Consider the following 72,089-nt stretch of genomic DNA (forward strand, 5'->3'; position numbering starts at 1 on the left):
AGGAAAGCTGGCAAACTAATGTTCTTAGAGATATGGGGTCAGCTCAATCATTAATGGGGGCAAGTGATGAGTACCTACCTCCAGAATGTTCACTGTATAAAGCTGTGTTGATATAGGACATTAATGGAAGCTGTTTAACTGCTACATTGCATAAAGCTAATTTAAAATGTGGTTTAATTTCCAGTATTGTAGTTGCCAGGATTATGCCCAGAATACCTACTAAAGACATTGATTTTCTATTAGGAAATGACCTAGCTGGAGATTAGGTATTGCTATCTCCAATGATTTCCAAAAGAAGTTAATTGAAACTGTTAAAACTGAAAATGTACAAGATAAATCAAGTGACATACCAAAATCCAGGAGTTTCTGTAATCCTGCTGTGGAAATCACTGTTTTGACTGAAGATGTGTCGAAAGAGTCAATAGCTCAGACTACTGATGTTGAAGGGACATTGGAATATCAGACTGACAACAAAGGGTAAATGGCAGTTGAGACAAATTGAAGCTGTCTGAATTAAACCGGCAGACTGTACCTGAGCAAGAGGTGTCAAAGCAGATAACAGTAGTACTTGTAGCTGTTGATGGAACAAAGAAAAACATTTGCTTTGAAACTGAAAGATTCAGCTACAACCATTAACGAAGGGGCTTGGCCTGAATAGCCAAGTGGTTATGGTACTGGGTTTATAACCCCAAGATCAAGAGTTCAAATCTCACAATGGCAAAACTATGAAACAATATAACCTCATCTGTATAAACAGATGAAGAGTGGTAGCTTAGCTTGGCCTAAGTAGCCAAGTGGTTATGGTACTGGGTTTGTAACCCCAAGATCAAGAGTTCAAATCTCACAATGGCAAACTATGAAACAATGTAACTTCATCTGAAACAGATGGAAACGGGTTTGTACTCAAAAGAGTTACAACCGTTAACGATACAATGTTGCTATGTGGAAGGATTTGTGTTCTTGAACATAAATTGGAATTAAAGAATAATGAAGCAGTCACTCTTGTGAGAGAAGAATTAGACAAATCCTGTGCTCAGTGGGAAAATGAAAGGCAAAATTAATTTTAAAAGAATTCATGAACTGACTAGAAATGAGTATCAAGACTTTGTGTATGATCACCGATGAACTTCAATGGAGTTCTTAACGCAGCTAAGGAGGAATTTATTCAAAAAGAAAACAAACTGCTTGCACAGAAGGAGGCAATGTTAAATCTGTGTCTCCTGGAAAAGAACACAACATTTAAATCATGAAAAAGAACTTAAAGATAATGGTAATCATGCATTTAAACAGGAGGAGGACATTTTGCATATTTGGCAGGTTGAGACTTACTTTATAGGCTTGGACATGGAAGAGAATGGAGATCAGGAGTAAAACATGAACAGGGTGGCCTGTAGACTGTGTGAATAGGTCATCACCCTGATGATAATGTAGTATCTGGGTTTAAAGAAGAATTAAGGGAATTACTGAATCAGGAATGTAAGAAGCATTATGACAGGTGATTTCTTCTTGGTTTCCAATTCACACCTGCTGGTACAAAAAAACCCAAGAGATTATCAGAAATCAGCAATGTTGCTCTCGAGAAAGTTACCCAGACCAAACCTAGTATGTGATTTTCTAACCCAGGACATAGAAAAAATGTCCAAACTATGCGATGTGAGGAAAGAAGTTTGCTGTGATGGGTGACATAAAGTGAAGCCACCAGTAGTGAAGTGATTTCTCATGCACAAGAGAGTTGAAATCCTAAGAACTGAACTTCAATCCTATCACATTCGGTTGATTGTTACAGTTTAAGCATTTTGATACTGTCAAGACAGACTGTTTAAGGATGAAATGTGACAAGGGGGAGGATATTACCTGAACTCTATGTAATAATTTAGTTATTAAAGGTGTTAGCAATTTTGTGCTTTAATATTGTTGTGAAAAAAATCATTACTATGGTAAGAATTTTTCATTTTTAGGGTGGAAGTATTACAAGTGTGAGGTTTTATAAGATGGTTATATTTTAAACTGTCCCTTTAAATTAAAGGTAAAATGGAGTATGTGACCTTCTCTAGTTCTGACTGGCAATAAGTCAATGTGACCTGTTGTCAATGGGTCCATGGCGCAAATATTTCTATTGAAGCCCAAGAGATTTAACATTGAACATAAAGAGGGAGGTAGCTTTCTGGTTGCTTGCATACTTACTGACTCAGAGACCATGTATAGAGAGAAAGTGTGTCCCAGAGCCAGGGAGCCATCAGCTGCTGCAAGTAGCAAGGAAGAGGCCCGTTGTCTGTTAGCCACTAGGCAGAATGTGGGTGAGAGCATGATCCTGGTTGAAGAGATGTGACTGGTGGGACTTTAAGAACACTGGAAGATTTACCTTGGCATGGCTGGAAAAAGAATCACTGGAGTGGACATTGTTACTAGAAGTTGGTTCAGGGCTTCTCAGAAAACTGGGAGAAATCACTTTCAATGGACATGAGATGTTACGACTCAGTGAAGCAGAGAGATATGAGCCTATTGGAAGCTGGGAGTAACTTTGGACTGGTTCCTGTAAAGACTACAATTCTGCTGAGAATGCAGCATAATATATAAATGTGCTGTGAGGTTATCAGTTGTGTTAAAAAACTAATAACAAATATTTGTTCTGAAGTTTAGAGTATTAGTTGCCAAGGTATATTTAGTCAATGTTGATTTTAGTTTGTTACATTAAAAGTCTTAAAACTTGAAATCTTGTCATGTGATCCTTTAAGTTAGTCACTGGGAATTCAAATCTCATTTTAAGAGTTATCAATCTCCGCGGGATGGTTACATGGTCCTTATAACTCTGCTTGAGCGTGTGTTGTGGGTGTACATATATGATGCATTACAATGTTCAGCTGTCATCTTAACAGATTGCATGTAAACTGATGGTGAAGGTCAACCTTTACATTGTTATCCTTCAAAAATAGAATAGATTCTAATATTTTATGCACTGCATTATGCACTGATCTTTATACATTTTATTTAAAATATTTATGAATGAGATAGAGGTTTTTCAATATATAAAAATTTGATTCCTCAACAGAATTCCTTATTAGTCAACACAAACATTTGAAAAAATAATTAGTGAGTTACTGCCTTTGAAAATTAATATTTTTCAGGCAAAATAAGCAGAAACAAAGTAATCTGTTAATTGGGTTGTTTTTGAGATGCCAAATATTCCATTGAGCAGTTGAACTAGTTGTCTCTCAGATATTGCCAACTCTATATTAATGTTTATTAGCAGCAACGGTATGTTGCACATTAAACTATGTGTACAAATGTGGCACTGTTCTTAAATACAAGCTAATTAATGGTCATGCCAAAGCTAGTTTAACACTCGCCAGCAGATTACCCTCGGCGTTGCCTCATGGTAAATCTGAAGATATGCTGTTTTATCAGGGCAGGAGTATTATATCACGCACAGTGTATTATCCTGCTGTAACTAAAGTGTTCCTTTAAGCCCAGAAGATCTAATTGCTACATGGTAATTGTTTTGGATTGCCCCCATGATCTGTGGACTTTTGGCCTGGTTCTTGATTATGAGGATCTGTGACCTGTCTTCTCTTCGGCAGGCTGTAGTCAGACTCCAGTACTTGCTTTAAACTAATTTATTAACATTACATCTAAACAGATTGCAGAGTGAGGGTAAGTTTCTGCTGAGCACAATGTGTTCCATCCTCTCTCTCTCTTGAGAGAGAGAGAGAGAGAGAGAGAGACTGTCAATGATCCATCATCATCTACATCACTCATTAATCATTCTTTTAACCCATAACAGTATACCTTCCTTCCATGTATTCCATCAACTTCTTAACAGCAATATGAAACCATGATTTTAACTAATTACATTGCATTTTTGTAGCTCCCTTTTACAGCTACAGATTCTACCCTACTCTCGCTCCTTCGAATCTTCCCCCTCTCCAAGTCACTGTTACGAGGGATTCAGTCTCCCACAGTGCTCTCAGCCCTCAGAGAAGGTTTTATCAAATCTAGACGACAAGAAGAAAAATGACAAAGCTCCTGTAAGCATTTCAGGAAATGAAGAGATGATTTCCCAATGGTATTTCTGAAAGAATGCCTACTTTCTGTAGGCAGTGGTAGAATTGCCACACTTTTCTCTGTCTAAGGCTGCTCCACAGTGGGCAATGGGAAGAATTTTTGAGGATAAGACACGTTTTCTATAATGGGATGAATCTCTAAGATGATATAAAGACAAATTTCCTGTATAGAAGTTTGGAAGCTTTAGAAGCTCTGAAGATTCTGACTTGGCTTCAGTGCTGATGTTCAGCTCTAGGGGGAAGATTTTCAGCTGGGATTGAAGTATGGGCATCAATTGACTTTCACCCCTAGAAATAGGTGCTGCTATCTCTTTGGCAGTCTGATCCTCTATGGACTCTGACATGGAATCAAGCAAGTCATTCTCTCTGGAAGATTCTTCATGGACAACCAGCAATAGATTAAGCCTTACATTAGTAGGTTCAGTGGAATAAAGATCTGAATGCCACTCAGCCACTAAAAACACAGTTGTCTCAAAAAAGTACAGACTTCGGGTGGTGCATCTGTTGACTGGAATGATGGACCAACCTCTTGGACCTCACCCTTCAGCAGATCACTCAATGCTGCAATGGCCTCTTCCTCATTACTTTCTTCAGAAAAGAGTCAACTCGGGTCCAACAGGTCTTCATGCAGATGGCCATTGTCTGCCGCAGCACATTCAGTATCTGCCATCTCTTGTACAATCTGAATGCTGCTTGATGCCTGAAGGAGTTTTACTTCCAAACCTTCAAGCTCTGGTCTCTCAGCAGACCCGCAAATTTTTCAAATTGCTGTGGGAAGGGCAGGGACTGCTTGAGTGGTGCTGGCATCATCACCACCTACCAACTTCCCTCCTCCTTCGGTAAGTGTGTAAGTACAAGCTGCTAACAAGTTTTTTTTTCTACACTGTCTTGTTGTGGTTATGTCAATGGCACCAATGTTTTTTTTACATTGATATTGCCATTGCTGCTACCAGGTTGTGGACATCTCCATGATCTTGGCGGAAGGTGTGGTTCTTGTTTAAGGGTATGTCTGGCCTATCTTCCCTTAGACTATAGTTGCACTCTGGTAATTGCTTTAAACTAGTCTATTAGCTTTAAACTAGTTTATTAACACTACATCTAAACAGGTTATGGAGTAGGTACGTTGCTCCTGAGCACAATGTGTTCCATCCTCTCATCTGAGAGACTCTAGCGCATGACTGCCTGATGTCAGTGATACATCATCTACATCGCTCGTTAGCATATCCATTCTATTAACCCATTACCGTACAATGATGAGAGGTCAATTAGAGGCTAATAGCTATTAGTTAGACAAGAAGTCAGAAGATTCCAATAGGAGATCACTGGATCTCTTTCTTTATTTTGTTAATTTATAAGTGTGACATCTGGGGTTGCATTCACTCACCCGTGGAGGCAAAGTTGGTGCAGGCATGCATTAAAAATTACGCTCTCGGCTGGCTTCAGTCTTCCAGGAATGTGTTGGAATTTTTATAAGAGAGGGAGGGTGGGGTGGGACAGTTAGTAACACGCATGCCTTTAATTAGCTTGCTTTTAAGCTCATTGAAGTGCTTGTTGACAGGCAGTGAGGGACAGATCAAATTTTCAATATTAATGAAAGGAAGAATGAATTACCTGAGGCATGTTAGTGTACAGCTGTTGAGAGCAAAGCTGGGAGCCATTATTGATTGTGGCTGCTGATGAAAAAAATTGTATAAAAAAAGAACAAACTGAGGTGCTCATGCAGTGGAAAAATGTCACCATCACTTGAGCAGAAGGTTTGAATATCTGATTAGTAAGCGTTAGGGCACTCTTGTGGATGGTGAGGCAGGCCTTCTGCCCTCCAGCCTGCTCCATTTCTCCAGGCAACAGCTAGCCCACTCATGGCTGCTATTTGCTCTTTTGAATTGCCTACCATCACGAGGTCCCACCTCCAGGGGAATCCTAGTGCCACTATTTGGCTGCTGACCTCGTCTCCAGGCCAATTAGGGCCTTTGGCTTTAAAGATCATGTCAAATCATTAATGCACTGTGATATTGGCATACGAAAATGATATGGTCATCAAGTTTCCAACCCTAGACTCAAAATCCAGGTACTTAAATCTGGAAATGCATGAAAACAAATATAGATCGATAGGGATAGATTTTTGTCTGATTCTACCATTGGGTGGGAGGGAGAAGGAGCAACTCTGCCTTGAGACGCAGTGTGGGATCTGACAAATTTTCACGATCAGCATTCGGAGCAGCTTGCTGATCAGAGGCTGTAAATAATCTGGCAGCTCCAGTAAATTAAGGGAGTACAGGGCGGTCTAGGGAAAGACCACAGAGGGCGGGGCATTGGGTGAGTGGAGCATTAATAATCCTCCTGACTCCAAAAATAATTTACAAATCTATTTTATTCCCTGCACCTCCCATCCCCCACCTCCATCAACCTTTATTCCTTCTGGCAGCAGTCTCTCTAAATGACCACCGATCATACTGCTCTATGTTAGGTACAAATGTGTACACTATGCATGGTGCTTGCTCCACCCATTGTTAGTTCAGCATTGCATCTAGTTCCTATTGAAATCAAAAGTCCTAATTTTCATGGGCTAATAAATCGCCCTGTGATGTTTTACTATGTTAAATGTGCCATAAATGATGGTTGATGTTTCTGATGGGTGCCTGGGGCAGCCATTTCAAGGCTATTGCCAAAATGGAGTAGGCTTGTACAATGGCAAAAATCAACGTTAAACACTGCACTCCTATTTTAATCATCTGACTGCTCCAATTCCACCAAATGAAGTGGATGAATATCAGCTCCATAGGGTTGAAATTCTACCAAATGTCTTTTTTTTAAAGCACACTGGTTAATGTACTTGTGAAAATTTCCTGAGTCTGCTATCTTGAAGTAAATGGATTAATTACTTATTTCAAATAGCTGACATAGGAATTGTCCATGATTAGGTTAACCAGTGCCCAGCAGAATGTCAATTCCATTGATCAATGCTTTTCTTTTGCAAGCAAACAAATTAACCTTCTTGAAAAATGTTTCTGCTGGACAACCTTTCAACAATAATTTAGTACAATTAACTATGTGAGAGAAACTGATGTGACAAAAATTTGCCTTCAACTCTGGCATTAGAAATGGGTTAAATTAAGTAATTAATCAATCAAGGAATCACACGACTAGGCCTTTCCATTTACAAATATTTGTATATCGTACAATAGCCTAGTATGGACTATCAAGCCAGAAGCTATAGACTGATGTTAATCTTACACTTGCAGTTAATTTTGCAGTTAGCTGAAATGAGCACCAGTGTCAGGCAGAGGACCAATCCATGCTGTGGTTAGGACCTGACATGATTTTGATGGGAAGTCTTGGAAATCATGACGATTTTCCAACCAGCCAGGACAATCTAATGGAATTAATTTCTCAGAGCCACTAAAGCAAATTTTGAATGGCTATTCCTCTATAGGTAAATAGATCATAGGATCAGTGTGCCTTATGCTGTTATGATTAACAGGAAAGTTTGTGTCCAGTTCTCTTCTTTCTGGTAATTCTTGTCTGACTTACCCTCTAAGTTTCATATGTTTATCATGAATGCTAATATAGAGGAATAGGAGCAGCACAAGCAGCAGTTGTGCCTTTTAGAGCACAATAGATGAGCAGTGGGGGGTGGTGGTGGTGGTGGGAGGAGAGGGCGGGGGTGGTGGTCTTCTTGTCGGACACTAGCACACACAGTGCACAGGCCAAGAGAATGCCATTCAATGCCATTATCAGACCAAGAGTGAAAAAAAATTGCTTTCAAAATATTCTTTGAAATATTTAGGAGTGGTGACCTGATAATATTTGATCAATACAGTTAAAATGGGTTTATCACAAAAAGTAAATATTTTAAATCAGTGTCAATCCACAACCCAAAAATCCACACAAGTAACTTGATTTTAAATGACTGAAAATGACTTAAACATAAACAAAGCTACATTTATGTTTCCTCCTCAAAGGCCTACAAATGAGCACAAATTGAGAAAACTCCCAACGGTGGTTAATTCACCCTGGGACATGGCTGGTGTGTGTGGACCTTGCTTCTAGCACAATTTTCTTCTATTCATTCTTGGGATGTGGGCAATGCTGACAATGCCGACCCTAATTGCCCTTAAGAAGTTGGTGATGTCCCACCTTTGTAAAGCCAGCAGAGCCTGTATGGTGAAGGTACACCCCCAGCATTATTATCTAGGAAGTTCAAGGACTTTGACCTAGCGAAAGTGAAGAAAGGGTGATATATTTCCAAGACAGGATTGAGGGTAACTTGGAGAGAAACTTGGAGGTGGTGGTGTTCTCATGTAATTGTAGCCCTTGGCCTTCTAGATGGTCACAGGTTTGAGGTGTTGTTGAAGAAGCTTTGACAAGTTATTACAGAGCATCTTGTTGATGGTGGACAGTTAATCTTTATGGTGGTGGATGGGGTGTTGATCAAGCATGCTACTTTGATCTGAATGGTGCTGAACTTCTTGAGTTTTGTTGGCACTGCATGCATCCAGATAAATTGTGAACATCCTCTCACTCCTGACTTGTGCCTTGTAGATGGTGGACAGGCTATAGGGAGTTAGAAGATGAGTGACTCGCCACAGCACACCCTGCTTGACCTGCTCTTGTAACCACAGTATTTACATGGCTTGTCCAATTTAGGTTTCTGCTCAATGGTGACTCCTAGGATGGTGAGGGATTTGACAATGGTAATGCCATGTCATAAGCAGCTGGAGATTGCAATTGCCTAGCACAAACGTTACTTGTCACATATCAGCCCAAGCCTGAATGTTGTCAGGTATTGCTGGATGCAAGCAGGCAGGAGTTGTGAATGGCAGTGACATGTTGTGATCACCAACGAACATCCCCACTTCTGATCTCATGACAGAGACAAGGCCATTGATGAAGTAGCTAAAGATGATTGGCCTAGGACACTTTCCTGCATCACTTCTGCAGTGATGTCCTGGGGCTGACATGGTTGGCTTCCAGTGATCATAACCAATTTCATTTTTTGCTAGCTGAGAGTTTTCACCAATTCCCATTGCTTTCAATTTTATTAGGGCCCTTCGATGTCATGCTCAGTCGAATGTTACCTTGAAACCAAGGGCAATTACTCTCACCTCACCTCTGCAATTCAGGTCTTTTGTCCATGTTTGGACCAAGGCTATTATAAGATCTGGAGCTGACTGATCTGGCAGAACCCAAAGTGAGCATTGGTGGACAAGTTATTGGTAAATGTCACTTGATAGTACTGTCAATAAATTCTATCACTTTGCTGACGATTATGGATAGACTAATGGAGCAGTAATTGGCTGGATTGGATTTGTCCTGCATAGACAGGACATACCAAGCCGATTTTCCACAGTGGGTAAATGCCACTTTGGAGCTGTACAGGAACAGCTTGGCTAGAGGTGAGACTAGTTCTAGAGCACAAGTCTTCAGTACAGCAGTTGGAATGTTATGGCCTGTAACTTATGCTGTATCCAATGTGCTCAGCTGTTTCTTGCTATCCTGTAGAGTGAATTGAACTGGCTGAAGACCTGGCTTCTGTGAGGTGGGGATCTCTGGAAGAAACAGCGATGGATCATTCACTCGGCACTTCTGGTTTTGGATACTTACAAATGGCAAGGTTTGTGGAGCCTCTTTCTCCTTTGTTACTTATTCAATTGTCCACCACCATTCAAGAATGGGTGATGCAGAACTTTGATGTTGGTCATGGGATCACTTAGCTTCATGGTCACCTTTATTGATACCAGATGTTTAATTGCAGATTAATTCAATTAACTGAATTTACAATCCCCAGCTGGCATGGTGGGATTCATGGTTAGGATATTACTCTGGGCATGCGGACGCCCAAGTGTGAAGTGACAGGCGATGACATCGGGTGTGTGTTCCGAAGTCATCGTGCAGTGTCGCAATGTTTCGTTTGGGGGGCACATGCCAGAGTTGGCTGCGCCCCTGCTGATAATTAAAAGGCCTATTAAGGCCATTAACAATCTCATTAACTTGAAATTTATACTGCCCGTCCAACCTAACGGTTGGTGGGCAGGTGAAAAGGCCAAGCAGCCTTTACATTTTCTAGGAAACCTCATCCACGAGCGGGATACATTAAATAAAAACTTTATTTTACAATTAAAAACATGTCCCATCTCATGTGACAGAGTCACATGAAGGGACATGTTATAGTAAGTTTTCACTGTCCTTATTAATTTCTTTAAAAAGCGCTTGAATCTCTGAGGCACCTCCGCGCCCCAGGGAGATTGAAGGGCGAACTGCGTACCAGACCCAGCTCTCCGCCCTCCCCCCCGCCCTCACAGGCAGCGCTCAGCACTGCCACTCGTGATCCAAGCAGGGCAGGCCTTAATTGGGCTGCTCATGTGAAATTGTGGTGCGGAGCCAATCATGGGTGGTAGGCGGGCAGCTACTCGACTGCCCCAGCCGAGCCCGACAGATGAGAGAAATATTCTGGCCCATGTTTCCAGAGTATTACTCTGGATCTCTGGATAAGGGGCCCCGTAACATACCCACTTATGCTACTGTACCATAACAATGTTGTTCAACCAGCACAAAAGATTACAAAACTCTATTTGTGCTAAACGCAGTTTGCACTTAAAATTTTCTGATATTATGTGTGGTATGTATTCATATTGGGTGAATTGCACCAAAAAATGAGCAATTGAGTGGAAACTTATGTTTTAAATTTATTTGACAGTAAAAGTAGGAATGCACTATGTATTCTGATTCTTTGGGATAATTAAAATGTAACTAAAGCTTTCTATAGGCTGAGAACCAGGACAATCAGAAACTAATTCAGTCTTCTAATATTTTTATTTCTTAATTAAGTTAAGTTGCATTGTAAATGCTGTTTGAATTGTGTTAAATCTGAAGCTTAGTGATCTATTTGTAAGCGCTAATGGCAATTAGTTATAATTTCTCTATTATTAGAAACTGTAATAACTAAATGAGCAATATTTTTCTGCTTAAATATTTTTGTGAATGACTTTGAAAACCATTCAAAAACATTAGTGTACAAATGTTTTACACTAAAGAAACTGTCACAGATACACAGATGTACATCATGTATAACTAAAAATTTGGGTGATTCAGGGAGATTTGAAAGGGAGACGATAAATTATAGAGCACATGATACTAAGAATAATAGTGTTTAGGAACATGTGACTCCTCAAGCCTCTATTCAGACCCAAATATTGAAGCTGTATTAATTAGGAATACATTCCATTAAGAACTTGGATCAGGTCTTATGGTGTAGTGAGTAGCGTCCCTACCTCTGAGCCAGAAGATCTGGGTTCAAGACCCACTCACTCCAGGACCAAGGAAGATGCATTCATAACATGGCCGAATAGGTTGTGTATCAATCTGCAGATCCTTCCAACATGTGCAAGTGGCAGGGTGGTAAGAGCGGGAGAGATTTCTAGTCAGCCATATGATGGAAATAAAATTGGAGGCCCTAGCAACACCATTCATAGCCCCAGAGTTCAACATGCATGTAAAAGTTGTCACAGCAACTCAGGCAGTTTAGGGGGCTGGTTTGCTTGGTTGGCTGAATATGTGGGTCAGATTGGTGCCAGCAGCATGGGGTTTGATCCCTGCTCTCGCTGGGGTGAATTCAGGATCTGCCTCCTTGCCCTACCCATGGTGGAGATTGCAGCACTGTGGGTCGGACCTGCCTTTGGGTGAAGAACTGAAGAGGCAGTACTTGGAATTGTAATTGCTGACCAGGCAAACTTCTATAACACAAATCAATAAATTACACAGATCTTTGGTGAAAGATTTGGGACCAGGGTGAAATATTCAGCCCTTGAATCTGCTCTGCTTTTCAACTAGATCATCGCTGATCTGTTTCTCAACTCCATTATCTTTGCTCCATTTCCCAACATCCACAGCCTTTTAGGGGAAGAAATTTCAGATTTCTCGGTAAAGGGCTTTCAGATTTCTGATTTCACACTGACCTGAGTTTTTCCAGCATTTTCTGTTTTTGTTTCTGATTTCCAGCATCCTCAGTATTTTGCTTTTATCTTGAGAATACCGTTGCTCTGCAGCACCAAGCGTGCGAGGTGTATAACTATGGTTAAAAACAAAAAAACTGAGGATGCTGGAAATCCAAAACAAAAACAGAATTACCTGGAAAAACTCAGGTCTGGCAGCATCGGCGGAGAAGAAAAGAGTTGACGTTTCGAGTCCTCATGACCCTTCAACAGAATTGAAGTTCTGTTGAAGGGTCATGAGGACTCGAAACGTCAACTCTTTTCTTCTCCGCCGAAGCTGCCAGACCTGCTGAGTTTTTCCAGGTAATTCTGTTTTTGTTTTGTGTATAACCATGGGTTGCTCAGAGCCACCCACCATCTGATGTGAAAGTACAGCCCCTACTCCATAAAGGGATGTGTCACAAGTTAAAATCAATTGTTTCGTTGGTTCAAGTGGACCAGTAGGGCCGATGATCTTAACAATTGCTTTACCTTCATAGATGCATTCTGGTATGGAGCTTGCCAAATCCATTTATGGTTTTTCTTAAGCAATGAATGTAACGGAGCCAGTACAGTCGATAGATTTGGGAGAAATTGCCCATAGTAGTCTATCATGCCTAAGAAGGCCTTTAGTTCTGTACTGTTCTTCAGTGTAGGTGCCTTGTGAATAGCCTTGACCTTTTCTTCCACAGGATGCAGGCCCTGTGCACTGACCTTATGGCTCAAGTAAACTACCTCCTTGGCTTGGAAAATACATTTCTCTCGTTTCAAGCGTACCCCTACTTGTGAGAAGCATTTCAGCACCTCCTCCCTATTAGCTAAGTGTTCTTCATCAGTTAATCTAGTGACTAACACATCATCCAGATAAACAACGACATGGGGTATTCCCTGAAGTACATTTTCCATGGTATGCGGGAAATAGCACATGCCAATGAGACCCCAAAGGATAGTTGAGTATATTGATACAATCCTCAGATAAAGGCAAAATACTGTGGATGCTAGAAATCTGAAACAAAAACAAAAACAAAAAATGCTGGGAAAACTCAGCAGGTCTGACAGCAACTGTGGAGAGAACAACAGAGTTAACGTTTCAAGTCTGTTTGACTCTTCTTCAGAGCCAAGCCAAGGCTAAGCTCTGAAAAGAAGAGTTATACGGACTCAGAACATTAACTCTGTCTTTCTCTCCAGAGATGCTGTCAGGTCTGCCGAGTTTTTCCAGTATTTTTTGATATAATCCTCAATGGGTATTGATGGTCACGAATTCCATAGATCCTTCTTCCAAATTTACCTGCTGGTAAGCATGGCTCATATTCAAGTTTTGAATACATGCTATCCCCTGCCAGGTTCGAATATAATTCATCAACCTTCAGTATTGGGTGTCTATCAGATTTGACCACTCTGTATACAGTTAACTTATAATCACCGCATAAGCAAACACTTTGGTCAGGCTTCAGTATGTATACTATGGGTGCCGCCCACTCGGAAAATTACACTAGTTGTCAGATACCCAGGTTTCCTAGCCTGCTTAGCTCGGTCTCAACCTTGTCCCGTAGAGCATAAGGGACTGGTCTGGCTCTGATAAATCTGGGGTCTACGTGGATTTTAGCTTGTAGCCCACGAGTCCTTCCTAGCTCGTCACTGAAAATGGAAGTGTACTTTTGTAACAATTCCTGTCAGTTTCTCGTTCTGATTTTAAAAAACCCAGGCCCATTGTAATTTAATCTTTTTGTGCCAGTTGCAATCAATTAAATTGGGGCCTGCCCCAAGTATTACTATAAATTTGCAGACTGATCCTCATACTGCACCAAAACTTGACATATCCCTTTCACTCTTATTTATTTGCCCCTATATGCTTTTAATTTAATGCTTGATTCTTCCAAACTTAAAGGATGGACTCCTTTATTCAAGTGTCTTAATGTATGTTCTCCTATGACAGACACTGATGCCCCAGTATCGACCTCCATCTTGATGGGTTGTTCATTGACTCTAATGACTACCTGGATTGATTTAGTTCTACCCATTTTTAGGTTGTATAATGAATAGATGTCAGGTTCTGGTTCATCAATGAGACATATTTCATGATTTCTACCTTTGTTTTTAAAATATTGTCTCAGTCTATCTTGACAGTGCTGCATTATGTGACCATTGCAGTGGCAGAAAAGATATTCAATATTTCTGAACTGTCTATCTCCTGCAGGCTGCTTGGATGCATTTCTCTCATTAATGTATGGAGTTGCACTGTAGTATTGTTGTTCTTCAATCGTCTGTACATAGTGGGTGTTCCCTACCTTTCTGTGGAGTCCATTTTTGTGCCTTTGTTGCCAGTCTTTCCCGCTCTACAAGATGGATGGTGCCATTTTCTGTACCTTTTATTGCCTCCGAGTCTCTAACAATGGTCTCCATGGCTGTTGCCAATTCTAATGGCTTACTGAAGTCTAGATTAGTTTCAGAAAGCAATCGCTTTTGAATAGCATCGTCCCTGACTTAGCATATCAATCAGTCTCTCAACATGTCATTGATTGATGTTCCGAACTCACAATATTCCGTTAATTCCTTTAAAGCAGCTACATGGCCAGTGATTGCCTCTCCTGAAAGCCTATATATCGAATTGAATATAAAATGCTACATACTGACAGAGGGCTTTGGCTTCAGGTGGTTTTTGGACAATATTTACTAACTTGTCGAAAGTCTTCGTATCGGGCTGTTAGGTGACGTGAGGCTGCGGATCAGCCCATAAGTTTTGCTCCCGCGTGTGAACAAAAGAATCGCCATCTTCTTGTCCTCCCCCGCGATGTTCTTAGTGGTAGAGAAGAACGCTAGGCATTCGACGTAATGAGACCAGTCATCAGAAACCGGATTGAACCGTTCAAGACACCCAAACTGCGGTATACTCAATGACTAAGGAGACTGCACTTTCAGTTTCTAGGTAGTGGAGAAGTAACGTAACTAGCTTACTGTGGATTTCTTGATTGCTGTCAATTGATCTGGTTTATCCTTGATGACAGTTTTATGTTTTAAGTTATCAGGTTTGCTTTGTATAGCGAACGCAAGCTGTGCCCTTGATATTAACACATTAGTTGATGCTTGAAACAATATAGGCAGAGAGACCGATTAACTGAACACTGGTAGTTTATTGGAACTAAGAACAGAGCACTAACACCATGTGTACTTCTTCAATCACCTCAAGGTCCAGACTTACAATTACCCAAGAAGTCCGCACTGTATATCAATTGGTCGATTCAGTCAAGTGGTCAGCTAACTACATCCTCGTTAAAGGTACATAGCACTCTACCACAACTCCAAAATGGTTAGCTCTAATTTTAAAATTATATCTGCTCATCCTGATTCCCCCACCAGAAGAAATAATTTATCTGGATCAATCCTATTGAATCCTTTTAACATTTAAACCATCTCGATCGGATCACACAACAGATTAAAAATAAAGTTTATGCATAATTTTACCCTCTAAGGGCTGAATTTAATGGCACCGAGGTACCCCATTCACCAACTGGAAAGCCGGTGGAAACTCTGCATGACCATCCCCAGTACCCCTGATGGGGTTAAATCACCATCAGGCAGTTAACAGTTTGCCACTCGGGTTCCCGTGGCCAACCAGAGGACTGGCAGCTCTTCAGTCCCAACAACATCACAGGACTGGTGACCATTGCTGGGACTGCAGGGGGCTCAGCAGAAAGAACAGCACTGGAGGCCCAGAGGTCAAGTAAGTGCGGCTGGTTCACTGATGCTAGCCAGTTTTGCTCCAGTGAGAGGAGGGGAAGAGAGGTGATCAATGTGGAGTTAGGGCAAGGGAAAGTGGGAAAGTGCTTTCAGTGGGATCAGCTCTTTCCACTGTTGGGGGGGGTGTTGGGGGAGGGGGGAGGGTTGGGGGGATGCACTCCATAGAGGCAGACTGAAGGGTATACCCAGTGGCCTGCCCATGTGGTGTAGGATCCTCATGCCATTAGTAGAATACCAAAAGTGGTAGAAGTGGTAGAATGAGGCCCTTAAGTGACCCTTAACTGGCTACTCTAGGGCCTCAATTGGCCTGGGGGTCAGGAGGCCAAACTCGACCTTCCCTGCCCCTGATTTAATGGGGGTGGGAGGGGGTGGGAGGAAGTCAGGAAGATGACAGGCTGGTGAAGGTGAAGACCCTATGACTTCCTGGCTGATTAAATGGGGCTGGGGGTGAGGGGTATTAAATTCCAACCTAAGCTGGCAAATCTATACACTCCCATCAAGTCTGGTATGTACTTCTTTGGCTCCAAAAACTGAACACAGTTCTCCAAATAGGGTCTGAACAAATCCCTATGCTGCATTCATCAATATTGGTGTACTTATTTTTTAAAAGAACTTGGTCTTAGATTTAACAGTTTTTAATCAATGTAGGGAAACATATTTAATCAAATAATAAAAAAAAATGTTTTAGGAGCCATGTAAGTCATTTTCTTCAATTGGTATGTGGTGTGTGGTACTTAGCTGATGTCAAAATGTTTGTCATGCCTGTACAACATTCTGAACTTAAGGGGCTCTAGCTGGCAGTGTATTTTTTTTTCATCATTGTATCCTGTAGCAAATCCGCTCAGTGGATCAGGAGGAAGGAGCACATAAGTTAAGTATGCAGGGAGAGCAAATGGAACAAATGAATAGAACAAATGAACCAGATCCAACAAATGGAAGGTGGTGTGCCCAGGAACTCTTGCATTCCCATGAGTTTTTTGACCCAGGAAGTGCACTTCTCTCATCAGCAGTGCAATAAAGAGGCTGTATTTCTATAGCAAGACTGTCATAGAGTCTGTCTATAAGCAAAAGTAGTAGAGTGAAAGATTGGGTTGTGATTGGAGGAGATACATAGGAAGTGGGATTGATAGTGCTTGGATCATGCCAAATTAGTTTAGTGTAGATCAGATGTGAAGAGGGATCTTAGCAGTAGTCAAAGTGTGCACACAAATAGACACAAAGGGAATTCTGGCTTGGCAAAGATTTGGAGAGTTACAAACTGGTAGTAACTTTCGGAATACAATATGGGAGTGACAAAGTTAGTGTCTTTGGCTGTGGTGGTATGAAGTTGAATGATAAAGAAGATGGAGTCAGGTTGAAGCATCATCAAGCTAATAGCCACATTTTGAGAGAGTTGTTGAACCGGTGAGCGCAGGAGCTGTTGAAGAGACAGAGCATTAGTGGGCACACTGCCAAAGGTTGTCAAATGAAAAGTAGAGAGCTGAGAAGCAGTGAAAATTTAAACATGAGTCAGCAGAGGTTGATCCACAGATCCAGGGGAAGTGAATGGTGGCCTCAGTGGATCTGGTACAACAGCAAGAGAAGTGAGGACCAGTGAGCAATAAATCCACGGATTGAAAACAGTGAAGCCCTTGCAGCCAGGTGATGGTGTAAGTCCGGACGCCAATGAAGAAAAGGACTTCTGGCTGGGAAAAAAATGATTTACATCTAGGACCCAGCATAGCACCTAGGTAAACCAAGAAGCAGCTGGGCATTGGAGTACAGTCCTCAAGCCAAATAGGTAAGGGATGATCTGTAGGCTGGACAAGGTCACTGTAAAATTTGGAACAACTGAGTAGCAGAGCAGAATCATGGCAGCCAAGTCTCAAAGTAGTCCACTAGTATGTAATTGTGGGGGTTGAATTTGAGCAGAACTGTAACTGTTGAAAATATTACAGTAAGAAAACTAAACAGGCAGAGTTAGGGATGTACTCCGTACATGTTACTTTAAACTTGTAGCTTTTAGTTTGGGCTTAAATGGACCTGCTATGAACAGCAAGAAATTTTAAGCATCCGAGGATAGGAAGGAGACAAGGGAAAGGATGGCCATCAAGAGAGTTGCAAATGAGAGGAACTCATTAAAGAGCTGCCAGCTCGGGGGCAATCTTGGATAAAGTACATTTGCTAATCATTATTAGACTTCTTGCAAATATTAGTGCACTGTTACTGTTCTATACATCAGCATACATTCCTGTAGGACAAGTCAATAGTACAGAATGAGCATATGAGCTAAGAAATAACTTAATTTATTTGGTATTCACTGAGGTACTTTAAAAGAATGAAGCACAGCATTTGGTTAAATCTTTCATGCAGGCCATCTGTTCAAAATGGACCAAGTTTTTGATGCTGTTTTAGCGTTCAACAGCCATCAAAGGTCTGAAGTTCACTGCCCCCCCACCCCGGGTGCTTAATAGAGCAGGGCCTCCAATTTGCATTTTAAGGCCCTGATTATGGGTCATTTTACAAGGCTGCTGGCATTTTGCTGATGGTGGCACAGACCCCTGTCCTGTGAGGAGGCCACCAGCATTGTGGAGACAGCCTCCCTGCCGCAATTTGGAACCTAAAGAGTGGGCTGCAAGTATGAATGGCAGCCCCCATGGCTCCGGATACTCCTCCCATAGATGTTTTATCCTCATCCCAGTGGGCCTATTGCCCTTACACACTTAAATTTTCATTTTTAACATGCCAGTGTCTCCATATTGAGGTGCCGTTGAGCTCTCCTGCCTGACTCAGCAGTGCCCACTTCTCCTGTTGGTGCTGCTGAGACCTCAGAGCTGCAAGTGCCCTGATAGCACCAGAAGCCTCCCATCATTCTTAATTGGTTGGCGAGCCCACTGATGGCCAACTGGGAGTCCACCTGCAGCAAAATCACTGAGCTGCTCCCACTGCCGGCAAATGCAGGCACAATACCCACTTTTCAGCCTTCATTGGGGTCCCAAAACCTGCAATAAAATTCAACCCAAAATCTTTAGCCCAGTGTTAAAATAAAACTTCCTTCTCTAGTCAGACAGCAGTGTCCTTAGGGCACTTAAACTAACAGACTCACTTGCAGAAAGCTTAAACATATTTGCCTTATTTCACCATCGTAGTGAAAGGAGATGTATGTGCTACCCTTATGGAGGAAAAGAAAACAATTAATTATCTGGGGAGGAAATTTCAACCTTGAAAAGCACCTGGGTTTGGGTGCGAGCAGGAGTTTAAAAGCATCAAAAATGTGAACCTGTCAGAAAATGGCTTCAACCTGCCAACTTCTTCGTTTAACTGGGGCGCATTCAGCTGCAACAACACCTGAGATGAGATGAACTGCCTAATAACATAAGGTGTTTACTCAATTGGACAATAATTCAATTTAACAGCACATCCACAGGTCTCTGGGCTTCCTGAGACTCACCATTTAAGTAAACCATGAAACAACTACTTTCAAGTGAGCTGAATCAAAGTCCTGGGAATGCTACAATAAATACTTAGCACTGGCAGTCATTTTACTACCTATTTGCGGGGAAGGGTTTGTTCCAAGAACTTTTATTGAGAGTAGATGTTCAACACTTGGAGCTTTTCTGAATCACTTCAGGATGGTTGTCTTAAATTGGACCTCAGACCAGCAGCATATGACCAGAATCAGCAGCCTACTGTTAAGAGCTGCTCATAGGAGGCACTACGCATAACATTTGGTTTACAGGAAGAGGCTGACTTTCCTTGACCGTTTAGCACAGCAGTATTGGGCACATGGTGTCACATCAGGTGGTGATAGATGTGTAGCTTTCTAGAAAATCTGTTCACTGCTGGACCCAAAGGCCATGTGTTACCAGAGTCTGTCAAAGTCACCACAGGCCCGTGACATTTTTTCCTCTGGATCCTTCCATGGCTTTTCTGCAGTCATGTCCAGGACCCACAGTTGACAGCCACAAATGCATAAGTCAAATAGTTGATGGGTTGTTTGCCAATTATGTGAACTTTCCCTGCAATGACGCTGGTCAGAATAGACAGGTACTCAGGTTTCTGTCTTTGGCTGGTTTTGCAAAGGTGCATAATTCTGCTGATGTAAGAAAATTCACAGGGAGCTACCACTAAAGCTTTAATCCTACTACAGTCCAAACTCTGTGATGTCTTTGGAGCTGCAAGCATACTTAAGGAGTGGCTGCTAAGAGACAAGTGATATCCACTTCCAACTTGGTTGGTAACACTCACCATAAAGCTGACCAATGAAACCCGAAGGCACTACAGTGAATGTCAGATGATCACAAGATGTGTAATCAAGCAAACCATCAACATGCTGAAAGATGCACTTCAGATATCTAGACAGATCTGGAAGCACCCTTCACTAACCACCATCCAGGGTTCCCAGAAGGACTGTGATGTTCTGGATTCTCTGCAATATTGCAGAGTCTTATGATCCCTGTAGAGATAGATAACTCAAAGTTCAAATTTATTGTTTTTAAAGTTACTTGCTGAAAGGAGGACACAACAAGATTTCACGTTTTAGTAATTTTACTGTAACCAACAGACTAAAAGCACTATTGACTAAATACTATTTCTGTAGGCAACTTATACTTTAAACTACAGAACAGAACTCTCCTTTTCATTCTTAACACAACCAAAAACCCACTTCACAGGTATATTTTACATTCTCCCTTTATTAGTTACTTGACTTTCCCAGATTCTTAAGCTCCCACAATTTACTTCCGTTCTTTTCCTTTCCCAGCCTGCTAACTTTCGACACAGGAACAGTCTTTCACAGTGAGGGTTTTTTCCCTGGAGATCCTCTCTCCTGCACAAGCCAGGTGAATCTTTCAGCCTCATTTCAAATACTCTCAAATTTGGTCTTTTCAATCTGAGTGTGAGCTCTCACCTGCCTGGTGAACTACAGAGCCTTTCAGCTTCTAGCTGCTCTCACTTTCCCGAATCCGGACAGACTGACTTGTCTGGAAGATTCAGTGATATTTTAGGAAAGCTGGCAACCTGATTTCACAATGGTTTCCTTGGGATTCTCCTACCCTCAAAGCCACCTCCATGGCAATGCTGATCACATGGGCCTTATATCCAGGAAGAAATGCTGATTAACTATACTTTAGATCCCCAAATCTATTCTATTTTGGAAGTAAATGGGCAGTTTAAAGTGTAACTCTTTGCAACCCAACATTTTCCTGGGACTTTGGAGACAAGCAGTCTAATTACTGTAAGCACAGCTTCTGCCACTGTTGTCTCTAAGTATAAACACCTTACACCTCTTCCCAGCAAAGCAACCCAGGCCTCCCTTAAATCTTTAAGAGGAAAGTCACCCAGGCCTATTGTTAGGCAGACTTCAGAATAGGTCACATGAACCCCTTCATTTTATCCTAAATTAAAGACAGTTCCAAAACATAACAAATTTATAAACTTCGTAATTTTAACAACAGCATTTAGATCTGCAGGAGGTACAAGGCACAGATTATACATCGTCCAAGGAAATTGAGATTAAGGAAGGTGAGGCGGGCGATGCAATACCAACTGCTCACATTGCTATTCATTAAATACAAAGCTAATTTAATTTGCACCTATTGGCCCATGTCACAAGCACATGCAATGGTCTCATTTCCTGCCACAATCCAATGCCACTGACAAAGCAGTCATGCAAACAACCAACCATTCTTGAATATCTCCCAATTGGTCCCCGTCAATTTATGTATTACCATCCATCATCAAGCAATTTAAAAGGTCAGTTGTCACTCAGCAATCAAGAATGGGCAAGACGGAAAAGTGCAAAATGAAATGTGTGTGCTTCTACTAAAGAACAGAAACTTCACATTCATACACCCATCTACATATATAGTGCAACCAAAACACACAATACTGTGAATGCGGGAAATCTGAAATAGTCATTTGGTAGTACAGAACTTGAGTGTCCTCATGAGTGCAAGGCAAAAAGCTTAGACATGTCTCTTCTTTCAATAATACTCAAAATTTAAAATAAATATCGAAAATGCTTGAATTACTGTGGAGAAAGTAACAGAGCGAAGCTATGTTGAGTATTTACAGCAGCTACTGTTTTTATTATAAAGCCTTACTCTTCCTACTGCTCCTACATGATACAACTCCTCTGGCTTCAGCAGTGGTAGAGGTAGGCTGCTCAGATCCCTTCCCCATCTGCTGATGTGCCCTTGGCCAAGAACCTCTAGGTTTCGAAGCTTGTGAGGACCCCACCAAAGATCGCATTATCTGAACTTGTGCAGGAGCAGACTTGGCCATCCAGAGATAAGTTAGCATGTGGGCTACTGACTGGATGGGGGAGCATTGGGTGAAGAGGGTAAGTGCTTTAATTGGAGCTCCCACTTGCACATCTTCTTTCACCATCATCCTTCCCATATGCAGCAGAATTTAATTGCTACCACTCTGCTGGAGAGCACTTTGCTGATGATCAGTGTGGTAAGGCCAAGGTTAAACTATCTTAACTGGCCTCATTTAAATGCTGCTGGCCAGCTGCCCACCCAAAACAGGCAGAACGTGGCAGCTGGCCAGTGGGCAGGATCCAAAGGTCATGCAGCCAGAAGGCTTGTGTTGGCACCAAGGGAAGACTCATCAGCTAGTACGTATGTGCATAGCCCTCAACTTTAATGCCACAGAGATCTTGCAGGCATCCACAGGCTACATTATACAGATTAGCTACTTTGTTTATTTGGCTCTCAGGCATTCTCTATTTTTGTTTGTAAAAAAGGAATTACATTTTAAAAACATGAATATATTTTGTTTTGTTGGTTAATGAACATATTTTGCATGAATTCCATGTGTTTTTCCCCTCCATATACTGTGAATTTCAGGTGCATTAGTTGGTGATGTGCTTCCAAGTTAAAGTACAACAACTGGTAGGTGACCACATAGCCAGCTCCTTAGCTGCAGTTGATATCAAAGGTTTGGTAACTTTATCTGTCAGTTGAATAGGGCTTGTTACTGACACACAACTTCCATTGATACGAGTACCAATCAGCTGCTTCTGTGCTGCTCCAATGCCATTGCAGGAGGGCAATTGTTCATGAGCACCAATGATGTGTTGAGTTCAGCATGCTAGATAGACATTAATAAGATCTCTAAATCTCTCCCACATGCTGGATTTTACAGCCCTCTGTTGACATGTTTGAAGGTGGAGAGGCTCATAAAATGCAGTGTGTGGCCTGCCCATCTCCTGCCTGCCACCGACCTGTCTCCCATTTTACACAGAGTGGTGGGGGCATCAGGCGGCCTACTCGGCCTCTGGCCTATTCAAGTTCTTAAGTGGTCTCCCCCACTGCTACCTATGGCAGGGGTAAGTCCATGCCCCAGTAAGTAGCTTGATAGATTTTATTGGGTGAGCTGGGCAGGAAGGGGGTATTTCCTTTTGTGGGAGGGGGGGAGGGGGTGGAGGTCCCTGTGCCCATTGGAGGCATTCTCCCCTTCCCCCAAAGTCATACCCTACTTTAACTCTTCCCCTCCACCTCTCGAATCCGGCCCCTCCACCTTCTTCATAGGGGCCTGCCAGGAGGCCTCGCTGAAAACTCAGACTTACCTTCAGTCCAACTTCTATAATCTTCTCTTGTTCTGGTTCTGGCTGTAGTCCTAGCAGTGGTTACTACTTGAACCTGGTGCTGCCAATACTACGGACCTGCCAGCCAATCACATTGATTGGAAGCTCTCTAAGGCAGGACTTCCTCCCCAGATGAGCCAATTCACACCCCACTAGCATAAAATGGCTGCTGGCTTTTATGTGGGCAACTGACATTTTAGTTAGCGGGCTGGGAAACAAGAAGCCTCGTAAAATCCAGCCCAATGTATTTTGCAATTATTCTTCAATAAGACACAGCTGACCATGATTGCTTAGTCATTGCAGCAAAGAAAGCATTTATAAATGATACTATGTCTGTCATTGCATTTGTCAGATTACCAGCAGCATCTCCAGTAGCATTGTTCTCTGCTCAGTGGCATCTGCAGTGCAGACAAGTGCACAACCTAATACAGTAAGCAAAACTCAAGTGAACAAAAGTACAGCAAGAAGATCTTCAACATAACTTGAAGAATTTAATCTTTACAGAATATGCTTTCTCCAACCTCACCCATATTATATTGGTAGGTTGGATGCACAATATATTTCAGGTGAGAAGCATGGGAAATATCATTTTCATAGACTTGTATGGTTTTTCCGGTCCAATCTATATTACCCTGCAATATCTATGGAGACATGTTATTAAGTAAGCAGACATGTGGCATAAAATCTCCTACCACTGTGATATAAGGATAAACTTCATCTTCTTTCATCTGATTGGTACTTCAAACTGATTACCAGAAGGATCCAATGATGTACAAATTTAGTAAGATGATCACTTTCACTGAGTATAACACCCATTGCTTCTTAAATGCAGATTTGATTCAGTCGGCAAACACATGCCTGATAGATTAGGCCTGCTAAGTTTCGGCATTCACAAACACTGTTCCTCAGTTAAGTCCAGATAAATGGCACATCTGATATACTCATACTAGTAGAGTCTCGAATATCTGCTATCAAGGTCATAAAATACAACATTGAAAGGCTTTCGTCCCATGTAATAATTCTTAAAAAAATTATCCAAGTGGTGCACTCCCTACCCTTTCCCCATAGCCCTGCATCTTTTTTCCTTCTCTGGATACATCCAATTCCTTTTGTTTTTGAACTCCTACTGTTCCTTTCCCTATAAAATGTCTATCAAAGAGATACCATGTTTCATTCATGCTGTTATAATCAGAGACAATTTGCAAAATTACCTCCTGCTCTACTGACTTTTTTAAACACTTCTGGCTACCTCAGTTAGTTTAATTGTGGCTTCAATTGTAAGACCTTGAGTAAATCCAGAAAGAAAATCACAATACCAATTAATTACTGCTTTAGGAGTATTTTAAAAGCAAATAAGTACAACACAAAAATGCTAAGATGGTTTAGACATACTTACAAGAGCAATTTAAGGAGAATAGATAAAGGTTAGCAAGCACTCCATTAACACTTATACACAAAATGACTAGTTCCTCTCACATATTTAGCTGATCACCACCTCAAAGGCAAAAAGCAAATTAACCTCATAGGAGTGCTGAGGATAGTCAGTCTAGCTTCTGTACTTCGGCACTCAGATTATGGAATACGGCATACCATCAACTCAGCTGTAACAGACTGAGTGATCACTAAAAATTTGACTGAAATAATTTGATAGCTGTCCGTCATTGAGGTGATAGATAATTTCTATGGTATGGAACTGTATGTTATAATTGTTACTAATCCTCAAATGTGAATAATTTACTAGCATCTTGTTAACAGATGACCTGAACTTAATATATTTCAGCTGACAAGCTGGCCAGGAATGAAGCACCATCAGTTAAAATGAATTTGTATATTGTGATTAGAAAATATGATCCTGGAGTATATTGGTATTTTCTTCCTTCATTAATTTATCATTTATGTTGTAGTAGCAAACTCCCAAACTATAAAGATGAGATTCTTAGAATTTCCAATAACCTATCCTTTTTCTTGCAATAGTTTTGCTTTTGATGTGATAGTGATGTAATGGGTTATTGAAGTAGATATGCTAATGAGTGATATAGACTATAATGCACTGTGACATCAGCAGTCATGCTAGAAACTCGGTACAGCAGACAGGCAACTCATAGACAAGATGTGCCGATTCAATAACCCACCTTGTACATATTGTACATTGTGTAAATTAACTAGTTTTTAATACCCGAGTCTGGCTACAGATCCTCTTCGTAAGATATTAGGGCTAGTACGTTCTTCAAACACCAATTGAAGCAAGTTGGCACCATACAATGAACAACCACATCTCATGATGCCAACAATCCCTGGTTGAACTGGCGTTTCGCAAGTGCATCTCAACAATAGCCTCACTGAAGAAGGGTAGCGATGCTGGCACTGCACAGGCAGTTAAATAAAGCTGTGCAGACGGAGGTCCACCCAATGGTGTTAATAGACAACAGCCGGGCAAAGCTTTGCCAATGTCATTTTTTAAAACCAAAGTTGAGGCTAACAGTAGCTTTTGGCAAATACATCTTGACCAGGAATTCAGACTGCTGATGACCTTTATCACACCATTTGGCCAGTTTTGTTTTAATTGCCCCCCATTAGGTATCTTGTCTGCCCTTGATATATTCTTATGCAGCATGTCCACAATCCTAGAGGGCCAACAGTTGTTACCTGCCATATGGACAACATCTTCTTCTACAGCTTAACAAAAGCAGAGCTTGACCATAGGGTAAGAGAAGTTCTCAAGGCTCTCCAGGAAGTAGGTCTCACGCTGAATGACATGAGTGAATTCTCCAAGATGACCATAAAATTTCTAGGCCATATCATCCAAAGACATGATATCAAGTTGGACCCACACAAAACAAAGGGCATTACCGACTATCCCCAATCAATGTGTCTCACAGACATCCAATTGTTCCTAGGGACGGTAAACTAGGTAACCAAGTTTATCTCAAACTTAGCCACACTCAGAACGCCTATGAGACCTCCTAAGGAAAGGCCAGCAGACGTTCTGGGGCGTTGAACGATGCAATGCCTTTCAATCCGTTAAAGACTGACTTAGTCTCCGTGGATGTCCTGGCACACTGCAACCCTACATTTCCCACGATAAAAGCTACTGACACTTCCTCCACTGGCCTTGGTCCTATTCTGGCCCAACTGCTGAAGAACGGTGACAAGAAACCAGAATATTTTGCATCCAGAGCCGTAACCGAACTAAACAAAGATATGCCACAATTGAGACAGAGACACTGGCTGCTACATGAGCCATTGTGGTTCTTGGATTACTTGGTGGGATTGCCCTTCCACATAGAAACAACTCACAAGCCCCTTATTACCCTACTGAATTCTACAGAGATTGTTAAAATGCCCCTATGCATTCAACGATTTTGCCTTTGCTTGATGCGTTATCAATATTCAACTGTTTACATTCCCAGGAAGTCTCAAACCATGGCTGATGCTCTCTCCAGAGCCTTGGTAGACCAAGCTATCACCTTGGATTTCACATTGCTTCCACTTATGAGACATTCTCCTTGACTGTATTGACGTATTGCCCATCTCGGCCACAAAGCTCCAGGACATCTGACCTGCCCAGGAAGAGGATGCTGAATATGCTCAAGTACGTGAATTCTGCCTCCAAGGGTGGCCTAAGTATAGCCCTTCAAACTGTCTCATCCATAATTACCATGAGCAACACAGCCTTGTGACCATGGTGGATGACACCTTAGTTAATGACCACCACTTGGTCATTCCTCAGTCCATGTGAGAAGACCTTCCTCCAAAGGCTCAATGGAAGCCGCCTAGATGTTGCTAAGTGCAGAGCATGAACATTGCAATCTGTGTGGTGGCCAGGCATCACACAGGCAGTTCAAGACTTCATCCTATGCTGCCATACCTGCTGCATTAATAGTTTGATACCCAAAGAACCCCTGGTGCCATCTACTTTACCACACTGACTGTGGCATAAGTTGAGGCTTGACCTCTTTGATTATGAAGGCAAGACGTACCTCATGGCCATGGATTATTTCTCTAGATGGCTACAAGTAGTCAGACTCCATGCAACCACAAGGAGTCCATAATCAGGATGCTACAGACCAACTTTTATATCCATGGCTTCCTGGATAACATCATTTTGGATAATGGTCCTCAATTTTCAAATGACCACTTCTGGGAGTTCACTGCTGATGATGGATTCACCCATATTCCCAGTTCCCCTCTTTATCCTCAAGCAGGGAATCTAAGCGAACAGTTAGGACCAGGAAGGATTTGATGTCCAAGAATGCAGACTGGCATTCAGCCCTGTTGCATTATTGAGCCATGCCTCTGCGGGATTCTTCCCAGCTGAATTGCTTATGGGCCAACATCTAAAAATGCAAGTTCCTCTATTGCCTATGAACCTTCAACCTAATTTCACCCCTGTTGACCACAAGAGAGTGACAGCAAGGGAGTTGAGCATCCATGAAAAACAGCACAAGACCAAAACCTTACCACCATTAACTCCAGGCCAGAGAGTTTTGATCTGTGACTGCAAGCCAGAAGGTTTCATCCTTACCAGAACTTACCAAGACCCACGCTCATATTTGGGCCAGACAACATCGGTGTTTACTGAGAAAACAGGTGGGCTCTCGTTGCACTAGTACCCAACAGACTGCAAGTATTTGATTAGCACAATAGGTGGGATGAAGAGTCTAAGAATACTTCTGTAAGATTTTGGGGTTCAGGGCCACAGAGACCTAAAAAGGCAATCGACTAGTCATAAGCAGTTTTAAGATTGTTTATTAAGAAACAACACTTTAGATATGATACATTAACTAACTAGACAAAAAAAAAGTTTACAACCCGTAACAGTTCAGACCAGTTTACTGATCCCAAAGGGTGGACAAGTGGTTGGCACAGAGTGTGTTGATCTCATCTTCCTCTTCCTCCTCATCCATTCTGAAGAAGGCAGTTACCAATGAGAAAGCAACCTCACCAGGACTTCAAAAGTACCTCATCAGCCCCTCTCACCAAGACCTCACCAGAATACGACTCCTCCAGGATCTCCCCATATATACCCTTTTTGGGGGCTAGTGGCGTACCTAGTGCCAATCACTTATTCAATCTATTCTGACCAATGGACACAGGACAGGTACTCAAAACATCAGGATGATTACCATATCCTCATCACTCTGCTCGAGGTTAGCTTTTTAGTTTACATCACTTTGAAGGTCATTTTCTAGCCTTTTCTAATCACTTGCATAGATAGGATGGTGCCTTGCACTTCCCCTTAACTGCTTAGGGTCAAAATGTCTTAACTAGATGGCTTAGAGGTCAAAGTGTTTAGAAATCCTCTTTCCAGAGAGCAAATCAATGCTGTTTAGCAAATCCTATGAAGGTTCTATATTATACGAACCCTGATTTCATACACTTTAGGCAGAATTTTCCCATGCCCTCGCTGATGGGATCAATGGCGGTTGTGGGGGGAGAATTCGGCAGGAAGTCTATGAATTGGTTTCACAAAGGTTTGAGATGACAGTAGGATCGTCCGATACTGCCCACCATGGCGGATCGCAATTCCTGCTGGAGGCCGGCATAAAAACATCTGCATCCCATTAAGGACTAACTGGAATCTTCTCTTCCTTCCACCACAACCACCCTCTCGCCCCAACAGCCGATTCTCCGCGATGCCAGCATGGCAAACTTCTGGACCAATGTGACGTACAAATGTCAGCACTTCCCTTAAGGGCCTTGCAGCTTGTGGACATCTGACAAGAAGACGAATGTAGAGGCCTCTATCTACCGGGACTCTGGAACAACACATGCATTGTGGGCTAGGTGTAGCCTCATTCATGTGTCTCCTCCACAAAGGAGCTTTCAGAAGGTGGGAGTTCTCCATGCAGCAACCTCACTCGTGCTTTGGACCTTCTCCCTGGAACTTTATTTTGGGTTCGGAAATTCTTCCAGGGACTTTGCCCAAGCTTCAGACCTTTTTCCAGGGAATTCGCCATGTGGGTTTGGATCCTCAAGCTGTGGGATGGAAGGCCCCACCCCCTTAAGGAAAAGCCCTCAGAACAATATCATCAAGAAAAGACTGAAACAAGTTATAAGTTACCAGAAAAAAAAGCCAAGTTTTTGCCCCAAACTTTCACAAAAACCCCGGAACAATATCACTATGATTTGGCTAAAACTTGGCTACAATCTCAACACATCTGGTCTGTGCAGTGTTGACTGTAGGCTTGAGTGAAGGTGACCAAACTTGACCCTTCTTCTGGCTGCAGCCCAAAACCTTCAGGCCAATATCACCACGATATGGCTGAAAATACTTACAATCCCCAACACAGCTGGTCTGTCCAGTGTAGAATGTAGGCCTGAGTCAAGGTGACCAGCCCTGACCCTCCTTCAGACTGCAGCCCAGATACTCAGATGTGCTCTTCTTTTATAATAATTTAACTCAGACATGTCAAAACATATTTCCTGTTGCTCCAATGTCCATTTAGTTGACTTCATTCTAAGTCCAGTCAAATGTCATCAACTCCTGCTGGTTGAAACAATAAGGGTTTTCTATGGAAGATGTATCCAGATGAATATTATCAGTTCTCATTAGGTGAGCAATTCTCCTGCTGTTTGAGGTGGCTTAGTAACATCACCCTGGCTCCAAAGTTAATGAGGGTTTGAATGACCCTATTTCCAGTACTATTGTCTGTGTTGCAGACCTTAGTTTCATCATTCCTTGATGTCCTTTGTGCCATCATATTGGGTAATTAGGCTTCTTGATTGCATTAGTTAATGGTAGGTGATGGCACTTCCCTGGTGCTTTTGATGAGTCATTGTTTTTACTAAATGTCCAAACTAACCCCTGCCAGCCTTGTGCTACTGACTGAAGCTTGGCTTTTGTAATTTATAGTTCCAATCATGAGGTCAAAACAGGTCAGTGGGTTTGAAATTACATCCCATAAATTTCCCAGTTGGAGGGGATTCCGATCCTACGGGACATACATAATACTCATATTAAAAAGTAGATAGCATACTTGGGGGGTGGAGGGTGGGGAGATGTAGTCTAAAAGGTTAATGGAATCAAATGCTAATGAGTGATGTAGACGCTGATGCACCTGTGACATCAGCAGTCATGTGCTAGAACTCTGTACGGCAGATGGAGAAGATATGCCTACTCAGTAACCCACCTTGTACAAATTGTATATAATGTAAATAAATTAGTTTTAAGTAAATACCCGAGTCTGGCTACAGTTCCTCTTTGTGAGCTTTTAGACCTAGCATGTTCCTCAAGCAGTGATGATCCATCCAGTTTTTGTAGTAAGAACTATTATTACCCATTCATCAAGTATTTCCATCAGCCTGAGCAAATAAACCTCAACCCATTTTTTTTAAAGTATCCCTCTACTTTATTACTAACTCTAACACATCAGTCAAATTAAGTTTCTTAGAGTGTTCAGGATAGTTAGTGTTGCCATCAGCGGCCTTGTTATGATAGTCTGAAAACAGCAAGTCCCATGGATAGCAAGAGATAATCAACTGATTGGTTTTTAAGTGGTGTTGGTTGAGTGAACAATACCAGCTAGGGATAGCTTCCTTGCCTTTCTTTGAAACAGTGTCGTGGGATCTTTAATGTCAAACCAAGAAGGCAGCTGGGTTTCTGTTGAACATCTCATCTGAAAGATGGCATCCCCAAAGGTACAGTGCTTGCTCAGTTCTGCATTGAAAGGTGCACCAAATTGTGTTTTCAGGTCTCTGGAGTAGGAAATGAACCCACAAACTTCTGATTCAAAGGCAATAGGATTCAAAGGGAGGTGATGATGTAATGGTATTGGTATTGGTGTAGTGGCATTGTTGATGGACTAGTAATCCACAAACCCAGGGTAATGCTCTGGGGACCCAGGTTCGAATCCCACCATGGCAGATGATGGAATTTGAATTCAATAAAAACCTGGAATTAAAAGTCTAACATTGACTATGGAACCATTGTTGATTGCTGGAAAAACCCAATCTGGTTCACTAATGCCCTTTAGGGAAGGAAATCTGTCATCCTTACCAGGTCTGGCCTACACATGACTCCAGACACAGAGCAATCTGGTTGACTCTTACATGCCCTCTGAAATGGCCTAGCAAATCACTCAGTTGCATCAAACCGCTACAAAGTCACAGAAAAGGATGAAACTGGATGGACTACCTGGCATTGATCTAGGCACCGGAAACGACAATGGCAATCTCAGCCCTGTCAACACTGCAAAGTCTGGGGGCTAGTTATCTTACCGATTAGTCAAACAACAGCCTGACAGAATTATACCTTACAGACAATGCCCTGGTTCCACCGTCACCATCCCTGGTTATGTCCTGTCCCACCTACAGTACAGGCCCAGCAGAGGTGGCAGCACAGAGGTATAAAGTCAGGAATGAGTTGCCCTGGGAGTCCTCAACATTGACTCTGGACATCATGAAGTCTCATGGAATCAGGTCAAACATGGACAAGGAAACCTCCTGCTGATTACCACATACCGCCCTCCCTCAGCTGATGAATCAGTGTTTCTTCATGTTGAACACCACTTGGAAGAAACGCTGAGGGTGACAAGGGCGGAGAGTGAATGGTGGGGGACTTCAATGTCCATCCCGAGGGTGCCTTGGTAGCACCACTACTGACTGAGCTATCTGAGTCCTAAATGACATAGCTGCTAGACTGGGTCTGCAGCAGGTGGTGAGGGAAGCAAGAGGGAAAAACATACTTGAGCTCCTCCTCACCAACCTGCCTGTCACAGATGCATCTGTCCATGCAGGTTTTGTGGAGATGAAGTCCGCCCTCACATTGAGGATACCCTCCATCATGTTGTGTGGTATTACCACAGTGCTAGATGGGATAGATTTCGAAGAGATCTAGCAACTCAAGGCTGGGCATCATAAGACGCTGTGGGCCATCAGCAGCAGCGGAATTGTACTCGAACACAATATGTAGCCTCATGACCTGGCATATCCCCTATTCTACCATTACCATCAATCCAGTGGATCAACCCTGATTCAATGAGGAGTGCAGGAGGGCTCGGCAGGAGCAGCACCAGACATACTTAAAAATGAGCTGTCAACCTGGTGAAGCTATAACACAGGATTACTTGCATGCCAAACAATATGATCAGCAAGTGCTAAGCAATCCCACAACCAACTGATCAGATTTAAGCTCTGCAGTCCTGCCACATCCAGTGTTGAATGGTGGGGGACAATTAAACAACTCACTGGAGGAGGAGGCTCCACAAATATCACCATCCTCAATGATGGAGGAACCCAGCACATCAGTGCGAAAGATAAGGCTGAAGCATTTGCTACAACCTTCAGCCAGAAGTGCCGAGTCTTGGCCATCCATCTCGGCCTCCTCTGAAGGTCCCCAGGATCATAGATACCAGTCTTCAGCCAATTTGATTCACTCCATTTGATATCAAGAAATGGCTGAAGGCACTGGATACTACAAAAGCTATGGGCCCTGACAATTTTCTGGCAATCGTACTAAAGACTTGTGCTCCAGAACTTGCCACGCCCCTAGCCAAGCTGTTCCATTACAGCTACAACACTGGCATCTACCTGGCCATATGGAAAAATACCCAGGTATGTCCTGTACACAAAAAGCAGGACAAATCCAACCCGGCCAATTACCACCCCAACAGTCTACTCTCCATCATCATCAAAGTAATGGAAGGGGTCATCAACAGTGCTATCAAGTGGCACTTGCTTAGCAATAACCTGCTCACTGACGCCTGGTTTGGGATCCACCTGGACCACTCAGCTCCTGACCTCATTACAGCCTTGGTTCAAACATGGACAAAAGAGCTGAACTCCCGAGGTGAGGTGAGAGTGACTGCCCTTGACATCAAGGCTGCAATTGACCGAGTGTGGCATCAAGGAGCTCTAGCAAAACTGTAGTCAATGGGAATTAGGGGGAAAAATCTCTACTGGTTTGTGTCATACTTAGCACAAAAGAAGATGGTTGTGGTTGTTGGAGGTCAATCATCTCAGCTCCAGGACATCACCCGAAGATTTCCTCAGGGTGGTGTCCTTAGCCCAACCATCTTCACCTGCTTCATCAATGACCTTCTTTCTATCATAATGTCAGAAGTGGGGATGTTCACTGATGATTGTACGATGTTCAGCAGTACTCGCGATTCCTCAGATACTGAAGCAGTCCATGTCCAAATGCAGCAAGACCTGGACAATATCCAGGATTGGGCTGACAAGTGGTGAGTTACATTCATGCCACACAAGTGTCAGGCAATGACCATCTCCAACAAGAGAGAACCCAACCATCGCCCCTTGATGTTCAATGGCATTACCATCACTAAATCCCCACTATCAACATCCTGGGGTTACCATTGACCAGATACTGAACTGGACTAGCCCTATAAATACTGTGGCTACAAGAGCAGTCAGAGGGTAGGAATCATATGACAGGTAACTCACCACCTGACTCCCCAAAGCTGTCCACTATCTACAAGGCACAAGTCAGGAGTGTGATGGAATACTACCCACTTGCCTGGATGAGTGCAGCTCCTACAACACTCAAGAAGCTTGACACTGTCCAGGACAAAGCAGCCCACTTGATTGGCACCACATCCACAAACATTCACTCCCTCCACCACTGACGCACAGTAGCAGCAGTGTGTACCATCTACAAGATGCATTGCAGGAATTCACCAAGGCTCTTTCAACAGCACCTTCCAAACCCATGATGACTACTATCTAGAAAGACAAGGACAGCAGATTGATGGGAACACCATCACCTGGAAGTTCCCCTCCAAGTCACTCACCATCCTGACTTGGAAATATATCGCCATTCCTTCACTGTCACTTGGTCAAAATCCTGGAACTCCCTTCCTAACAGCACTGTGGGTGTACCTAAACCACATGGACTGCAGCGGTTCAAGAAGGAAGCTCACCACCACCACCTTCTCAAGGGTAACTAAGGATGGACAATAAATGCTGGCCCAACCAGCGAAGCCCACATCCTGTGAATGAATAAAAAAAAAGCAATTAAAAAAAATGCACTACCTATTGAGCCATGGTTGAGACAACAGCATTCCATAACACTGGTATAACATTTGTGAAATGAGTCACCTATGCTGCAATGTAACAAGTAAAGCAAAAAAAAATACAGTTATTGATAATTTGATTAAAATCTTAAACAGAGCTCATTATTTCAATGTTGAATAATATCTGTAGTTTATTAATATTCATATGGTTGCATGGTACACTTTGTTCACAATCAAGTTGAAACAAACTGCAATTTAAACAATACCCTCTATACATTATATAAAAGTCATGTGCTCATGGTTTGTAAGAGAAAAACATTTGACGTCGATAAAATTTAGAAAATAAATCAAGCCACAGTTCAGCTTAAATTAATCTTATTTAAAAAAAAACACTGTCACAGAATCACAGATTTGTTACACTGCTAAAGGAGACCATTCAATCCATCGTGTTTGCACTGGCTCCCCGTATGAGCAATTCACCAAGAGCCAGTCGCCCACCTTCTCCCCATAACCCTGCATATTCCTCCTTCTCAGATATCAATCTAATTCCCTTTTCAACGCCTCAATTGGACCTGGATCCACCACACTCTCAGGTCTCTGTTAAAGCCATAACATCATATTTCCACATGGCAATCTGCCATGTTAATACTATTTTTGCAGCGAGCCAGTGCAGGTAACAAGCAAATTTAGAATTTTATTATTTCTCATATACTTGAATTTAAATACTCAATTATTATAACATTTTATGGCAAACTGAATCAAACTTTTTTCTAATATTCTGCATTTTGGTCTGAAAAGAATAATCTGCAGACAATTACATTAATTACTTGTCTATCGTTCTGTCCTAGTGATTGAAAACATGGATACGCAACTGGTTAATCCCATAAGGCCTTTCCAACTGGCCCACATCTGTTAAAGTGGAACTCCTTCTCATTCTCACACGTTGAATTCTCTTTAGATTTACCTCCTGTTCTCTTTTCAACCACATTAGTGTTTGTACAATGGATCATAACATATTTCTCGATCACCAAATTCTTCTGTGGTTTCTGGAAACATTTGGAGCCACTTGTACTGTCAAATACATTACTTAAAATCCTAATATTATCTGGCCATCCATTTTCTCTATGGCAGCTCATATTACAAATTTCATACAGAGATTCTTCAGCCACTCACTAGGGAAGAGTATCAGAGGTGGTTTCCCATTTACTTCCTCTTCCCTCGGTGAGCAATTACCAAAGCTAAGGAGCCTCATCTACCTTTTATGATTGTATGGTGGGGTGGGGGGGGGGGGGATTACCCATCAGACTTGTATACCTTATATATTTAGAGCCAGTATTCTGATCTTCATTAGCTAGGACTATCTGGAGTTGGGACTAAACACCTTCTGCATCAGAGAAGGAATACCAATGAATCAGTTATTGCTCCATCCAGGCAAGAGTATCAAGCTGGGCATCAATCTTTAGCAATATTTAAAGAAAATGCAAGAGTTCTCCCTGGATTTATGCCCCATCCAACATCACTTACAAAAAATCTGTTCATTATCTCATTCCGCATTATTTCAAAATTACTTGCAGAAATCTCATTAATCATGTCAACTTCACTTAATTGGCCTGGAGGTCTAACAGCTGCCAATTTGTTGATTTTTGTTTTTATATTTCTAACCAGATATCTTCTTTCTTTCCAAGAGAGATCATTAGAATTTCCATGCCAGACAGGTTATCATGTACACATATGTCTTTCTTTCTTCCTTTTCTATCCTGAAATATGTCTACCCTGAATATTTAATTCACTACCATTCTTTAGTGAATGCTGTGTTGACAATCCAAAAGGTATTTTCCTTTAGTTAACTAATTCCAGTTCCATTTTCTTCCTAATACCTTCAGCTGTGGATATTAAATTGTATGCTTGGTTTGGTCTTAGCGTATTAATCTTCAAGTTTATTATGCCACTTTTTATTTCCTACTTTACCTTCCAGACTGCTTTTGCAGTCTGATTTCCTCCCCTTGCCATGCCTGGTTTCAAAAAGTCTGAATCCTCTCTTCACCATTATTAGTTAATTTTATTGCTCCTGTCTTACTTAGGTACATTTATCTCTCTGTTGTAACACACTTTATCTCAAAACAAAAAGAACTAGCAAATGTGCTCTGAACACTACTGCCATTATTTTAATTTTGCTATTAATAGACAATCTTTTAGAAAAATGTGTTGCAAACATTTTCTGTTCACCATTTCATAAAAATATACTGTGAGAAAATTGTAAATTGTGAGAAACATTGTTGCACCATTTGCACACAACATAACCATCCTGAGAAAGACACACAACTGTTTTGCTTCACTCCCTTTCCCACAGTAAAGATGGTGCCTTTAATTCGCTTTTAAAAAGTTGGTGTCAATATTCCAATATTTGATTATTTGATAACATACAGTGAAGCAAAATTGAAAGGTTTCATTACAAAATTGAAATCTCAAGTCTATCTAAATATTTACCTCAAGAAGTAATTGGAGGATAATGTTTTATGACAAGTTATTATGGTGTGTTACCTCCTATCTCATAAACATGAAAACAGGATTTGCATCAGACCCACAGACCAATGGGCCTGCCTGTGCTCCCATCTCAGTTGGTGAATGTCCTTAAGTCTTCCCGATTCCTTATGTAACAGTGGTATAAGCATGATTTCTGCTGAACTTCTGCCTAAGTTAAAACAGAGAAGTAGAAGATACACTGAGAAAATTCACTAGATACGCTTATAGGTAAATATTATTAAGGGAAAACTTATGATAATGCATTGTGTGTGAAACCTTTTCAGAGTCATGAAAAAACGTCCTAGTGCGTATAAAATATTTTAAAAATATATAAATGTGAAATAGCTAAATGGTCAGGTATAACAAAGATCCCGAAATTCCTGGGATCAGAGAGAAAAGATAGCAAGATTCACACAGAGAAAGGGTGAAGAATGAAGTGGAAGTGTGTTATGATATTCCAGCTCATTTACATTGGCCTTTGGGTATTTTCCAGCCCCAACCCTACAATGACAGAACATCCTGGGGAGATCGTGTAATATGAGAGTTTGGTTAATGAGTACAGTACTGCCCAGATGGTGATGTAAGAAGGCATATGACCCAGGCCCAGGGGTCAATCTGGTATTGAACAGAGACATGTAAGGCCTAAACATGGAGGTAGCTCCTAGCCTGAACTCTTTACTGTACAGGTGTAAGTAGTTCTACTTGTTAATAAAGACTTACAGTTAAATCTTTATAGTCTTCAGCAGGTTACTTAAGAGACATCGTTCTGTAACCAACACCCTCCCAACATAGTGGCACCAGGGGATCAAAAACCCTCAACCTTGTTAAAATGCTGCAAGACTGAGAACAACTTCAGTAAAGCATTCTGACTTGAAAGAGCCCCTAAAAGAAGCAGAGGTGCAGAGGGGAAAAAAACCCAGCATTTAACACCCCAGAGAAAGGCCTGGTAGTGACAAAGCAATACACTGAAAGACAGAGTGAGGACACGAGAGCTGAACAAAAAAAAAAACACAATTGAAAGAATAGCTAACTGTCCTTCAGGATCAAATTCATAAACAGCATATAACCCTTCAGCAACATAATGGAATAAAGGCTACCTTGAACAGCAGAATGGCAGAACAGCAGAATGGCAGAACAGCAGAATGGCAGAACAGCAGAACAAACTTAATGAGACTGGTAAATTATGAGAAAACTCAAGGCAAAGTAACTGAGCTTCACAATGAAAAGGAAAGCCTGTTGAAGGACCTTCACATTTTAGAAGGAACCCTCGGGTCAGAGTTTGTTCCTCTGGAACATTATGAAGTGAAACAAAATGAATTTAATGCCACGCTGAAAGAACTGACAAGCCAGTTTTCAGAGAAGACCCAGGGATGTTCCATATTCCAGGAGGAACCTGGGAAGTACAAGAAAGAGACTGTAGCACCGAAGAAAACAGTTGCACATTGGGAAGGAACCTTGAAAAAGAATTACATTCCCAAAGAGATATTCGTAGAGATGAAAATCAAAAACATAGAATGGCAGGCAAAGGTAGAAGTTGTCACAAAAGAGCGTGAGGTGTCTCAAAGCAATTGGCAGAAGTGCAATTGCAGAAGGTGAGCTTGAAGGAAAGCACAAAGGAATTTACTCTGCCAAGAAAAACTGACCTGTGTAGGGAAGCAATTTTCACGTACAAATGATGAGTTTCTTAAGGAAAAACGAGAACTGATGAGGACACTGTAGTGTCGCTGACAGGAAGTAGAACACTTGAAAGAGAACTTGAGGCATTTAAATAGTGAACATATACATATAAATTCAACAAAGATAGATCTTCAATTAAAACTTGATGAATTTCAAGCACCGGTTGTCTCTGGTAAACATCATGAAAAATGCCTGGAACAGAGAAGGAATTGCCCGAAGAATCAAAACAGTTGCTTCAATGTAGAATAAGCAAAACTGATGAAATTGTTGAACTCCAATCCAACCTGAACAACAGGATAGATAAGATGGGTAGTATGGTAGGGAAAATCCAGATTTTGAAAGCAGATAAGGAGGATTCTAAGAAACACATTGAGGATCTAACAAATGAACTGAAACAGCAGTCATTGACAAAGCAAGAAACATTTCGAACAGAACTAAATGCCCAAGTGAAGCCGGCAAGCTCATATAAGATTTCCTCAGATAACTATGAGATGAAGACAACTCAACTTACCAGAGTAATTGCTGTGCTGAATGAAAAGATCGTAAGCTCAAAAAACAGGAAAAGAAGGAAGTAATCAAAAATTTGGCTAAAATTGTGAAGTGGGTGTGAATAAAGATCCATTGTTGAAACGTAAACGCCCATATACATCAAGATGTCTCACATGACAAAATAAGAAGAGACAGAAGCATCAGGAGACTAATACAATGCCCATCCACCCCACAAGAAACAAGTTGGAGTAGCAACAACCGCTGATCAATACAACAGCTGGACTGACCAAGTGCGGTTCAACACGAAGGAATGGAAGAAAAGAATTAAAGCATACGCAAATGTCAGTCCAACCTCCAAGCCAACAACAACAACCAGAAAAAACAGAGCCTACCTTTTCTCCAACAGAATGGCAAATGAGATAAGGAAGGGTTATAAGGCCTCCAGATCACATGAACCTGTAAATTTAAGGACTTGAAGGGGGGAGATGGGGTAATGAAAATGATGTAATAATGCTTCTACAGTAATAGCAGTAACATGGTAATAGCAATAATGTGGTAACACCAATATAAATGCTTGAGACTGATAACATATTAAAACATAAAGTAAACTAGTGTAACTCTATATACATTAGATAATGACTTGGGGAGGTGTAGTATAAGGGTCTGGCACATACAGGGTTAATGTGGCAGAGAGTACAGTACCGCCTACACAGTGATATAAGAAGACACATTATCCAGACCCAGGAGTCACTGTGGTTTTCAACAGAGACATGTAAAGACATGAACATGGAGGTCACTTCTAGACTGTACCCTTTACTGTACATGTGTAAGTAATTCCCACGTGTTAATTATACTTACAGTTAACCTACTGAAGACTATGAAGACTTCTTTAAGAGATGCCACTTTGCAACCAACACCCTCCCAATAGATCCCATACAACTATAGGAAATAGGAGCAGAAGTAGGCCATTCAGCCACTCGAGCCTACTCCACCATTCAGTAAGATCATGACTGATCTGTTTGTGTTTTGAATTCCACATTCCCATCTACCCCCTGATAACCTTTGACTCCTTTGCCTTACAAGAGTCTATCTACCTCTGCCTTAAAAATATTCAATGACCCCATCTCCACTAGGGAGGCAGAGAGTTCCAAAGTTGCACAACCTTCTGAGGGAAAAAATTCTCCTCGTCTCCATCCTAAAAGGGTGACCCCTAATTTTAAAACAATGCCCCCTAGTTCTAGGCTCACCCAGAAGAAGAAACACCCTTTCCATGTCCACCTTGTCAATACCGTTCAGGATCTTGTATAAATTAATCAAGTCACCCTTCACGCTTCTAAGCTTCAGTGGAAACAAGCCCAGTCTGTCTAACCTTTCATCATAAGGTTCATTCCAGGTATCAATCAAGTAAACTTCCTCTGAACCACCTCCAACACATTTACATCCTTCCTTAAAGAAGGAGATCAAAACTGCACAGAGTATTCGAGATGTCGTCTCACCAATGCCCTGTATAAATGAAGCATAACATCCTTACTTTTATGTTTTTATGTTTATAGTTGTATGTTCAATTCCTCTCATATTAAAGGATAGCATTCCATTAGCCATCTTGATTACATGCTATACCTACATGCTAACTTTTTGTGACTCACGCACGGAAACACCTAGATCCCCCTACACCTCAAAATTCTGCAGCTGTTCTCCATTTAAGTAATAGCCTGCTTTTTTATTCTTCCTGCCAAAATGAACAGCTTCACATTTCCCTACATTATACCCCATTTGCCAGATTTTTGTCCACTCACTCAACCTACCTATATCCATCTTCAACCTCCTTATGTGCTCTTCACAACATACTTTCCTACCTATCTTTGTGTCATTTGCAAACTTAGCTATCATGCTTTCACTCTTTATCTAAGCCATTGATATAATTTGTAAAAAGTTGAGGCCCCAGCACAGACCTCTGCAGGACTCCATTCATCACATCCTGCCAATCAGCAAAAAACCCATTTTTTGCATACCCTCTGTTTTCTGGCAGCCAGCTAATCTTCTATCCATGCTAATGTGCTACCCGCTACACCATGAGCTTTTATTTTCCATAATAACCTTTGATATGACACCTTATCAAATGCCTTCTGGAGATCCAAGTACAGTATGTCTACAGGCTCCCCTTTATCCACAACTCACATTACTCCTTCAAACAACTTGAATAAATTAGTTAAACATGATTTCCTTTCACAAAACCATGCTGACTCTTCCTGATTACCTTGAGTTTCTATAAGTGCCCAGCTATAACCTCCTTAATGATTGATTCTAACACCTTCCCCACAATTGACTTTAAGCTAACTGACCAACAGCTTCCTGTTTTCTGCCTCCCTCCCTTCCTGAATAGAGGGATCATATTTGTTACTTTTCAGTCTGATGGAACCATTCCAAAATTTAGGGAATTTTGGAAAATTAACACCAACGTAACTACTATCTCATTAGCCACCTCTTTTAAGACCCTAGGATGAAGTTCATTAGGACCTGGAGATTTGTCAGCCCACAGTGCATCAGTTTGCTCATTACTGCTTCCCTAGTGATTGTAATTTCACCAAGTTCTCCTCTCCCTTCATCTCTTGATTTACAGCTATTACTGGAATGTTTTTTGTATCTCTATAGTGGAGACAGAAGCAAAGTATTTTTTCCTTTGATCTGCCATTTCCTTATTATCTACTATTTATTCCCCATTGTCTCTCTCTAGAGGACCAACACTCACTTAACTTATTCTTTTCCTTTTTGAATACCAGTAGAAACACTTGCTATCTGTTTCTACATTTCTAGCTAGCTTCCTCTCATACTCTAATTTCTTTCTCCTGATTAATCTTTTAGTCATTCGCTGCCATCCTTTGTATTCTGACCAATCATCTGACCTGCCACTCATCTTTGTGCAGTTATATGCTTTTTCCTTAAGCTTGATGCTTTCCTTAACTTATTTAATTAACCATGATGGTGGGTCATCCCCTTGGAATTTTTCTTTATAGTAGGAATATATTTAGTCTATTGGCAGAATTTTCCTGTCGGCGATTTGGGGGTGGGGCCCGCTCGCCAACAGGAAAATGAAGCGGGATGACATCGGGAGGAACCCCGGATGTCATCCCGGTCCCTTTAAATATTGAGGAAGGTGGGCGGACAGTGAAATCAGCTGTACGCCTGCGACCTGTCAATGGCCAATTGAAGCCACTGACAGGATAATTAAGCTTGTTAAATGCCCTGCCCATCCAAACTTAAGATTGGCGGGCAGGCCAGGAGCCCCAGCGGGCTTCTGATAATACATGAAACCTCATCCATTGGTGGGATGAGGTTTCATGTCCATTTTTAAAAACTTCAATGAAGTTTATGTGCTTCTTATTAACATGTCCCCTCTTGTGTGACATCGTCACATGAGGGGGACAGGTTAATAATTTTAATATTTTTCTATTTTTATAGATTTTTATACTGTCAGTGATCTCCCTGAGACAGCACTTAATCTCAGGGAAATGTGCGCTCTTTCATGCGCATGCGCGAAAGAGCGCACTTTGACAGATGGGGAATCCCTCCCCCCCACCACACAGGAAGCGCATAGCGCTTCCTGTCAGGCAGGCTACTGGGCGAACCTTAATTGGCTCGCCCACTCAAAATGGCGGCAAGCCCCATTTTGATGGTGGAGTTCGGCTGCCCACCCACTGCCGAGCCAGTGTGGCCCACCCGCCCATCAAGGTAAAGATTCTGGCCTATGTATTCTGAAATATCTCCTTAAATGTCTGCCACTGTTTCTCTATTGATCTATTCCCAAGCCTAGTGTCCCATTTAACTTCAGCTAGCACTGCTTTCCTGCCTAAAGAGATGCCCTTATTTAAGTTTAAAATACTAGTCTTAGACCCACTCTTCTCCCTTTCAAACCAGCTGTAAAATTCAATCAAAATATGGTTGCAGTCACCAAAGGGTGCCTTCACTTTGAGGCCAATAACTAATCCTGTCACATTACATAATACCAAGTCTAACATAAACAGCTCTAAGAAACTATCTCAAAAGCTTTCTATGAGCTCCTTATCCAGGCTACTATTGCCAATCTGATTAATTCAGTTTATATGGAGAATAGGATCACCCATTATTTTTGCCATCCCTTTAGCAGGAGCACCCAATATTTCTTCAAATATACTTTGTCCTAAATTGTGGCTACTGTTAGGGGGCCTGTATACCACTTGCACTAGTGACTTCTTTCCACTACTATCCCTTATCTCCAGCCAAATCAATTCTCCATCCTGATCTCCTGAACAAAGTTCATTTCTAATTATCGCACCAAAGCCTTCCTTGATTAACAGTGCTACCCATCAACCTTTACCTAGCCTCCTATTCTTCTTGAATGTCATATACCCCTCAATATTCAGGAGTCAACCCTTACCATCCTGTAGCCACGTCTCCGTATTGGCTATAATTCATATTTCTTTACTTCAAGATGCACTATCAATTCAATTACTTTGTTATGAATGCTGCGTGCATTCAGATAGAGAGCCTTTAGTTTAATCTTTTAGTTATCTTTGTAACGTTTAGTCTTGACTATTGGTATCTTCTTAGGTTTTAACTTTCTGTCCCTTCCTGCTATTCTATTGCCCTCATTTCCCATATTACTATTATGCTCTCCTGGCTTGAATCTACCCCTCGGTTTGCTACATCTACCCAAGCCTGATCCATCACCACCCCATCCCCATCCTTTAGTTTAAAGCCCTCTTTCCTTCCCTGGTTATGCAATTTCCAAAAACACTTGTCCCAGCATGGTTCAGGTGTAGACTGTTCCAATGGTACAGCCTTCACTTTCCCCAGTACTGGTGCCAGTGCCCCACCAACTGGAACCCACTTCTCCCACACCAGTCTTTGAGCCACACATTCATCTCTCTAATCTTATTTGCACTATGCCAATTTGCATGTGGCTCAGGTAACAATCCAGAAAGTGTTAGCCCTGAGGTTCTGCTTCTTAATTTGGTACCAAGCTCCTCATACTGACTATGTGGAATGTCTTTCTTTGTCCTACCTATGTCATTGGTACCTACAAGAACCACAATGACTGGATTCTTCCCCACCCACGGCAAGTTCCTCTCCAGTCCTGAGCAGATGTCCTGAACTCTGGCACCGGGCAGGCAACACAGCTTTCTGCATTCTCGCTCTTTGCTGCAGAGAACAGTGTCAATCCCCCTCACTATACTGTTCCCTACTAGCACTATGTTCCTGTTTGCTCCCACCATTTGAATGGCTTCCTGTACCATGTTGCCATGGTCAGCCTGCTCATGCACCTTGCAGACCCCACTTTCATCCATACATGTTGTAAGCACCTCAAACCTGCTTAACAATTGCAAATAATTTTGAAAGTCCTCTGCTACTGTCTGCTAAGTCCCTTTGCCTGCCTGACTCACGGTCACATCCTCCTGTCTCTCATTGTTGACCAAAGCAGGCTATTCTAAGAGCCGGGACATCTTCTAGAACAAAGTTTCCAGGTATTTCTCCACTTCCCACCTCCCCCTCAACCATCCCCAAACACCCCCCACCCAACCCCCCACCACCATCACCCACCCCAAACCACCCCCACCCTATGTGAACCTAATTCACTACTCACTTGGTCTCTATCTCACTCCGCCTGTCTCTTCATGCACCGCTTGCTGATCATGCGGTTTGAATAGCCTGTTGCTTGTGTAGTCCTGCTGATGAGTCACTAGCTAGTTTAGCTTCCTACTATAGTAATTAACACCACTTGAGCCAATGCTTTCAGGTGATTGACAGATAACTGCCACTCCAGGCAGTTCTCTATTTAACAAGCTAATCTAACTTACTTGAAGGCTAGCACTATATCCTTACCATCCTGTAGCCATGTCTCCATATTGGCTATCATTCATATTTATTTACTTCAATGTGTACTATCAATTCAATTATTTTGTTATGAATGCTGCGTGCATTCAGATAGAGAGCCTTTAGTTTAGTCTTTTAGTTATCTTTGTAACGTTTAGTCTTGACTATTGGTTTCAGATTTTGATTCTTAATCTATAGTTAAAACCTGAAAAACTTCCCAGTGGAACTCAGCAAATTCCAAACTCAGCAGAACTTGACTCAGCTGCCAACAAAAGCCTCCGAATGTCCCACGGGAAAGCTACTTAATCCAGTGAGCAACGATTACCTTTAAAATGTCTGCAAATTGCTTTCTTATGAGTAAAGAATAAACTTATTGGCAAGCTTACCTTTAGCCCAGAAGGATCTTGATGTACTATGACAGAAAAGCTGGATGCACGTCCTTTTTATGCGGCTACCATGACTATTCCAAGAGCTTGGAGCCTGTGATTTAGGACTGGCCCTGTAACCTCAGCTATAGGTACATATAAGCTCCACTCTTCCAAACCTACAGCCGCATTGTGGGTCATCACAAATTATGGAGCCTTAATGTTTACAATTTTGATATGCAAATAACTAAAGTAATTATCAATTTAGAAAAATAAAGAAATTTCATTTATGTGCATTGGCAGAAACAGAAGAAACTGGGTAGTTATTACTAAAACAGAAAGTCAATTTAAGTAAACCTTCATGAGCAAGCAGTGGAGAACATTTTCTGTACAAGTGCCAAATTTATATCAGGGATTATAGCCAAACTTATAAAGACTCTTTACATTGGCATTTAGTCTTAATGGAGTGCTGAGCAGGGTTAATTAGTGTCACATACTGAGTTACTGAATATGAATTAAGAACACTCCACTGCCAGGTTTAACTCAGGAGACACCAGGGAGTTTACATATTGAAAACTGTGTTGCACTCAACACAGTTAGTTCAGCATCAATACCTTTTCATCTTCTATTTCTGCCTAGCAGTACTTCCGAGGGAGAAAGGGGCAGGCTTTGGTTAAAAAAAAATAATGAAATGCGGAGCTTGCCATTTTTACAATGGTGGTCATGTCACTTATTGAACATATTTAAATCAGGTTCCCACATTGCAATTGAGAACTCAATTTTAAATTCACTGCAAGTTGTATGGATCTCCTGAGTGTCAGGAAACCCGGTAGTGAAAGGGAGTGAGAGCTGTTGGTTCCACTGAGTAAAAGCCTTACTCAGCACTCCTTGTGGGCTGCAGGGGCAGGAATCCTCCCATTGCCCCGCAAGAGACATTTAGCTTCACCCTGACAATTGTAGCCTCTCTCGCCTTTCTTCTTCTTCCTTATTTCGATTGACTTTTAGTCCTCCATTTTAGCACTGACTCATCACACCCTTTTTGTTGGCACTATTTTATCCTGTCTCTCGCATTCTCAAATACAAGCCCCACAAGAACGTAAGAACTAGGAACAGGAGTAGACCATATGGCCCATCGAGCCTGCTCCATAGTTCAATACACTCATGGCTGATCTTACGTTTCAACTCCATTTCCCGCCTAGTCCCCATGCCCTTTAATTCCCTGAGAGACCAAAAGCCAGTATACCCCAGCCTTAAATGTATTGAACAATGGAGCATCCACAACCCTCTGGGGTAGAGAATTCCAAAGATTCACAACTTTTTGAGCAAAGTAATTTCTCCTCCTTTCAGTCCTAAATGATTGGCACCTTATCCTGAGACTGTAGCCTCATGTTTTAGAATTCCCGACCAACGTAAAAAAATCGTTCAGTGTCCACCCTATCAAACCAGTTCAGAATTTTGGAGGTTTCTCATTCTTCTAAAATCCAGAAAATATAAACCCAGTTTACTCAGCCTCTCATCATAGGACAACTCCCTCATCCCAGGGACCAATTTAGTGAATCTTCACTGTACCACCTCCAGTCCAAGTTTATCCTTCCTTAAATGTGGATACCAAAATTGCACACAGTATTCCAGACAATGTTACCTAAAACCTGTACAATTGTAACAAGGCTTCTTTATTCCTGTACTCCAAACCCCTTGCAATAAAGCTTAACATGCCAAGAGATACAAAGAGATAGAAACAGGTTAGGTGAACCTTCCTTCCCTCATAAGCTCAGAAGTAGGGATATTCACTGATGATTGCACAATGTTCAGCACCATTCGCAACTCCTCGATACTGAAGCAGTCCATGTCCAAATGTAGAAAGACCTGGACAATATCCAGGCTTGGGCTGACAAGTGGCAAGTAACATTCATGCCACACAAGTGCCAGGCAATAACCATCTCCAACAAAAGAGAATCCAATCATCGTCCCTTGACATTCAATAGCATTACCATCGCTGAATTCCCCACTATCAACATCCTGGGGGTTACGGTAACCTAGAAACTGAACTGGGCTAGCCATATAAATATTTTGGCTACAAGAGCAGGTCAGAGGCTAGGAATCCTGTAGCAAGTAACTCACCTCCTGACTCCACAAAGCCTGTCCATCATTTACAAGGCACTAGTCAAGAGTGTGATGGAATACTCTTCACTTGCTTGGATGAGTTCAGCTCCAACAACACTCGAAGTGCTTGACACCATCCAGAACAAAATGCCCATTCGATTGGCATCCCATCCACAAACATTCACTTTCTCCACTAGTGATGCACAGTGGCAGCAGTATATACCATCTAGAAGATGCACTGCAGAAACACTCCAAGGCTCCTTAGATAGCATCTCCAAAACCTACAACCACTACCACCTAGAAGGACAATGGCAGCAGATACATGGGAACACCACCACCTGGAAGTTCCCCTCCAAACCACTCACCATCCTGACTTGGAAATATATTGCTGTCCCTTCACTGTCGCTGGGTCAAAATCCTGGAAATCCTTCCTTAACAGCACTGTGGGTTTGCCTACACCACATGAACAACTATAGCCTGGGAAGGAGTCAATACTTCGGGAGAGAAGGAGGGAAAAAAATTCAGAGAGAAAAAAACAAGAGCAACATAAACACACTGGAACAAAACTAGATTCATTGATTCTTGCCAAGGTAGAGTTTAATCCTTAATTTCTGAATGAACTGATCAGCCACTGACTTACATGTCAGGTTGACTGCAAACAGAGCAATACAATAAATCAATAACAAGCCTATCAATTTAAGAACCAAAGTAATTGGGTTGAGAATGTGATATAAATACTGATGCATGACATGAATAATGGGCACAACAATGTTAAATTTCTCTTCCAAAATTCTTGATGCAGAAGCAGTCTAACTAAACATTTCTATTGGAGTTTGTGACTTAGGCCTGGGTTTTTGCTCCTGAGGCAGGTTGCAGAGCTGGGAAATTTCGCTGCTCGCCTCTTCTACCTCAGGAAAAGTGCCCCAAATGGCGGGATATTCATTCATGGGGAATGGTTTGGAATGGAATCCGGCCTTCGGTCTTCAGACACAGATCAGAAGCAGCCACAGGGGCTTAGCCAGTACCCACCATGGACAAATCTCAGAAGTCAGGGTAAGATGAAATGATAAGATCTAAATATATATTACAGACTTCACTATGAGAAACACGCTCATTCATGCAAACCCATTCAATACATTTAAATCCCCTCAAGTATTCAATGCCTATTAAAAGCAAACATTTGTATTCATGATCCCGTATAAAAAACAGCTAACCTTTTAATAATATCTTTGAGCTACCAATCAAACTGTGAACTTACAGACCCCCACTGTGATAATGATAGGCCGTGGAAAGTAGTTAAGCACTAATAATGCTTGAATGATAGCATTTAGGATTATGTCAACAAGGAGCTATTGAAACTGCTAGACCAGTTTTATTTCATTCTCACAGGCAGAGGCAGGCAGTTTTTAAAAAAAATTTTTGAAAGGCTGGGGATAAAATAAGTTGACAACTTGATAGTTTTACAATACCTACCCACCCTTCAGAAGCATGTATATATATTCAGAAAATTCATAACTCCCACATTGCAGTGGCAAAAATGGGATCTACTTGAACTCAACACTGAGTTTAAAGGGCCCTGCTTAGTTTGGGTTTCCCACATGTGGAAATCACTTCTTGCCCCTGATCCCGCCATGGTGAAAATGGTTTCTGCTGGACATGGGGGGTGGGACTTCCAGATCCGGGGAGACTCCATGACTCCATGAAAATCCAGGCATAAGAATTGGCTTTTGAGGAGGGCTTTAAGAAGAAAAGGAAGTGTAGGGGCAGATGGGTTTTATTGAGTGATTTCCAAAGCATGGGACCTATATAGCTGAAGCACAACTGCCAGTGATTGTGTGGATGCACAAGTCAGAGAAATGGAGCGTTCAAGAGGCACAGGGCTGGAGGAGGTTTTGATAGTAAAAAGTGAAGCCATAGGGGGATTTAAAAAATAGGATGAGAGTTTTTAGTGAGGCATTGGGGCACTGAGAGCCATCATATGTCAGTGAGGATAGTAACAATGGGCAAGTGGAACTTGATGTTGGTTAGGGTGAGATTTAAATAAGGTTACAGTCTTTCTCTCATTCACCACTTATGATAAATATTCAATGCTCCAATAGCCTTTGACTTGACTTTTTTCTTTTCATTACCTCCTCCAATTTTTGATGATAATCCTGCAGGTTATGGCACTCTGTTTCCAATAGTTGGCAAATAAGTAACAAAATCTTTCACCATTTACCCTGTCACACTGTTCCTCATTTTGAAAAATTATTATTACTTCCTCCTAAACCATCTGTTATTGTGGGCAGGAAAAAAAAATCAAGCCATTTCTTCGCAATTATAATTTTTAATTTGTGATACAATTCTGGTGAATCTTTAGTGTATCCTTTCGGTGGCTCTCATACCTTTCCTATAATGGGGTGCCCAGAGCTGCATGCAAAGTCTTTGTTAAGGTCTAATCAATCTTTTGTATTAATTTAATACCACTTGTTTAATTTATAGAACCCCATGTATAATGCTCAAGGATAAATTTTCATCTTCATCGCCTGGCAGGGTGATCCACACATCCGTTGTAGAATCTATTCCATTCTCATTCCATTGAAGTGGAAATTGGACAGGCCGTGAAGATGGAAGCTTACCTCAGAATGTCATTTGCCTTTTTTCAAAAAAATCTATTTGCCATTCCATCTTTAAAGATGTATGAATGGATTTCTGTGGAGGCTCCTTGATTCGCCCACTAACTTCTGTGGAAGAGCACCAGAAATCGTAGAGAAATGGCAGACATTCTGTTTTGATATCTCAATATCTCACTGTTATTCCACTCTTACTATTTAAAGTTATACTTCCTTATACTGTTTTTCATCCACATGATGTGTGGCTTCATGTTTCTCTGCATGTCATTACATGTTCCACTCATCTGCCCACTCTGCTAATTTGTCTACATTCCACTGCATTCTCTTTCACATTTTGCTATTCTCCCTATATTTGATAAACATTGGCAAAACTCAACATCACCCTCCAATGTCTATGCACCATCTAATGAAAAATAAGAGTATTTGGCGCAATACTCTACAGCCTTCCACCTCACATCTCACCAAGCCAAAAGAATACATCAATTTTCTATACATTGACTTTCTGGCCCCCAGCTATCCCTTTATCCATGCAGCTACATTCTATTTTAATAAAATCTGCATGAACTTTCATAATAAATCCTTTATCTGGCACTTTATCAAAAATCTCCTGAAAACCCTTTGATACCAACATTCCTGTTGTCTATACACAGTGTGACTTCTCAAAACATTCAACATTAGACAAGCATGACCTGCTCTTTATAAAACCATACGACAGCCTGATTAGCCTTTGCCTTTCTAAGGGTTCTCTATTATTTTGAGTTATTTCACATAATCATTGTTATCCTATACTTTGGACTCTAGGAAAGAAACTTTATAGCATGCCTCAGCGGGCAGCTTATTGGAAAATCATAGGTCCATCATCTGCAATTTCATCTCCATTGGTAGCACACCTGCAATTTTTCTGCCTGTTACCCACAAGGCCCTGACAGCAGCATGAGATTAGGGAAAGTTTCACCCTAGAAGATTACTCATAAGAGGTAAGACTAACACCTATAATTTCCCTTTTCCTCAACTGAGGTGTAACACTTACCAGCCTCAAAGACCTTCATCACAGGTATCATCGGCAAAGATTTTTGGAAAATTATGGTTTGCACCTTTGTTATCGTCTTCAATATTCTAGAATGTAAACAATTTTTAGTCCCCATCAACTTTAATAAGGTTTCCTTTTAAATATTTATTTACGGTATCAACGTTTCCACATCCTTTTTAGTACTACCACAGGCCTATTTTCATTTTCCTGTCTAAAAGCTGAGGTAAAATATTTACAGCATCTTCACCTTTCCTTCATTTGCAAATGGTCCCATCACATCTTTGACTCTCTTTTTTATTTACATTCTTATGTAACAGAAATAAAACATTTGTTTCTATGAAGAATGTATTTGTTGTTTCCTTTCATTACAGACATGGCATACACAAAAAGACTTAGCTGTGCAAGTGCTGATTATAGCAATGTTGTTGAATGGGAAATAATTTGCAGATAATCCCCAATGTTTTGGGCAGGTGATTTGCATTCCGGGCAGGAGACCAGGTAATTCAATTCAACTATAAACTTCATTGTTTCTGTGAGTTTTATGTTTGACTTACAGGTTTAGCAAGAAAGCATGAAGGTCAATTGGATGTCCTTGATCTTGACTAGGAATGGCACTTTGGACGTCTAGCTAACTACTATCTGGTTTTCCTTATATTCTGGAAATCAAAAGGAAGTTTCAAGTCAGATCTGTCACAGATCTTGGTGAATCATTGTAGTTCCCATGAAAGGCAGGTCAAATGCCAGGGACTGTTTGATTTGGGTTTAAGCTACCTTTCATTATGAAGATGAAGATCAGTCGAGAGACACAACAGTGAACTTCTACGTAGCTCTATGAACTGCATTGTGTAGCATAGTTTAATAGCATAGAAAATGCATGGTATGGTAATAATTATTCTCTAATATTTTCAAGGATCAAGAAAATGTGACAGCAAATGAGATATGCAGCAAACTGAAACAGTGACAAGAGCCAATATTAACTTGAAGATGAGCTGGGAGTGGGGTGGACGGTGTAGTGTTGGAAACCTAGAAGCAAGTACAGCACGCCGGTCAGAGGTTTTCTAAATTCAGCTGACTCAGTAGCACATTTTACTCCTGGGTTTGCCAACCAATGCACAGTGGTGGGTCTGATGAGGACCCATGTAAGGTGATTCCAACTCCAGTACTTAAAAGGTTTATCTAAAGATGGAACTTGGAGAAATTTTGAGAAGAGGAATTGTGACAAAGTATTTCAGATATTCAAAGAATATGATGTGCTGCTGGGGTCAGCAGGTAGCTGGAAAATTGCTCTCAGAAATGGGTGGAAGAAACCTGGAGATGAACCAAGGTGTTGTGATTGGAGATGGGAAAGGTGGTCAGCAGTAGGAGCTTGGTGTCACATACTGGTTTCAGTGTAGGAAGTGCTTTAAAATTACCTAAGTGGCTCCAAAAAGGCGAGTACAATTGCAAATTTACCTACATCCTGCTGTGCCATTTCCTCACTTTGCAAAGTCAAGCCTATGCCATCATATCACTTCTCAAACCATGTATTTTGCATGCGCACCCATCCTACTCTATACATTTTCTCACATCCCCCAACTATCCATCTGCCCCTGTCTGCCACTACCACTCACTCTCATCCTTATTCAATTTGATGTTTCTCCCAGGTATTCACCTTCATTAAATGCACTGCATCCATCAAGTGAACACATAGCATTATCATCACCATTACTCATTGTTCTACTCTTTCCCCATTGCAGGAAAAGAGAGCAAAGCACATGTAAAAGAGGGAGGGATCTCTAGGTGAGCCTTCACAGATCACAATGGTAGTGGTGACATTCCTGGCCTTGAAGTTGAGAAGCCTGGAACTTTAAACTGTAGCAATCAGCAACACACAGGTCTTACAACACTCAGCCACATTGACTTGATTTCAACAGCAGGAGAAATAATGGTCATCTTAATAGGTCACAACATTCTTTCCCATCCATTATGAATTCATATTGTTTATTTAAGCTAAGGCCTCCAAGTGCAGCAGCATTTGGTGGATATCAAGAACAACAATTTCTCAGAAAACCTTTATTTCTGAGGGCACACAGGCACACGACTCAAGTACACCAGCTCAGATACTCGCAATTCAGTGAGATCAGTTAGACAGATGGTGGGGTTGTCACCTGTTTACTCTCACTTCAGAAGTGAGCAAGAGTAGATGAAATGGCGACAGGGACTGCATGGCAGAGGGTGTCGCACTCTCCAAGTTCTGCTCAGCTAGACACATGCTACAGCCCTGGAGGCCTTCAATGAAAAAGGAGAATCATTGAGCAGCAGCTGATAATGTGCAATGGATTTATGGGCCTCCCAAGCAAACTGATCATGATTCCAGAGAGAATGGAGAAGCCTGCCTCAAGCACGGAATGTTTTGATGTCACACAGCATCGTGATAATATGTTTCTCCATGGATAGTGGCCAAATCTGTGGAACATCCGATTGCAATGAAATGAATCCATGCACATCTTGTCCACGACTGTGCAAATCCTAGATGACAACAGATCTTAAACAGGCCATCAGATGCCCTAACCATGGCCTCAAAACTGATCCACAACAAACTGCTCTGCAGCAGAGTGGCAGCCATGGACTGTGGATAAGACACAAGGAATGATGTTGAAACAGGACTTGAAAATGAGGACTCCATTCATTTCACACTCATTGCTCCTACCTTAGTCAGTGCCGCACATGCTGCCTTGTCTTCCTGAAGACTAAGTCTGCTCTGTACAGGAGCAGGTAGTCTTAACATCAGTGGGGCCCTTTTGGACTCAAAAAGCTGAAGACATTGACAAAAAACATCTCAGCAGTCAGAGAAGGGATCCAAGCAGCCTGCCTTAATCTCTGCTAAAGCCACAAAAGTTACTCCAAGTGGGAGCAGAAGTAAAAGAAAGAGTAAAGCATGATACTTGCACAAAGGTTTTAACAGGGATGTATGAGAAAATGTTATGTTGTGGACTTTCTGTTCTTTAGTTCCAGCACATTTTATTCCCTTGCTCCATTTTCCTGTCTTTCCCATTCGTGGTTGCTAGGTGGAAAGTTGCCTTTTAACTTGTTTGACAGGGAATGGGAAAACATGAATTGATGGGGAAAAATGGGTGGGGCAGGAGTGGATGTGCAAAGGGTGGTTGGTTGTTTGCAGGACTGCTTTGAATCAGTGGCATTAGGGCCCAGAAAGAGTGGTGGTTGCACATGCTTCTGACATGGGTCCATTGGTGCAACCCAAATAAAACTTGTGTTATGAAAGGTATCCCCAGGAACAATGTGAACAGTTGATAATCTTTTAAATGAAAACCAAATCAACAAAATTGGGATAAATCAGGCACAGCCCCTAATTCAGGTCAGCTGTAAAACCAAGAACAAAGTTTTAAAGGAAACTTACAAACTTTAAATCAAAATGTGATTAAAGGGGTCAACAAAACACCCCAGTCCCCGCGGTGCCCACCGAGCACGGAAGGCCTCGAGAGTGCCAGCAGACACCGCGTGCTCCTTCTCCAGGGACATCCGGCAGCGAACGTAGCCGCGGAAGAGGGACAAACAATCGGGCGGGACTCCCCCGTCGATCGCCCGCTGCCTGGACCTGTTAATGGCCAACTTGGCCAGGCCCAGGAGCAGGTTCACGAGGAGGTCCTCCTCCTTCCCGACCCCCTTCCGCACCGGGTGCCCATAGATCAGGAGCGTGGGGCTGAAGTGCAAACAAAACATCAATAAAAGGTTTTTCAAATAACTAAAAAGGGAGTGCAGCCTACAACACCCTATGTATACATGGTCCACGGACTCCACAAGACCGCAAAAAGGGCACGTGTCCTGAGAGTCCGCGAACCAATGCATCCTCTTATTATAAGGGACTGCTGCATGCAACACCCTCCAACCCAGGTCTCCGATAGAAAGGGGGAGGACACCTCCGTAGAGGGCCTCCCATCGAGGGCCTCCGCCGCCGGACGGCAACAAGGCACGCCAGGGCGTGTCCGGTCGACGGACAAGGGCGAGAAAATGGAAGGTGTGCAGCAGCAGTCCATACAAAAAGCCCCTCTTTGCCGTGCCAAAAGGCACAGAGGGCATGTCCCCGAGGCGGCTCATATTGCGGGGCACCAGCACCCGAGGGAGGGTGTGAACAGTTGATGATGCAGTGCTCTCATTACCCTTTTTATTTATTGATTCATTTTTTATTCTTTCATTTTATTATATACAGTTTTTTTATCCTTTTCCTATCCTTTGTCCCCAACACAACCCCCCACACACAGGGACATTTTTAAAAAAATCATTCATGGGATGTGGGCTTTGCTGGCTGGGCCAGCATTTATTGCCCATCCCTAGTTGCCCTTGAGAAGCTGGTGGTGAGCTGCCTTCTTCAAGCGCTGCAGTCCATGTATTATAGGTACACCAACAGCCCTGTTAGGAAGGGAGTTCCAGGAATTTAATTCAGCGACAGTGAAGGAATGGTGATATATTTCCAAGTCAGGATGGTGAGTGAGTTGGAGGGGAACTTCCAGGTGGTGGTGTTCCCATCGATCCGCTGCCCTTGTTCTTCTAGATGGTAATGGTCATGGGTTTGGAAGGTGCTGTCTCAGGAGCCTTGGCGAATCCCTCCAGTGCATCTTGTAGATGGTACACACTGATGCTACTGTGCAGTGGTGGTGGAGGGAGAGAATGTTTGTGGATATGGGGCCAATCAAGCAGGCTGCTTTGTCCTGGAGAGAAATGGAAAGCAATGAAGGTGAACAAGGCAAAAGAGAGATACGGAAATCTTGTCGCAGAGAGGAGCAGAACTTCTTCAAAGTAGGCATTTCTTGAAGAGAAGTGGCAGTCAATTAAACACAGAGATAAAAACAAAAAACTGCGGATGCTGGAAATCCAAAACAAAAACAGAATTACCTGGAAAAACTCAGCAAGTCTGGCAGCATCAGCGGAGAAGAAAAGAGTTGACGTTTCGAGTCCTCATGACCCTTCAACAGTTCTGCCAATGTTTGACCTGATGCCATGACACTTCATGGTTTACGGAGTCAATGTTAAGGACTCCCAGGGCAACTCCCTCCCGACTGTATACCACTGTGCCGCCACGCCTGCTGGGTCTGTCCTGCCGGTGGGACAGGACATACCCAGGGATGACGATGTGGTGTCTGGGGCATTATCTGTAAGGTATGATTCTGTGAGGATGACTATGTCAGGCTGTTGCTGGAATAGTCTGTGAGGCAGCTCTCCCAATTTTGGCTCTAGCCCCCAGCTGTTAGTAAGGAGGACTTTGTAGGGTTGACTGGGCTGAGATTGCCATTGACGTTTCCAATGCCTAGGTCGATGCTGGGTGGCCTGTCCTGCTTCATTCCTTTTTTGTGACTTTGTCACAACTGAGTGGCTTGCTAGGCCATTTCAGGGGGCATTTAAGAGTCAACCACATTGCTGTGGGTCTGTAGCCACATGTAGGCCAGACCAGGTAAGGATGACAGATTTCCTTCCCTTTAGGGCACTTGTTTCTCTGTTGTGCTTTCTCAGAGTGCTGACCCTTGCTCTGTTATTAACACATTCAGCTACCTTGCCTTTATGCCACTACCAGGACCTTCTTTAGTATTTAACACTACCATTAACACTCCCTTTATCTTGTGCCCATGACATCTTTGTCAATCTCTCCTGAGCTCCCACCTATCGCTGACCCTCTATTTTGCCTGACCTGCTCCATCCCCTCTTAAGCAGTATAAAATCCATCACATTTCTACTTCTTTTCAGCTCTGAAGAAGAGTCATATGGATTTGAAAGTTAACTCTGTTTCTCACTTCACAGATGCTGCCAGACCTGCTGCATTTTTCCAGCATTTTCTGTTTTATTTCAGATTTCAGTATCCACAGTATTTTGTTTTTATGCTCGCTCATTCTGACTGGCGTCATCAGAGATGAAGTTCATATAATTGACAGCCCGGGCAAACAAGCCATCAGCCACAAAAAGAAGAGAATAAAGATAAGACTTGCATTAATATAGCCCCTTTTATGACCTCAGGATGTCCCAAAGTGCTTTACAGACAATGAAGTGCTTTTGAACTATAGTTATAGTTTTATTTAATCATCATAGAAGCCAAATTACGGACAATAAACTTCCACAAAAAACAATATGATAATGACCAGATAATCAGGGATAACTACTCTGTTGTTCTTTAAAATACTGCAATGGGATCTTTTATATCCACCTTAGAAAGCAGACAGAGCCTCTATTTCATGTCTGATCTGAAAGTCGAGACCTTAGACAGTGCAGCATTCCCTCAGTACTGCCCTGGAGGGCCCACCTAGATTGTTATGGTCAAGTTTCTGGAGTGGGACTTGAATCCATAACCTTCTGACTCAGAGGCAAGAGTGCTACTAATTGAGCTACAAATGACACAAAAGACAGATCTGTCTTATGCATTTGTTGACCACTGTCTGAGAGATCCTGGCTATATCACTGGCAAAGCACTGCAAGGATCAGACGCTAAAAAGTTGAGAGCAAAAGCGACTTAAACAACCACAGATAGAGCATGGCCACCAGGTCCAACAGGCAGCAGGTTTTCTTCTAGGAGGTTGCAGACATCTCCCACTATTCTATGTGGCATGCTGAGTCTCGCAAAATGCCATTATCTGACATGTCACAGAAACTCAGCTTCTGCCTCTTAGACAACCAATTATGCATTCGCAAAGATCTTGGCGAATCTCATCGGGGCAGGAAGTAGCCCACCCCGCCATTACCTCATGGGATTGAAGGACCTAGAGCAATATTTAAGTGGCACGAGGACACACTGTAGGCCAGAAGCTTCAGTCTGGTTGTCATTCAACACTGAAGGAGAATGTTAAAGAAAAGAAAGCAATCTGCAGCCTCATAGTTTAGTGACAAATCCCTGGAGGTTCTCCTCCTGGCTGTCCATGAAAGGCAGAAGGTCTTGTTTCTGTGGGATGGGAGCAGGAGACTATCCCACCTGACCACGGCAGCCTGGGAGGAAATCACTGGGGTTGATAGTGCCTGAGGTGCTGAAAAAGGACCGGCCTGCAATGCAGAAGAGAATGAGTGACCTGCTGCCCTCCTCCAGGGTAAGTGAAACATCTACTCAGTGCAAACTCACACTTTCATAAAGGCATCAGGCAGTCTAAGGATTAATGTGCACAGGGATGTCACACATGACCAGAAGATGGGACATCAGCACTGAATGTGCACCAGTCACTTTAAGCTCCCCATCTCATATCAGTGTCTAGATAAACAGATTCTCAATCACTTACTGGGGAGGATTCAGCAGTTACAATAGGCATGCATGCTGTTGAACTGCTCATTCACCCATTGGCCTCAGAATCAATCCTTCAGTCTTTCTGCAGGACAAGATATCCCTATCTCATAACAAAAGAGAGTGTGAGAAGACGTGAGGTGGAACACCGGAAATCCATCGCCTCAGTACCTTTAAGGAACAGACTGCAGAGCTGGCAGGAGAGGAGAGAGAACATGCCTGTGTGGAAGACAAGGCTGGTCTCCCCCAACAACTCAGTGAAGATACATCCAGTATCAAACTACAAGATGAGGGCAATAACTTTGATTTTTAATGTATGAGACTGCTTAGTCAATCACTAGTTCTCTTTTATCTCTATTCCTGGTACCAGCAAAAAAAAGGAGGCCATCATCCTCCAGATGCCATGGCCCAAGATCCTAGGCCACCCCTGAGGAGAAAGCCTCAATATCCTCAGATGAAGCACTGTCATAGAGTTGATCTGCACCCTCCACCAGCACCGGTATACATACATTGGTGGGACCTAGTTCTAGAGGAGGCTCGGGTTCAAAATCTGGTGATCATCTTACAGACATTGGTCAACAGCTGGTGGACGCAGTGACACATGGGTGTCACATGGATCTTTATTTGGACCTGCATGCCTCCTTAGCAAGACTTTAAGTAGTCCTTGCATATAGCCCAGTATTCTACTGAATTTGGAATTCATTGCATGACAGGGTTCTCAGTGACTTAGCTGCTGAAGCCTTTCCAAGGATAATCCCATCATGAGGGAACATGGTGAGTACTGATATTTCCAAAACCATTATGAGAGAATTGAACTTTCTAGAGATATAAAAGATGATAGGGCCTTTCAGGCAGCAAAGGCAAAAGAAATTAACTATTATGAGAATGTGTCTGCACTTTATGCATCCTGGAGTTTTGTAGCTATCAGATTGTCACAGGCAAGTTGTACCCATGCAATGACATCTTCATGTGGCACTTTTATATCCTAGGCCTCTTCAGATCCATTCCCTTCAATGTCCTTCTTGTTGGAGGAGACATCTTGTTCCTCTATTTCTTCCTCTGGCAACACCCCCCCCCCCCACCCCTTTGCAGCATGAGGTTGTGTGAGGCACAGCAAACAATGATGACCTGGGACTCTCCCTGTGGTTATTATTGGAGAGCCCCACCTGAGCAGTCAAACATTGGAAATGCATCTTCAGGAGGCCTACCATCTGCCCTATCAAGGACCTGGTGGTGGAATGTGCAGCATTGTATCTCTCTTCAGCAGCACTATGGGGACAACAAGCAAGTATCATGAGCCACTTCTTCTGGGGATATCCCTTGTCCCCGAGGAGCCAGCCCTGTAAGCACCGAGGTTCCTTACAGATCTGTGGCACCTGCGGGTGGGGCAAGATGTAAGAGCCCTGAGAGCTCCCTGGGTACCTAGCGCAGACATTATGGATCTGCCTTCTGTGATTACAAATTAGCTGGATGTTCAGAGAGTGAAATCCTTTTTGACTGATGAATCTCACAAGCTGCTGCCAGGGAGCTCGCAAGGCCACATGTGTGCAAATCCCATAGCTCTGGCAGCCTGGGCCTATGAGCTTAGAAACATACAAACATACAGATTAGGAGCATGAGTAGGCCATCCAGCCCCTTAAGCCTGCTCTGTCATTCAATAAGATCGTGGCTGATCCAATTGTGGCCTCAATTCCACATTCCGCCACCCCGATAACCTTTGACTCCCATGTTAGTCAAGAGTCTATCTACCTCTGACTTAAAAATATTCATTGACCCTGCCTTCACCGCTCTTCCTTTGAGAGAAAAAAATCCTTCTCAGCTCTGTCTTAAATGGAAAGCCGCTTATTAACTTATTAACTGTGTCCCTGAGTTCTAGTCTCTCCTATAAGGGGAAACCCCCTCAGGATCTGTTTTAATAAGATCATGGCTCATTCTTCCAAACTCCAATGGGTACAGGTCCTGCCTATTCAACCTTTCCTCATTAAATAATTCCCCACCACAGTTATCAGTTGAGTGAACCTTCTTTTAACTGCCTCTAATGCACATATACCCTTTCTTAAATAAGAAGACCATCCATGTGGAACTGGACATACCAATGAGCTCCAATGAAAGCAGCATCCATCACCTCCTTTATGCATTTGTGTGTTGCTGATTGGGAGATGCCAGAAAGGTTTACAGTGAAGCTCTGGAAGGACCTCCTGCTGGCAAAAAGTTTAGTGCAGTGGTTACCTTCAAAGCCACTGTCATGGGATGCCCTCCAACTCCTAATGGCATCAGTTCTTCACAGAGAAGGTGGCAAATGTGAGCTACCGCATGCCTGGACAAGTGAAGGTGCCTGCGGCATTGTCTTTTGCTCATCTCCATATATGACAGGTGTCTTCTATATACACATGGTCAGACCACTGGTCCTCATTGAATTTGCCCCTATTTTGGAGCATCTTGGACTTCCTGGGGCCCTGCTCCCTCTTGCAGCTCATGCTGCTGCACATTCTCGACCTGTGCCAGCAACGGACCTCACTTCCCATCATTCGTGTTAGAGCCATAAACAAAACAGGATTGCCTGCAGCCTGCATTCTTCATACCTCTTTGTATCTGTCAGTGAATATATTTGGGAACTTATTTAAACTTTCCTTTGACTGTTTTTCCTCCATCTCCAAGCCTGGAGGCCAGTACAATCCCTTGACCCGGCCTCCACCTAGACATGGCATTCCCAGGCCACCCCTGGAAAACCACAGGTGGCTGATCTTCTCTTCAGACATGGCTGCGAATTCACAAAGAAGGCCTTGATCAGGATGATTTTAGCCTTGTGGGAGAGGCCTTAGGTAACTGTCAGCTTGCTTCCACAACCCTAGACACTCTATAATAAAGAACATAGCCTTGTCAAGACCATGCATTGTGCTTTGTAAGCCATGACCATTAAACTGGGAATATTGAGGCTTGAAGCCTGCATGTAACTTCTGTCCAGCAGCCGTGGACCTTGAACAATTTAACCTCCATCTCTTTTTACATGCCTCTGTCGGGAACAGGTGGCCAGTCACACCAACTTAAATGTAGCTCCAAAACGTAATGGATTCTCGCTTGAATGTGCATCATTAGTCTGGGAACATTTCTCTTTCAATGGGCAATTGGCTCTCAAAACCAATTCTCAGCTGATATTTGTTCTCCAAGGCCTGAGCAAATAATTAATACAGTGCCCTTCACTCAGCCCAAAAGAGAAGTCCAGAACTCCTCCCACACATTTTGAGACCCTTCCCATATCATATTTTTCTTGCTTGTTTTTCCAACTGCGTCATTACTCAGTACAGACGAAGATGTTCTGCTAGCGTTTATGTGTGTGACCAACGTCCTCCAACCTCCCTCGTGACTCACCAAGCTCCACCCTTCCTTCTCCACAATACTGCCTCCTAATTCCATTTCCTTCTGTAACCAGCCCCCACCCATTACCCTTGACCCCATTATAGTTGATGTGAATATTCCTGTTCCATCCCTGTTCCCTTCAACGTTGATGTCCCCTTGCTGGTTGTTAATCTGTTGACACCCTCCCCTTCTTGAGGCCACCTGCACCCTTACTTTCAGAGACCACCACCCCCACTATGAGACCATTGAATACTACCCCCCGCCAAGACCTTAGAATTACCAACTTACCTCGGAATCTCAGTATCATACCTTGAAAACCCAGGGCCAAACACTGTAGATGACTGACCATGCTTTACACACAATTCTCAGTACAACTGTCACTGTCCAAAGAGGCCTTCCACCACCCAAGACCAGGACCAAAACCTCTAACATGCCCCTTACAGTGTGGCCACATTCCCCAGACAGTCTCTTAAACATGCCCTGACCATGTGGCCACTTTGCCTGAACAGTCTTTTAAACTTGTCCGCCAGACAATCTTTCACGCTGCCTCTCTGGTCCTTCCAGCCCACCCCTCCCCAGTCCTGCCTCTGTCTCACTCTATCTGCCGCCTACTCAGTCCTGCTGATGTTTCACCCTACCCCTCTGGTCCTTCCCCCCCACTCTCCCACCAGTCTTGCCTCTGTCTCACCCCTTTGCCAGCCTTGGAGCAGCTTGTGGTACAGGCACCTGATATATATCACTAACAGTGTAAAAGGAAGGTGAAAACAACGTCTACTGACCTCAAAATCATGGATGAAGTGAAGCTCACCAGGCACAAACCACTTATATATAGCCGCAAAACAGGAAGTCCTAATTAGCCGCTGGCAGGGAACTTAAATTGGAGGCGCAACGTGATTCCAGTGAGTTAGCCTTTTAGTGAGCAGTCGTGACACGAGTTATGACCAGGTGAGGAGGAGTGAGCTGGCTCACCTTTTATTCAGCTCTCTTGGTCGGTTGCAACAAGGGATTTTAAAGATTTATTTTCCCCATAGATACCTTTTCCAATCCAAATGTGTTTACTTCTTAACAAGGAGCCAATCAAACCAAGTTTTTGTGTGTCAAAGAAAGTGTAAATTTATTAGTTACTAAAACCTGAGAAAAATAATAAAGATGTGAAGTCCCACACACACAGATATCTGAAATAAGAAAGTTAGAGCCCAAATAAAAGTAAAAAAACAATGAGTAAGTAATTTGCTCGTCCATGAGGCATAGATTGTGGAACATTGCGGCCATTAAAGTTAGGTGGTTTCCAGTAGAATCCTGCAGTTGGCTTTGTTCAGGTCTGCACTCTTGAAGATAGTTTTTGCTTCTGGAGAGAGGGAGATTTTCTGTTCTTTTCCAGCAGGGCTTCAGATGACTGTCATGTTTCCTTTCTTCCTGCTTATCTCTTTTTCCTCTGTTCGTCAGATCCAGTTTTAAACTCATGTCTGTATAATCCTGGAAGGGAATTCAATTAGCGTGTCTTGCATCCATTGTTGTAGTAATCCCTGTTTTTTTGATCTTTCATCTCAGAAACCTTTTGACACACTTTTGAGATATAAATCAACAGGAGATGGGATTATTTCATCCTCAACAGGGAGTTTTAGAATTCTGATTATTATCTGATTGAAGTCCATCATTTTGAATCTTTAATGCCTTCCTTTCAAGAATGTTTCTGTTTGAAGTGGGCCTTGACAATGCCCCCCCCCACCACCTCACCCCACCCAACCCCAACCCTCTACCCCCAGCTTCCCACTAGGTATGAACTTCCACGCAACATCTCAGAGCAGGTCTGCAGTGCAATTGATATGGACTTTTCAGAGAAGTGGCCAACTTTACATTATCAGACATCAGGTGACTGCTGGTATCCATCTTTGGTCAATGTCAGTACTTGTATTTTTTTAAAGAACTTCTTTATTCACTATGCCTGTGGTTAGCTGGTGAAGTTGTAGGTACTCTTCCTCTGTCACAGTTTTTCTGTGTTTCAGACTGCTTACATGTCCTGCACAGTTACACAGAGACAAAACCAGCACTGCAGCTTCCCTTGTAGCATGTGCAGATGAAGGAAACCATCTTCAATCCTAAGAAACTTTCCCCCATTTTGACCTTGCATATATACCCTCTCTCATTCAATTTTAGAATTAAAGTCCATCATTATTACAATTTTATTACAATTCTACATTGCCAAAAAATCTCAACCTCAATTTTGTGGGGATTGTTGTAGGGTGGCTGAATTGTGCTATTAACAATAGAGTTAATCTACAGACACTTCTTGGGTGGAATCATTAAGTTTATTTACAATATATTCAGCAGCAACTACGGATGTACTTACTACTCCAACTCTATCTCTACTCTGACTGCAGAGGTAGACTGTGCTACTCTCCTATTGGTTATTACAGATCATGTGATCTTGCCAAACAAATATTATTCTTAAAGGTACATTACACACTAAATAAAACATAATTACTACATTCCTCCCATTTAACTCAAGACAACATAATATTTACACTGGGTAAGGAATTTACAAGCTCAGTCTTTCAGGTGGTTTCCTGGCACGTGTGGAATGTCGTAGCTCCACAACTTCAGATTCTTTGTCAGGAACCTCCTTTTCTGGAGTTGCCTGAACATCAGGTGCTTCAGTGGGCACTTGCAGTTCTGTATCCTCAACTCCTGCGGGAATATCAGACATGTCAGTTCTGGGTTGAGTATCTCAACAGGAAACGCAGACCCAGTCATGGTCGCTGGTGGAACCATATCTTGGTGATTTGTCTCTCTCTTCCTTAAATGGTCCACATGTTTATGAGTGACCTGGCCTTCCACATCCACCTGGTAAAATAGAGGTCCAGTCATCACACTTATTTCACTCATTAACCACTTTGATCCTTCCCCGAAGTTCTTCACATGTACCGGCTCTCCCACGGTAAATTTCCTCTTGTGATTATGCCAGTCATGTCCAGTTTTCTGGCTTCCCTGACTCTTTTCCACCTTCCCGTCTAACTTTGGCATTATTAAGCTCAATCTCGTACTGAGACGCCATTTCAACAATAATTCTGCAGGTGTGACACCTGTTGTGTGAGGAGTAGTTCTGTAATGATAAAGAAAGCTTGGGTGCCAAGGAATCACCAGTTAGCTTTTTCATGCCTGCCTTGAACGTTTGAACCACCCTTTCGGCCAGTCCATTTGATGAAGTGTGTTACAGAGCAGCTTTCACATGAGTGACACCGTTGAGACTGATAAACCGTTGAAACTCAGCACTCATAAATGCCGTGCCATTATTGGAAACAACTATTTTTGCTAGTCTGTGAATGGCAAAACTCTGACGTAGTTTCTCAATTGTAGTGGCCTATGTTGGTGACTTCACCTCATATACATCCAACCAGTTTGAATGGGCATCGACAATGAGCAGAAACATTGTTCCCAGGAAAGATCCAACATAGTCAGGGTCTACCTGACCACTCGAATGGATGTAACGGAGCTGTCACTGGCAGCTTTTGCAGTTGCTGACATAGCACACAGTGCTTTATTAAAGTCTATATTCCACCATCCATCCCAGGCCACCATAGATAGCTATGTGCTATGGTCTTCATTCAGGAAATTCCTGGATGGCCACTATGTAGTTCAATTAAGTGGCTCCTTTCCCTTTGGAGGAACTATCACTCATGCTCCCCACAATAAGATGCCATCCTGGCCGGTTATTTCATGTCTTCTGTTGAAGTACAATTTCATTTTGATGGAGGGGGTGATGGTGTGGTGATATTGTTGCTGGACTAATAATCCAGAGACCCAGGGTAATGCTCTGGGGACCCAGGTTTGAATCCTGCCACAGCAAGTGGTGAAATTTGAATTCAATCTGGAATTAAGTGTCTAATGATGACCATGAAACCATTGTAGATTGTTGTAAAAACTGGCCCTTTATGGAAGGAAATCTGTTGCCCTTGCCTGGCATACATGTGACTCCAAACCCCCAGCAATGTGGTTGACTCAAATGCCATCTAAACAAGGGCAGTTATGCCCTCATCAATGAATTAAAAAAAAGATACAGGCTCCTGTCACCAACCATGCAGCAAATATTCTCATACTTGAGATAGCTTCCTCACAAGTCTCTGATGTGGTGAGGAAGCTAAGAAGTTTAACAATAAAGCAAGTTCCTGTGGAACTGGGATGTACTCATCATTTTCTTGTAAACAACTAAGGGCATTGGCATTTGTGATTTGATTGCCAGTGTATTTGTATGCTGCCAGAATTTAAAGCCCCAAACAATCCTAGTAATGGTTTGTGATCTGAAACGACTGTGAAATGGTGGCCGTGTACGTACTGGTGACATTTCTTGACACCAAAGATGATGGATAGGCCTTCTTTTTCTAACTGCGAGTATCCCTTTTCCACTGTGGTGAGTGTTCTTGATACATAATCTATTGACCATTACGTGCCGCCATCCATCCGATGAGAGAGCACTGCTCCCACTCCATAGGGAGATGCATCACTTGTCAGTACCAATCCTTTCTTCTGATTGTAATGCACTAATAGATTTGATGAGTGCAACAATTGTTTCACCTTTATGAAAACTTCTTTCTGGGGTGTCTCTCAAGACCAACATTGGTTCTTTTTGAGTAGAGAATGCAGGGGGGCCAACACTGTAGACAAATTGGGTAAGAACCATCCATTCCTAGGACTGATTTGAGCTCTGAGGCGTTCTTTGGCACAGGTGCCTCTCTTAGGCTCTCACTTTCTCCTCAACCGGGTGGAGACCCAGTAAATCTACCTGATGATCCAAATAGGTTGCCTCCCTCGCTATTAAATGCACTCCAGCTTGCAAGAAAGGTTTTAAGACTTCTTCGAAGTTTGTCAAATGCTTTTTTTCAGTGCATCCTGTCACCAATACATCGACTAAATTGACTAGAACCTGGGGCAGTCCCTGCAGTAAGCTTTCTATTGTTCCCTGAAAGATGGCACAAGTGAAGGAGATACCGAAAGGCAATTGTGTATAATGGTACAACCCTTTGTGGGTATTAAGGGTGACAAACTCCTGAGAGGCATTATCCAACTAAAATTGTTGATAAGCACGACTCATGTCAAACTTTGTGTACATTGTCCGTCCTGCCAGCTTGGCATACAGGTCTTAGATTTTTGGAATGGGGTGCCCATCTAGCTTAGCTACTTTATTAACTGTCAGTTTGTAGTCTCCACAAATTCAGACGCTTTGACCAGGTTTAAGGACGGAGACTATAGGTGCTGCCCATTCTGAGAACTGAACAGGTTGTATGACACCCAGTTTCTATACTCTGTTCAGTTCAATGTTGACATTTTTGCGCAAGGCATATGAGACAAGTCTCACCTTCACCTTCATGAAGTGAGTGGTTGCTTCTGGATCCACATGGATCTTGGCCTGCAGGCCTTGGATTTTCCCCAGTTTGGCCTTAAAGATGGTGGTGTACTTTCTAAGTAGCTCTAATAGCCCAATTGCTCTCAACTGAAAAATTTCAGGCCATTCTAACTTAACCTCCTTAAACCAATTTCGTCCCAGGAGGCTAGACCCTTCACTTGCTACCACCATCAAGGGTAGCTTAGCCAATTGGCTTCCACAATGGACAAGTTACTCTGCTTATGTCTTTTACTTGAATGTCTTCACCCATAAATGTTTTTACCTTGGCGGCTGTTTCTTCTGAACTTAATTGATGTTCACCATTATTCAGATATCTGAAGGTGTGCTCCCCAATTAATAGTGTGGAAGTTCCTGTGTCCACTTCCATTCTGAAAAGTTTGTCATTTACTTTCACTGTGAAAAAGATTGGTTTTGTCTTTCCAACTTACAGATTAAACAATGACCAAATATCTGAATTTGTTGTCTCAGGCTCTTCTACATTATAGATTTCATTGGCTTCTTCTTACAAGGCTGCTTCAATCTTTCCTTGCACTGCCTCATCATATGTCCATTTCTTTGGCAATAGTAGCATTCGATTTTTTTAAACTGCCAATCACTAAAAGACTGATTGTTTCCACCTCTATTAAAATTATTCTTCAAATTTGCTGCTAAGTAATTTTTCTTTATTCTATGGCTTGCGGGTCTGTTTCCTGCTTCTCGGCAGAGTTTTGCTTTTTTTGCGCCTCTTTCGGCTAACGTTTCCTACCCGATATGGAGGAAGGCACCATTTTGTGCACCCTGTATTGCTTTTGAATCTCTTACTCCACTTTCCGTGGCCAGTGCTATCCCTAGCGCCTTCTTGAAATCCAGATTCACTTTGGACAATATTCTTTTCTGAATAGTGTCCTCTTTCACACCACACACTAAATGATCTCTGAGAATGCATTTCAGGGTCATACCAAACTCACAATGTTCTGTTAGCTGCTTAAAATTTGCCATGTTGCATGCAATTGTCTCACATGGAGCTCTCATTCATGAATTAAACCTGAACCTCTGCATCGTGACTGAGGGCTTGGAAATGTCCCTTCATCAATTCATTGAAATTCTTCAAATCTGGGACACTGGGTGTCATCAAACTGTAGATCTTGTTTCCACAACTGAAGAAGATCGCTTGTCTTTTCTCTTCCCCCATAATCTCATTCAGTTGAAAAAAGAACATGAGGCATTCTTTGTATTGAGACCAATCATCTGTGGTAGGTTCAAAAGGATCAATTCTCCCAAATCATGGCATTTTGAGAGGGGATAACTTCTTCAATTCCAATGGAGCTTGCTACTTACAATCATTGGGAAAGGTACAGTGCTGATTTCTTTCTAAATTGATTTCTTCTGTTCAATAATGTTTTATCCTCATCACCAGTTCGCTGTAGGGTGGCCGAGTTGTGCCAGACACTTCTTGAGTTAAATTAATTTTATTTACAATATACTCAGCAGCAACTGCGTGTGTGCTTACTACTCCAGCTCTATCTCTAACTGACTGCAGAGGCACCCCATGCTACTGTCCTTTTGGTTATTACAGATTATGTGATCTTGCCTAACAAGTATTATTCTTAAAGGCACATTAAACACTAAATAAAGCCATAATTACTACGGGGATTCTTGATTTCAAGGCAAAACATAAATTATACACACTAGCCTAAAAGTAATAAATTATCTTGTCATGAGGAAAATATTCATATTTCTTTACCCACTAAGACAATATCCCACATATCAAGAAAATCTCTAAAATCCCATGTACAGTGATTTGTTCCCCTCTCCACCCACTTCTCGCCATCACTGCCTCTTTATCTAACAAAATACAGGGCCTTCTTTATGAAAGTAGGCTGCAGGCATGCCACCAGCACATGCTAGGAAATGTACAATTTTCAATCTATTCATTTTGATGAATGGACAATCATGGGGATTGCATTGGCAATTTTCCAATTTGCACTGCCTAGAAGCTCTCCACTAGTAATGTAGTACTGCACATTCAGGAAACCAGTTCTTGTAATCCTGGATAGTTATTATGATAAAAAATAGATTTTTTAGCATGAGGAGGCCACTTAGCCTTTTGCAGCATAGAATTTGGACCACTCTGGGATTAAATGAACACAGTTACATTTTCTTGTTTTTATCTATATCAATGTACTTACATCTGTTTACAGATCTACCATAAACTTATTTTATTGTATTTCTACCAAATCACCCTTGCACAAATCCATCCATCTTTAGATCAGTTAAAGGAACTAAATAAAATATTGTTTAAATTTATAGATGAGTTGAAATTAAACAAAGTGAATCATGCTCTGACACAGAACCTTTACGAAATGACAACCATATAAAAAATACTTTGCAATTTTGTTCATTCTGTAATGATCTCTAATACGCCTTGTATCATGTTAATCAAATTGCTTGGTAGGTGTTAGGCATGGTTAAATGGTAACATGTCTGCTTTAGAGTCAGAAGATCATGAGTTTAAACTCCACTCCAGAGACTTGGGCATATAACCTTGGCTGGTACTTCAGAGTAGCCTCTGGATGTTAAACTAAGCCCTGTATGCTTTCTCAGATAAATATAAATTATACCATTGCAATATTTGATGAAGAGCAAGGGAACTTTGCTGCACCAACAACAGATTATAAAGTCATTATCACGTTGTTGTTATGGAATCTTGCTGTGTGCACTTTGTCAGCTATATCTCCTTACAATAATTAGGCTTCAAAGAGTACTTCATTGGCAGTGAAGTGATTTGGCCACCCTGAGTTCCTATCTAAATGCAAATCCCCTTTTTCAGAGGAGGACTTGCATACCAAGCATTCATGCACTGTAATCATGATGCAATCCTCAATGTCCCTGTTCAACTCAGGTGATTGGTATTAATGCAACAATTCTTTCTCTTAATTCTGGGAAATTGGCAAGCTATAATGGCTCATCTTTACCCATGCATGTTGAAACATTGTCTGATGAATTCAATCTTATTTTCAAGCAATTAGTTTCTTGTTTAATATAACATCATGTCCCCTTTTAAAATGACAGGCTAAATTCCATGCTTATGGTATTATCCTTCTGTAGAATTCCCAGTTGCTGTAATACCCTTCCATCAATAAATAAGGCAGTGAAAGAAAGCCTGTAGGGTTTTGTTCTGCAGTACTTAAAGATTAAATATGCAAAAGTAGAGAATAAAAACAAAATCACATAAAGAATCCAATCCCTCCTTCCTTCCTATAAATAATTTCCCATTTTATTCTTTCAGCTTGCTTGCTTATAAAGCCTTTCAGATGTATGTACCCTTGCAACATGTAAAAAAAAAATTTCAAAGATATCTTCCCTTCTATATATCAGTCTTATCTTTCAGTTTCAAAAACACTTCTTTCTCTCTCTACAATTAGCAGTACCAGAAACTTCTTAGAATACCATGCCAAGAATTTTACCCTCTTCAAGCTTCAGTGATTTCACCCTCCTTCCCTTTCCTTTTCTTTATGCTGGGCAGAAGCGGTGCTGTCCAAATCTGCAGCTCCTGTCTGCTCACAAGTCCGAGGATTTCTTGTTCTGGACCCTCTCAGGACTCTAGGGGCAGAATTTTGCCCTCGGTGGGCGGGTTCAGCAGGGGCGGGTGGGGGCAGTCGGGAAACCTTCCACCACCCATGATTAGGACCGGACCGTGATTTTACGCTGGCTGGCCAATTCAGGACCGCCCAGCATGAAAGGCAAGCAGCAGAGTTCAGCGCTGCCTGTGCGGGGCGGGGCAGGGTGGGGTGGGGTGGGGTGAGGGGGGCAGGGGAGGAGGGTGAGCGGGCTGAGTGTGAACTTTACATATGCGTGCAAGTGAGCGCTTGAAAATCTCCCTGCCTCAGAGAGATGAAGCATTTTTAAGAAGAGAATAAAGACAATAAAAATGCAATAAAACATATCCCCTCATGAGCTGGGACATGTTATTAATTAAATTTTAAAACTTTTATTTTATTTTTCGTTGCTTTTGGAAACCTCATCTCGCCCGTGGATGAAGTTTCCAAAAAAATGCAAAGGCCACTTGGCCTTTTTGCTTGCCCGCCAACCATTAGGCTGGACAGGCAGTGAAAAATTTAAGTTAGTTGATTATTTGATGCCCATGACTGGCATTTTAATTGTCGGCGGGCTGGCTCTGGTGCGCGCCTGCTGACCGAACTACACTCAGCCGATGTCAACGTGCGTCATTTCACGCTCGTGCGGGTCAAGCACGTGCCCGTCCGCCAAGTGAAAAATTCTGCCCTAGCTGTGTGTTAGGCCTCAAAGATTAGGTCCCTCTGCTGTCAATGGAATTCAGTAGCCTGATGGCCCCAATTAGATTGCAACATCACAAAAATTTCTGGGCCATTGATTTGCAACACCCACCACATCTTCCACATAAAAACATTGAAAAGAAAAAGTAAATAAAATCAATATTATGGACAGAATTTTCACCTCGGTAGGTGGGCGCATGCCCGACCCACGCGAGTGTGAAATGATGCACGATGACATTGGGCGAGCGTCCTGATGTCAACACGTTCGGTTGGTGGGCGTGCATGAGAATTGGTAGCGTGCCTTCCCACAATTAGAAGGCTTATTAAGGCCATTAAAGAATTAATTTGCTTAAATTTTCCACTGCCCGTCCAAACCATTACGTTTGGCAGGCAGGCGAAAAGGCCAAATGGCCTTTGCACTTTTTAGGAAACCTCATTCATGGGCAGGATGAGGTTTCCAACAGCAAATAAAAATAAAATAAAACATTTTACATCTCATTCTTAACAGGTCCCTACTCATGTGACAGAGTCACATGAGGGGACATGTTTTTTTAACATTTTAACATTTAAAAGTTCTTTATTTTTGTTCTTCAGAACTCTTCATCTCCCTGAGGCTCAGGGAACTTTTCCAGTGAGCACTCGTGCATGTGCGTGAAGTTGCCCGCTTGTCCCGTTCGGCCTCTTCCCCCAGCCCCCTACCCCGCACAGGCCCGCCAGTGTGAAATCATGGTCCGGCCCTGGGCTGGCAGTGGTCGGCTTCCAAACCACTCCCACCCTCCCCCACCGAGCCTGCCCGACAAGGGCAAAATTCTGCCCTATGACTCCTTTTATCTTTGTTACTCTG

The sequence above is a fragment of the Carcharodon carcharias genome, chromosome 2 (genome assembly GCF_017639515.1).
Source record: "Carcharodon carcharias isolate sCarCar2 chromosome 2, sCarCar2.pri, whole genome shotgun sequence".
Taxonomy (NCBI): domain Eukaryota; kingdom Metazoa; phylum Chordata; class Chondrichthyes; order Lamniformes; family Lamnidae; genus Carcharodon; species Carcharodon carcharias.